This window comes from Giraffa tippelskirchi, chromosome 4 (assembly GCF_054371585.1).
Source record: "Giraffa tippelskirchi isolate mGirTip1 chromosome 4, T2T-mGirTip1v1.2.pri, whole genome shotgun sequence".
Lineage (NCBI taxonomy): Eukaryota > Metazoa > Chordata > Mammalia > Artiodactyla > Giraffidae > Giraffa > Giraffa tippelskirchi.
The window spans coordinates 83576773-83648861 of NC_137278.1; the positions used below are offsets into that span (position 1 = coordinate 83576773).

Below are 72089 nucleotides of genomic sequence, written 5' to 3' on the forward strand. Positions count from 1 at the left end.
TTACTTTTTTGCATTTCTTTTTCTTGGTGATGGTCTTGATCCCTGTCTTCTGTACAATGTCACGAACCTCTGTCCATAGTTCATCAGGCACTCTGTCTATCAGATCTAGTCTCTATTTCTTACTTCCACTGTATAATCATACAGGATTTGATTTAGGTCATACCTGTATGGTCGAGTAGTTTTCCATACTTTCTTCAATTTCAGTCTGAATTTGGCAATAAGGAGTTCATGATCTGAGCTACAGTCAGCTCCCAGTCTTGTTTTTGCTGACTGTATAGAGCTTCTTCATCTTTGGCTGCAAAGAATATAATCAATCTGATTTCGATATTGGCCATCTGGTGATGTCCATGTGTGGAGTCATCTCCTGTGTTGTTGGAAGAGGGTGTTTGCTATGACCAGTGTGTTCTCTTGGCAAAACTCTATTAGCCTTTGCCCTGCTTCGTCCTGTACTCAAAGGCCAAATTTGCCTGCTACTCCAGGTCTTTCTGTACTTCCTACTTTTGCAGTTCCCAGTTCCTTGTAATGAAAAGGACATCTTTTTTGGGTGTTAAAAGTTTTGTAGGTCTTCATAGAACCGTTCGACTTCAGCTTCTTCAGTATTACTGGCCTGGGCATAGACTTGGATTACTGTGATACTGAAAGATTTGCCTTGGAAATGAACAGAGATAATTCTGTCATTTTTGAGATTGCATCAAAGTACTGCATTTGGGAGTCTTTTTAATCACGATGGTGTGATCACTCACCTAGAGCCAGACATCCTGGAATGTGAAGTCAAGTGGGCCTTAGGAAGCATCACTATGAACAAAGCTAGTGGAGGTGATAGAATTCCAGTTGAGCTGTTTCAAATCCTCAAAGATGATGCTGTGAAAGTGTTGCACTCAATATGCCAGCAAATTTGAAAAACCCATTAGTGGCCACAGGACTGAAAAAGGTCAGTTTTCATTCCAATCCCAAAGAAAGGCAATGCCAAAGAATGCTCAAACTACTGCACAGTTGCACTCATCTCACATGCTAGTAAAGTAATGCTCAAAATTCTCCAAGCCAGGCTTCAGCAATACGTGAACTGTGAACTTCCAGATGTTCAAGCTGGTTTTAGAAAAGGCAGAGGAACCAGGGTTCAAATTGCCAACATCCGCTGGATCACTGAAAAAGCAAGAGATTTCCAGGAAAACATCTATTTCTTCTTTATTGACTATGCCAAAGCCTTTGACTGTGTGGATCACAATAAACTGTGGAAAATTCTGAAAGAGATGGGAATACCAGACCATCTGACCTGTCTCTTGAGAAACCTGTATGCAGGTCAGAAAGGAACAGTTAGAACTGGACATGGAACAACAGACTGGTTCCAAATAGGAAAAGGAGTACGTCAAGGCTGTATATTGTCACCCTGCTTATTTAACTTATATGCAGAGTACATCATGAGAAACGCTGGGCTGGAAGAAACACAAGCTGGAATCAAGATTGCCGGGAGAAATATCAATAACCTCAGATGTGCAGATGAAACCACCCTTATGGCAGAAAGCGAAGAAGAACTAAAGAGCCTCTTGATGAAAGTGAAAAAGGAGAGTGAAAAAGTTGGCTTAACGCTCAGCATTCAGAAAACTAATATCATGGCATCTGGTCCCATCACATCGTGGGAAATAGATGGGGAAACAGTGGAAACAGTGTCAGACTTTATTTTTTGGTGCTCCAAAATCACTGCTGATGGTGATTGCAGCCATGAAATTAAAAGACGTTTACACCTTGGAAGGAAGGTTATGACCAACCTAGATAGCATATTAAAAAGCAGAGATATTACTTTGCCAACAAAGGTCCGTCTAGTCAAGGCTATAGTTTTTCCAGTGGTCATGTATGGTTGTGAGATTTGGATGGTGAAGAAAGCTGAGCGCCGAAGAATTGCTGCTTTTGAACTGTGGTGTTGGAGAAGACTCTTGAGAGTCCGTTGGACTGCAAAAAAATCCAACCAGTCCATCCTAAAGGAGATCAATCCTGGGTGTTTATTGAAAGGACTGATGTTGAAGTTGAAACTCCAATACTTTGGCCACCTCATGAGAAGAGTTGACTCATTGGAAAAGACTGTAATTCTTGGTAGTACTGGGGGCAGGAGAAGAAGGGGACGACAGAGGATGAGATGGTTGGATGGCATCACCGACACGGTGGACATGGATTTGGGTAAACCCCGGGAGTTGGTGATGGACAGGGAGGCCTGGCATGCTGCAATTCATGGGGTCGCAAAGAATCGGACACAACTGAGCGACTGAACTGAACTGAACTGTTGACTATGATGGCTACTCCATTTCTTCTAAGGGCTTCTTGCCCACAGTAGTAGATATAATGTTCATCTGACTTTATTTTTCTGGGCTCCAAAATCACTGCAGATGGTGATTTCAGCCATGAAATTAAAAGACGCTTACTCCTTGGAAGAAAAGTTATGACCAATCTAGATAGCATATTAAAAAGCAGAGACATTACTTTGTTAACAAACGTTCATCTAGTCAAGGATATTGTGTTTCCAGTGGTCATGTATAGATGTGAGAGTTGGACTGTAAAGAAAGCTGAGCGCAGAAGAATTGATGCTTTTGAACTGTGGTGTTGGAGAAGACTCTTGAGAGTCCATTGGACTGCAAGGAGATCCAACCAGTCCATCCTAAAGGTGATCAGTTCTGGGTGTTCATTGGAACGACTGATGTTGAAGCTGAAACTCCAATACGTTGGCCACGTGATGCGAAGAGCTGACTCGTTGGAAAAGGCCCTGATGCTAGGAAAGATTGAGGGCAGGAGGAGAAGGGGCGACAGAAGATGAGATGGTTGGATGGCATCATCGAATCAATGGACATGGGTTTGAGTGGACTCCGGGAGTTGGTGATGGACAGGGAGGCCTGGCGTGCTGTGATTCATGGGGTTGCAAAGAGTTGGACATGACTGTACGACTGAACTGAACTGAACTGAGTTAAATTCACCCATTGCAGTCCATTTTAGTTTACTGATTCCTAAAATGTCGACATTCACTCTTGCCATCTCCTGTTTGACCACTTCCAATTTGCCTTGATTCATAGACCTAACGTTCCAGGTTCCTATGCAATATTGCTCTTTACAGCATCGGACCTTGTTTCTATCACCAGTCACATCCACAACCAAGTGTTGTTTTTGCTTTGGATCTGTCTCTTCATTCTTTCTAGCGTTATTTCTCCACTGATCTCCAGTAGCATATCAGGCACCTACCAACCTGGGGAGTTCATCTTTCAGTGTCCTATCTTTTTGCCTTTTCATACTGTTTATGGGGTTCTCAAGGTAAGAATACTGAAGTGGTTTGCCATTCCCTTCTCCAGTGGACGACATTTTGTCAGAACTTTCCACCATGACCTGTCCATCTTGAGTGGCCCTACACAGCATGGCTCATAGTTTTATTGAGTTAGACAAGGCTGTGATCCATGTGATTAGAGTGGTCAGTTTTCTGTGATTGTGGTTTTCAGTCTGTCTGCCCTCTGATGGAGAAGGATAAGAGGCTTATGGAAGCTTCCTGTTGGGAGAGACTGACTGAGGGGGAAACTGGGTCTTGTTCTGATGGGCAGGGGCATGCTCAGTAAATCTTTCATCCAATTTTCTGTTGATGGGTGAAGCTGTGTTCCCTCCCTGAGATTTATGTGAGGCCAAACTATGGTGGAGGTAATGAAGTTAATGGTGACCTCCCTCAAAGGATCCCATGCATGTACTGCTACACTCAGTACCCCCAACCCTGCAGCAGGCCACCACCGATCCATGCCTCTGCTGGAGACTCCTGGACACTCATAGGGAAATCTGGTTCAGTCTCTTATGGGATCGCTGCTCCTTTCTCCTGAGTCCTGGTGCACACAAGGTCCTGTTTGTGCCCTCTGAGAGTCTATTTCCCAGTCCTGTGTAAGTTGTGGCAGCTGTATGGTGGGGTTAATGGTGACCTCCTCCAAGAGGGCTTATGGCATACCCAAGTCTGCTGCACCCAGAGCCCCTGTGGCTGTGGTAGTCCATTGCTGACCGGTACCTCCACATGAGACACTTAAACACAGTTCTGTCTCAGTTTCCCTGGGTCCTGGTGCACATAAAGTTTGTTTGAGCCCTCTGAGAGTCTCTGGCAGGAATGGGGTTTAATTCTAAATGCAAATTCACCCCTCCTACCATCTTGCTGGGGCTTCTCCTTTGCCCTTGGACATGGGGTATCTCCTCACAGCCACTCCAGTGCCTACAGTCTTACTGGGGTTTCTCTGACCTCCAGGGAAGTGCAGCCACCACTCCTGACCTTGGAAGTGGGGTATCTCCTCATGGAGAGGAGATATCTTTCTCCCTGATGTATCTTTATATCTTTCTCCCTGATATAAAGAAACACATGGATTATAATATAGTTGGATGGGTGATTCATCCTCTTGATATCATTTAGTTGCAACCTGATTTTTTAAAAGCATTTTTAAAAAGTGTATTTGTCTTACAAATTGAGTCTTCATGAGAATGGAAATGCAGCTCTAGAAACAATTCAAATCCCTATACCTTTTACCAATCTCTAAACCTCTCCTATTCATCTCAAAATAAGATACTTAATTTTTTTTCTTCTCATACTTAAAATTAATATTCTGTTTAGAAGAAAGAAAATCAAGACTGTTATGTTAAAAACACTTTTAAAAAATAATTCAAGGTGATGAACAGGGAGAAGGAAAAGTCATGTTAAGAAAAAGAGTAGAAGAGAGGTAATTTGGAGATATATTAGGAAATCGTATACTTCATCATCAAAAAGCAAGGAAGTAGGAAAAAATTCAGAAAGGAAGATTTTTGTTCCAGGTGCTAACCTTTCTATTTTAAATTAGTCAATTTATTCAAAACCTCTTCAGTCCTAGAAAGTTCAATGTTAATTATTTTGTTTTTCTGGCAGTCTTATTCCCAGTCTCAAAAGTCTTTATAACAATGATTAAGTTGTCATATACATAGACTTATCCCCTGTTTTGAGTACTGATTTGTTCCCAAGCAATTGATATTTTAGGGAACAATTTGAGCATAATATGAATTTTGCATTTGCTTATGCATGATTGTATCTGTCAGAAATACTAGATGAATTAAGAAGCATATTCCCGGTTGAACTGATTTGGGTAAGAATACACAAAATGCATACACATACACACATGCACACACCTCTGATGTCTTCCAGCTACCTCAGTTCATGCATATTATGCACGACACCTGACTGGATCTGGTACTACAACTTTCCCTATGACTTCTGTTAATACTTCTTCTACCTCTTCACGATCATATACAAACTGCAACCTCTCTGTTTTCTCTGTACACAAGACAACTTCAGTCCTTTCTAAGGTAAAATATCCTGTTTATTTATATAATTTTAAACTATGTAACATATGTAAAACTGTTCTACCTAATTCAAGAGATTTTTTAAAAAAAAAATTATTCAGCTATACCAGATCTTAGTTATGGCAAGAGAGATGTTTTAGCTGTGGCATGTGAAATCTAGTTGCCTGACAACTGGTCGATCATGGGCCCCCTGAATTGGGAGCATGGAGTCTGAACCACTGGACCATCAGGGAATCCAAAATTCATTAGGTTCTTTTTTTTTTTTCCCCAGTGTTTCACTAATGAAACTTTTGAGTACTATGCCTCTAGCCTCATTTTTTTTTGTTTTTTTTGCATAAATTCTATAGTTTTTTACTGAAGAAATTCTCTAAACAGTGAGTTTCAGAAACACATATATCTCATTATCACAGAACTGACTATGCCATATCTTACCAGCTGAGACTCTGCTGTCTCCTTTGCTTGCACTATAGTCATTTCACCATATTTATAGATTAAAGTCTTGACTGAGATGCTTGCCATAAATAAATGTAAGACTTTTGCATTTCATCACTGTAAGTTTGGCTACGAAGTCATTTTGCTAGATATTCTCTTAATTGTGTCTAAATTCTAGATTATTTGTGCTTTTTCCATTGTTTCAACTGAGAGTTCATTTGGCAGCCAATAGACTCAGCTACTATGCCAAAGCCTTTGACTGTGGATCACAATAAACTGTGGAAAATTCTGAAAGAGATGGGAATACCAGATCATCTGACCTGTCTCTTGAGAAACCTGTATGCAGGTCAGGAAGCAACAGTCAGAACTGGACATGGAACAACAGACTGGTTCCAAATAGGAAAAGGAGTACGTCAAGGCTGTATATTGTCACCCTGCTTATTTAACTTATATGCAGAGTACATCATGAGAAACGCTGGGCTGGAAGAAACACAAGCTGGAATCAAGATTGCCGGGAGAAATAATAACCTCAGATGTGCAGGTGAAACCACCCTTATGGCAGAAAGCAAAGAAGAACTAAAGAGCCTCTTGATGAAAGTGAAAGAGGAGAGTGAAAAAGTTGGCTTAAAGCTCAACATTCAGAAAACTAAGATCATGGCATCTGGTCCCATCACTTCATGGAAAATAGATGGGGAAACAGTGGAAACATTGTCAGACTTTATTTTTTTGGGCTCCAAAATCACTGCTGATGGTGATTGCAGACATGAAATTAAAAGATGCTTACTCCTTGGAAGGAAGGTTATGGCAAACCTAGAGAGCATATTTAAAAGCAGAGACATTACTTTGCCAACGAAAGTCCATCTAGTCAAGGCTATGGTTTTTCCAGTGGTCATGTATGGATGTGAGAGTTGGATGGTGAAGAAAGCTGAGCACTGCAGAATTGCTGCTTTTGAACTGTGGTGTTGGAGAAGACTCTTGAGAGTCCCTTGGACTACAAGGAGATCCATCCAGTCCATCCTAAAGGAGATCAATCCTGGGTGTTCATTGGAAGGACTGATGTTGAAGCTGAAACTCCAATACTTTGGCCACCTCATGCAAAGAGTTGACTCATTGGAAAAGACCCTAATGCTGGGTAGGATTGGGGGCAGGAGGAGAAGGGGATGACAGAGGATGAGATGGTTGGATGGCATCACTGACTCGATGGACATGGATTTGGGTAGATTCCAGGAGTTGGTGATGGACAGAGAGGCCTGGCGTGCTGCAGTTCATGTGGTCGCAAAGAGTCGGACACGACTGAGTGACTGAACTGAACTGAACTAGGAGACAAGTTATACTTTGAGACTATATACTATGAGTATTTGTAGAACTTTATGGTATGTTCTTTCCTCATGTTTTCTAATGAAAAACGCTGGAAATCTGCCTCTACAGTGTTCACATGAATAGAATCCAACAATACTCAGAGCAGACAAATATCAATTGTGAGATTTCAAAATTTCACTAACTCGATAACCTCTTGATTAGAATTTAGTCAAAGTATTCATCACCGCCCAGTTGATGTGTCATTTGGATGTTTTCAACACTGTTAAGTAACTTTAGCTACATTTTCCCCTCTTAAAATAAGCTTGTGATACCATTAATAGGTAATTTTAAAGTCTTTATTTTTGATATTTTCAATAATTATTTTTAAGGTAATATTCGGATATGTTAGATGACATGATTTCAGATATGTGGAAGATAATAATAATTGCTATTTCCTAAGCACTGTCTTAACAATTGATAAAAAATAACAGGTAACAAAATCTCTTCTTTTTACATATGAGAAAAGCCAAGTCACCTTAAAGTAATTTGTCTAAATTTATGTAACCAGTGAAGAAGCTTGGGTTTTGAACCCAGGCACTCTGGTCCCTGAGTCTGTGGGATTAATCATTATACTAAACCTTTAATTGGAAAGAACTGAACATATTCTTTTCCTTACTGGAAAACATAGCTTGCTTGGTGATATGATATTAAGTTGGTCACTTAGTTTAACTCCTAAACCTCTGACCAGCAAATTTCAAGAAAGAGTAGGATGATAATAGTTAGTCTATTTTCCCCAAAACTCTAGGGCTTCATCTATAATAACCCTCTTATTTCACTAACTAGAGTATGGGCCAGACATTAATCTTTCTGTACTTAAGAACTACTTCTTGGTTACATCTGTACTCACCTTGATCTAACTATATTTTACCTCAATGAAGATGGTGGATAATAGCCTAGATCTGTCATTTAACCATAGAAAGTCACTCCTTAACATTCTCTCTCTAAATTTTACAACCTAAATTCCTCTAATTACCCCACAATTATTTGGCTTTCTGTTTTTAAAAACTCTTTTTTTGTCCATTTCTCTACTACTTCATGTACTACTTTAAATGATGTTTCATTTAAAACATATAAATCTAGAATCCTTTCACTTTTTTGAAACTGCATTGTAATGAATATTAAATTATATGGGCCATAACTAGGATTTGCCAAATATTTCTGACCTAGAGAGTTTAACTGTACATGAATTAGATATTCAATTATAAGACCAATTATCATAGTGAAAAAAAAACCACCAGAGTTGTAAGAATAAAAACAATAAAGAGCGTGATTATGGAACAACAACATACTTGTTGCATGGGCCATTAACTACTTGTGGGGAGTTGAATACATTCTTTCTTTTATTTGATCTCAGTTGCTTTTCTATACAATTATTTTGACTAGTTGTTCTATATTGTCACTCTCAGATGAACATCTATTTATGACTGGATTTTCATATAAAAAACACCAGAGTTGTAAGAATAAAAACAATAAAGAGCGTGATTATGGAACAACATACTTGTTGCATGGGCCATTAACTACTTGTGGGGAGTTGAATACATTCTTTCTTTTATTTTATCTCAGTTGCTTTTCTATACAATTATTTTGACTAGTTGTTCTATATTGTCACTCTCAGATGAACATCTATTTATGACTGGATTTTCATATCATCTTATTCAGTTGTAGTGTAGTTCAGTTCAATTCAGTCATGCCCAACTCTTTGCGACACCATGAGCTGCAGGAGGCCAAGCCTTCCTGTCCAACACCAACTCCTGGAGCCCACCCAAACTCATGTCCATTGAGTCGGTGATGCCATCCAACCATCTCATCCTCTGTCGTCCCCTTCTCCTCCTGCCCTCAATCTTTCCCAGGATCAGGGTCTTTTCAAATGAGTCAGTTCTTCACATCAGGTGGCCAAAGTATTGGAGTTTCAGCTTCAACATCAGTCCTTCCAATGAACACCCAGGACTGATTTCCTTTAGGATGGACTGGTTGGATCTCCTTGCAGTCCAAGGGACTCTTAAAAGTCTTCTCCAACACCACAGTTCAAAAGCATCAATTCTTCTGCGCTCAGCTTTCTTTATAGTCCAACTCTCACATCCATACATGACTACTGGAAAAACCATAGCCTTGACTAGAAGCCTAGATGAATCAAGGCAAATTGGAAGTGGTCAAACAGGAGATAGCAAGAGTGAATGTCAACATTCTAGGAATCAGTGAACTAAGATGGACTGGAATGGGTGAATTTAACTCAGATGACCATTATATCTACTACTGTGGGCAGGAATGCCTTAGAAGAAATGGAGTAGCCATCATGGTCAACAAAAGAGTCTGAAATGCAGTACTTGGATGCAATCTCAATTACAAAAGAATGATCTCTGTTCCTTTCTAAGGCAAACCATTCAATATCACGGTAATCCAAGCCTATGCCCCAACCAGTAATGCTGAAGAAGCTGAAGTTGAACGGTTCTATGAAGACCTACAAGACCTTTTGAACTAGCACCCTAAAACTATGACCTTTTCATTATAGGGGGACTGGAATGCAAAAGTAGAAAGTCAAGAAACACCTGGAGTAACAGAAAATTTGGCCTTGGAGTACAGGATGAAGCAGGGCAAAGGCTAATAGAGTTTTGCCAGGAGAACACACTGGTCATAGCAAACACCCCCTTCCAACAACACAAGGGAAGACTCTACACATGGACATCACCAGATGGTCAACACCGAAATCAGATTGATTATATTCTTCGCAGCCAATGATGGAGAAGCTCTATACAGTCAGCAAAATCATGACCGGGAGCTGACTGTGGCTCAGATCATGAACTCCTTATTGCCAAATTCAGACTGAAATTGAAGAAAGTAGGGAAAACCACTAGACCATCCAGGTATGACCTAAATCAATCCCTTGTGATTATACAGTGGAAGTAAGAAATAGATTTCAGGGAATAGATCTGATAGACAGAGTGCCTGATGAACTATGGACAGAGGTTTGTGACATTTTACAGGAGACAGGGATCAAGACCATCCCTATGGAAAAGAAATGCAAAAAAGCAAAATGGCTGTCTGAGGAGGGTTTACAAGTAGCTGTGAAAAGAAGAGAAGTGAAAACCAAAGGAGTAAGGAAAGATATTCTCATTTGAATACAGAGTTCCAAAGAATAGCAAGGAGAGATAAGAAAGCCTTCCTCAGTGATCAATGCAAAGAAATCGAGGAAAACAACAGAATGGGAAAGACTAGAGATCTCTTCAAGAAAATGAGAGATATCAAGGGAACATTTCATGCAAAGATGGGCTCGATAAAGGACAGAAATGGTATGGACCTAACAGAAGCAGAAGATATTAAGAAGAGGTGGCAAGGATACACAGAAGAACTGTACAAAAAAGATCTTCACGACCCAGATAATCATGATGGTGTGATCACTCACCTAGAGCCAGACATCCTGGAATGTGAAGTCAAGTAAGCCTTAGGAAGCATCACTATGAACAAAGCTAGCGGAGGTGATGGAATTGCAGTTGAACTACTTCAAATCCTGAAAGATGATGCTGTGAGAGTGCTGCACTCAATATGCCAGCAAATTTGGAACACTCAGCAGCGGCCACAGGACTAGAAAAGGCCAGTTTTCATTCCAGTCCCAAACAGAGGCAATGTCAAAGAATGCTCAAGCTACTGCACAATTGCTCTCATCTCACATGCTAGCAAAGTAATGCTCAAAATTTCCAAGCCAGGCTTCAGCATTACGTGAACCGTGAACTTCCAGATGTTCAAGCTGGTTTTAGAAAAGGCATAGGAACCAGAAATCATATTGCCAACATCTGCTGGATCATCGAAAAAGCAAGAGAGTTCCAGAAAAACTTCATTTTCTGCTTTATTGACTATGCCACAACCTTTAACTGTGTGGATCACAATAAACTGTGGAAAATTCTGAAAGAGATGGGAATACCAGACCATCTGACCTGCCTCTTGAGAAACCTGTATGCAGGTCAGGAAGCAACAGTCAGAACTGGACATGGAACAACAGACTGGTTCGAAATAGGAAAAGGAGTATGTCAAGGCTGTATATTGTCACCCTGCTTATTTAACTTATATGCAGAGTACATCATGAGAAATGCTGGGCTGGAAGAAGCACAATCTGGAATCAAGATTGCCATGAGAAATAGCAATAACTTCATATATGCAGATGACACCACCCTTATGGCAGAAAGTGAAGAGGAACTAAAAAGCCTCTTAATGAAAGTGGGAGAGGAGAGTGAAAAAGTTGGCTTAAAGCTCAACATTCAGAAAACTAAGATCATGACATCTGGTCTCTTCACTTCATGACAAACAGGTGGGGAATCAGTGGAAACAGTGTCAGATTTTTTTGGGGGGGGGCTCCAAAATCACTGCTGATGTTGATTGCAGCCATGAAATTAAAAGACGTTTGCTCCTTGGAAGGAAAGTTATGACCAACCTAGATAGTATGTGAAAAAGCAGAGACATTACTTTGCCAACAAAGGTCCGTCTAGTCTTAGCTATGGTTTTTCCAGTAGTCATGTATGAATGTGAGAGTTGGACGGTGAAGAAAGCTGAGCGCCAAAGTATTGATGCTTTTGAACTGTGGTGTTGGAGAAGACTCTTGAGAGTCCCTTGGACTGAAAGGAGATCCAACCAGTCCAATCTAAAGGAGTTCAGTCCTGGGTGTTCATTGGAAGGACTGATGTTGAAGCTCCAATACTTTGGCCACCTCATGTGAATAGTTGACTCATTGGAAAAGTCCCTGATACTTGGAAAGATTGGAGGCAGGTGGAGAAGGGGACGACAGAGGATCAGCTGGCTGGGTGGCATCACCGACTTGATGGACATGAGTTTGGGTAAACTCCGGGATTTGGTGATGGACACGGAGGCCTGGCTTGCTGCCACTCATGGGGTCGCAGAGTCGATCACAACTGAGCTACTGAATGGAACTGAACTGACTGAATGGACCTTGTTGGCAAATAATGTCTCTGCTTTTTAACATGCTGTCTAGGTTGGTCATAACTTTCCTTCCAAGGAGTAAGCGTCTTTTAATTTCATGGCTGCAATCACCATCTGTAGTGATTTTGGAGCCCCCCAAAATAAAGTCTCTCACTGTTTCCACTATTTGCCCATCTATTTGCCATGAAGTAGTAGTATGATCGGAGAAGACAATGGCACCCCACTCCAGTACTCTTGCCTGGAAAATCCCATGGACGGCGGAGCCTAGTAGGCTACAGTCCATGGTGTCGCTAAGAGTCGGACACGACTGAGCGACTTTACTTTCACTTTTCCCTTTCATGCACTGGAGAAGGAAATGGCGGCCCACTCCAGTGTTCTTGCCTGGAGAATCCCAGGGATGGCGGAGCCTGGTGGGCTGCCGTCTATGGTGTCGCACAGAGTCGGACACGACTGTAGCGACTTAGCAGCAGCAGTAGTATGATATATGTAGAGTAGTATGATTTTGTTAATAGAGAAGATATTTTACTATTAATCCAATGGTAACTCATTATTGTTTTCCTATCCATTTCTGAGAATCTTTGTGCCCTTAAGAAGTTTTTAATTTGGTTTTATCCTGAAGGACTGATTTTACTTTAAATATCTTTGGTCTTTGGATGATTTCTAATTGACTAAGATCATTCCTTTTTTCTTCTATTATTTTAAAGACTATATGGAGCTAAGTGAGTTTTTTCTGTGTTTTCGTTCAAACATTGATGGTGATTAAGACATGTCAATTCTTCCTGACTTTAATGGACTGGGAAAAAAAAGGGGATTGGCTCTTTCAGAATGAGCCATGATTTGGCAGATGCAAAACATATAATAGATTGGTTTTGTTCTTTGTTCTCACCAGCACTCCAAAGCTGGACCATCACATGCCAGAAATGAGATTTTCCACAGTCCTTTGAACAACTTCAATAAATTTCATTTAATTACATGTTGCTATAGTCTTAACATTCATAAAATGAAGCTTTTAAGCTTTAAATTGTACAGTTTTATTTATAACTAGAACAATTAAAAGCCTTTGTGAGGTATATTCTAATAAAATTTTTGATATTTAGAAACATGAAAATGAATATTAAATAAATATATTATATTTCATCGTCATCTTAATAAGGGAAAATGTTGTATCCATTAAAAAGAACAGAATGTTACATATAATGAAAGAATACAGCAGTAATAAACTATTAGAAAGCACAGAGAAATTACAGAATGTGTAAATGAATAGGAAACGGGTATAGAAAGATACCAACAGACATCGATTTTCAAAATGAAAATGTCCACTGAGTGCCCCAGCACAATGAATTGGAAAATACTCACATCAAAGGATATAGTTGTGAACTTTCAAAATAATGGGGACAAAGGAATTATCTTTTAAAAACTTCTAGGTAGGAAAAATCAGGTCACATACAAAGATGAGCAATTATCTTTGACCTGGCAAATTCTACAATATAAAACATGACAATTCCATGTCACATTGCATGGAGATAAGGTGGAGATGCATTATTGAAATATGAGCTTTCTCTCCTAGTTTGGCTCAGCATCCAATGCAAGCCTAAGGCAGCAAGTGAATGTTATCAGAGAATGTGGAAAACTTAGTGAGATGAGCCAAATAAAGAGTAGTATCTACTGCGCACAAGTCTAACCAGGGAACACAGAGATTCAAGACAAAGACACTAAGCATATCGAAGGAAATCTTTCTGGTGAAGCTCTAGCTTATACTGAAAGGGCAGAGAAGAAATTGCCATTTAGATGAAACCTCAATAAAGCAAAGCCTTGGAATTCATTCTCAGTATATTTTTAAACACTCTGTGTGTGTGTGTGTGTGTGCATGCGTGCACATGTTTAGGAAGAGAGCAGGCAGTATTTTGTTTTGTTTTGTTTTTTGATGAAGGAAACTGTTAAAGGAATGAATATAAAATAATGAAAAACAAAGGAGAAAGGGAAAAATATACCCAACTGAATGCAGAGTTCCAGAGAATAGCAGAAGAGATAAGTGAGCAATGCAAAGAAATAGAGGAAAACAGTAGAATGGGCAAGACTAGAGACCTCTTTAAGAAAACTGGAGATACTAAGGGAATATTTCATGCAAGGATGAGTATGATAAAGGACAGAAATGGTAAGGACCTGCCTAACAGAGGCAGAAGAGATTAAGAAGAGGTGGCAAGAATACACAGAACTGTGCAAAAAATTTTAATAACCTGGATGACCAGGATGTTGTAGTCACTTACCTAGAGCCAGACATCCTAGAGTGTGAAGTCAAATGGGACTTAGGAAACATTACTATGAACAAAGCTAGTGGAAGTGATGGAATTCCAGCTGAGCTATTTCAAATCCTAAAAGATGATACCATTGAAGTGCTGCACTCAATATGTCAGCAAATTTGGAAAACTCAGCAATGGTCATAGAAGTGGAAAAGCTCAGTTTTCATTCTAATCCCAAAGAAGGGCAATGCCTAAGAATGTTCACACTACCATATAATTGTGCTCATTTCACATGCTAGCAAGTTTATGCTCAAAATCCTTCAAGCTTGGCTTCAGCAGGACATGAACCAAGAACTTCCAGATGTTCAAGCTGGTTTTAGAAAAGGCAGAGGAACCAGAGATCAAATTGCCAACATTTGTTGGATCATGGAGAAAGCAAGGAAGTTCCAGTAAAACATCTACTTCTGCTTCACTGATTACCCTAAACACTTTGATTTTGTGTATCACAACAAACTGTGGAAAATACTTAAAGAGATGGGGATACCAGACTGCCTTATCTGTCTCCTGAGAAACCCATATGTGGGTCAAGAAGCAACAGTTAGAACTAGATATGGAACAACAGACTGGTTCAAAATTGGGAAAGGAATATGTCAAGGCTGTATATTGTCCCTTTGCTTATTTAACTTATATGCAGAGTACATTATGTGAAATGCCATCCTGGATGAAGCACAAGATGGAGTCAAGTTTGCAGGGAGAAATATCAGTAAACTCAGATATGCAGATGATACCACTCTAATGGCAGACAGTGAAGAAGAACTAAAAAGCCTCTTGATGAGGGTGAAAAAATAGAGTGAAAAAATTGGTTTGAATATCAACATTATAAAGTATGATATCCTGGTATCCAGCCCATCACTTCATGGCAAATAGAAGGGAAAAAAGTGGAAGCAATGATAGATTTTATTTTCTTAGGCTCCAGAATCACTGCAGATGGTGACTGCGGCCATGAAATGAAAAGACACTTGCTCCTTGGAAGGAAAGCTATGACAAAGGTAGACTGCATATTAAAAAGCAGTGGAATCTCTTTGCTGACCAAAATCTGTAGAGTCAAAACTGGTTTTTCCAGTAGTCATATATGGATGTGAAAGTTGGACCATAAAAAAAGCTGGGCACTGAAGGATGATGCTTTCAAACTGTGATGTTGGTGAAGACTCTTGAGAGTCCCTTGGACTGCAAGGCAATCAAACCAGTCAATCAACCTTGAATATTCATTGAAAGGACTGGTGCTGAAGCTGAAGCTCCAATACTTTGGTCACTTGATGTGAAGAGCCATCTGGGAGAACAGCCAAGCAGACATGAGGTGGACTCAGTGTCACCTATGCCCAAAAGATTGTGGATCGCTCATGTTTGCCTTTTCTCAGGTTTAAATGTGTCTCTGTAAAAAATAGACTACGAGATTTCAAACCTGTCTTTTCTCAGAATTAACTGGCAGTACAGGTAAATTTAATCAAAATCAGATTTTTTGTTTTTCTGGATCGGAGGATTCATGAGGTTTTATTCTGATTCTGATTCTTTGTAACTTCCTACCATAGAGAATCATCACTGTCATTAGAACCCAAATACCCCTATCAGAACTTCACAGTGATACACTCTGCTCTGCCTCCCTCTGTTGCCCTACTCAGGCCTGTGCTTCAGAGCCTTTTGAAATTCCCAAGGACATAGTTCATTTTCATGAATACAAAATGTGACAGAAATTTCAACAAGGGCCCCACGACATTGGCTGCTGTCAGAAAAAAGGCCTAATTGGTCTATCTGCTAAAGTATATGCTCAGAATGTAGCCCTAGATTGAAATCTCAAAAGCTGGGTTTTGAAAGACCTGCTGAATTGAGTCGGGGCAAGGGGAAGCAGCGGGGGGCAGGGGATTGGCAATGTATATTTTAAGAAGAGAACCTGGAAATTGAAGTGTGATTTAAAGTTGGATTTTTTTATGTTTCTTTTTTTCACATGTAGAGAAAGAATAAGCTTTTTCCAAGTATGACAGCTACGTTTCCATTGTCAATAGTATGAGATCTGATGCTATAATTTTCCATCATCTAACTTATGCCAGCAGTTCTGCATTTTGAAATATAGAGTAATTATTCTCTATACAGGCTCTTCATTTTGTGTTCTATATGAGATTAACTGGAAATAATATTTTAAAACTTTAGGTATCTGGAAAAGTAACAAAGAAAATGAAATAAGATCTGAAAAGCAGTTTAATGCCTTTGAGGGAAAATAAATGATAGAAACATTTGAATACTCAATGGGAAGGTAAAGCCTGTAGAAAAATATTGCTGCAGGGTATACCTAAATGAGAAATAATAAATTAGGTATTGAAATAAAACGTTTTTTACAAAGGACAACTACAAGCTAGAAAATATTTCATATTTCCCATTATGGTTGAGCCTATTGTTTTCAAAGTTGCTGATGAGACTTAAAACAGACGATCACTTTTCAAATAATTTAAATCTGTATAACCTTGGAGCTCTAATCCATTTGCATTTTACCATCTGCTTTGCATGCTTCTTAATTTAATATGCATATCTCAGAATTGATTCAACTTACAAGCTCCTTATGAGGAAGACATGTGCTACTATTCATTGCAGAGATGATGATATGCAACAGTCTGTACAACATAAATCTGAAAGGAAAGCATGGAAAGAACACTAGACAAAGAGTTAGTAAAATTCTATTCAGTGATATCATAATTACGAACTCACTTTGTGACCTTGAACGACGTATCTAAACCCTCCAGGCTTCTATTTTCATGTGTACAATGGATTAGGCCACCTTTATAAGACTCTTCCCAACTCCAGAATTCTCAAATATATCATCTTATTGAGGGAAGCAATAATCATTTCAATTAAGAAATAGACATGAGCCAGTGGTTCTTCTCCCCTCCTTTGATAATTTTATTTCAGAAAGTCTTTGCAAGAGTTTCAAATGAAAAATTGCAGTCTTATTACAAATATATTTAGAGATAAATATTAAAAACTGGATATCAAAGCTCAATACTAATAAAAATGAGCCATAAAAAATGAAAATTAAATATATCAGTAATCACAATAACTGTAAATATAAGAAAATTCACTGATGAGAACCTCTTACTAAGAGCGAGACTTACTATTCAATACAAAAGCAAAAATTAAATCCAGCTAATTTTAGGAGATATCGCTATGATACAAAAACATCAAAAAGTTAAAAAATAAGAAATGGAAAATGTATATTTAAAAAGCTCCAACCAAAAAAAAGTTGGGTTAGCAATATTATCAAAATGGATAGACTTCAAAGGCAAATTATTGCTAGGGATAATGAATTATCATTTAATAATAAAAGGAAAAAATTTATCATGAAAATGCCAAGTTCTGAACCTTGAAAACATCCACTAATATAATCTCAAATATATATGAGGTAAACATTCACAGAATTATCTAGGAAAATTGCCAAAAAAAGAATTCTAATAGGACATTTTTATACACTAATAATCAGGCAATTTAAAAAACAACCTGAACTTAGAAACCTGAAGCCAACATTGAGAAAGTATATAGACTTTTCCATGGCAGCATAGCTTATTAACAAACCCCTGTATACAGTTTGTGCATGTCTCCATTTGCAGTGGTATCTTTTGCATTATACCAGTAAATATCATAAATGTCCAGATCAAAAGCAAGCTCTATAAGGCTCCCCAGACATGGTAGTCTTTGATTGTGATAGCCAAAAAAGAGCAGAAAGGATGAGATTTTAAATGTATTTTTATGTGGTTTGATGAATGTATATATCTGTTTAACCACCACTAAAGTCGATATACAGAACATTTCTATCACTTCAACATTTCTATTACCTTTGGGTCCCACGTAGCCATTGATATGCTTTCTGTCATTTTATGTTTTCTAGAGGTTCGCAGAGATGGTATCATATAGCTTATACCTTTATGTATCTGGTTTCTTTCATTTGGCATGTTGTTTTTGAATTCAACCTCTTTACTGTCTTAGTTGTTAGTTCTTTTATACCTTGGAGTAGTGTGATACAAACTCGTTTCCACTTGCCTCTTGATCAACATTCTTATTGCTCCTAGCTTTTGACTAATGAAGAAAGTTGCCATGAAACATATGAACATGCATAATGTTTCAATTTTCTTGGGTAAATATCTTCTTTGAATAGCTGGATCATATAGTAACTATATGTTTACATCTTTTGAAAAATCAAATTTTCCCAGAGATGTGATCTTTTCATGTTCCCACCAGTCATGTATGACTTCCACTTGCTTTACTGCAAAGACAATAGTCTTTTTAATTTTGTTTTTAAATTAATTAATTGATCAGTTATCACAAGTTTAGTGAATATCTGTCACCTCATATAGATACAAACTAAAGAAATAAATTTTTTTCTTTGTGATGAGTACTGTTTGGATTTACTTTCAACAAGTTTTGTATATAACGTATAGCAGTGTTGATTATATTTTATCATGCCATATATTACTTTCCTAATACTTATTTATCTTAAAACTGGAACATTGTACCTGTTGGACAATAATCTTTTAAACTTTAGACGTTTGAATGTGAGTGTATAATGTTATATAATTGCTATTTACATTTGATTTCTCTGATAATTAATGATGTTGAGTAAATTTTTGTCCACTTATTAGTTATTTGAATATTCCTTTTTGGTGAAGTGTATGTTCAAATCATTTCTGGAGAAGGGATAGACTACCCACTCCTGTATTCTTGCCTGGAGAATTTCCATGGACAGAGGAACCTGCGGGCTACTTTCCATGGGGTCACAAAGAGTCAGACATGACTGAGCAAATAAGACCAGCACCATTTACCCATTTTTTAAATTGGATCTCCTTCGCATTACTATCTATTGTAAATATCTTCTCCCAGATTGTGCCTTCCTTTTTTTTTTCTAATAGTATCTTTGGGAAAGCAGTAATTTAAAATTCTGATTAGGTTTAATTCTTCAATGGTTCGTTTTTTTGTGTGTGTGTGTGACTTAAGAACTCTTTGCCTAGCCCAAGATCACACAGCTTTCTCTTATAGTTTCTTGTAGAATTTTATAACTTTAGTTTTTACATTTGAGTCTAAGATTCATTTTAAGTTTTTTTTTTTTTAGATATAGGTAAGAATTGAGATTTATTTTTTCCTATATAGTTACCCATTGTTTCAATACCAGTTTTGAAAAGGATGTATTGTGTTCCTTTGGTGGAGTTAATGTTTCCTTGATTTTTCATGTTCCTTGAAGTCTTGTGTTGCTGTCTTTGCATTCAAAGGAGTTACCTCTTCCAGCCTTTACAAATTCCCTAGGTAAGATCCATTTGTGGATCTTAAGTCTTGATCATCTTTGCATTTCCAGGGTAAACCTCATGTATTATCCTTCATATATGTTATTGGATTTTATTTACTATAAATTGTTAAGAGTTTTTGCAGTCACATGCATGAGGATATGGTCTATAGTTTTCTTGTGTGTGATGTCTGTGCTGATTTTGATATCAGGATGATAAAAATGTTATGCATATCTGGACCTTTTTCTCTGCATAACTTTCTCCTTTGGTATTTATAGTCCCTTTCCTCAACAAATTTCAGACTCATTGAACTTCAATCTCTATTTCCTATATTGAGACCAATGGCAGTCTCTTTTTGAATTACCCTTCCTCATTGTTTAGTCCTGAAACTGTCTGCAGGCAGAAAGCCAACGGTTTCTGTTTTTAACACAGGTCTGTGCCATCTGCTTTCCAGTGACTAAAAAGAATAGTTTCATATATTTTTCCACTTTTTAATTTATTTACAGTGAAAGAACTGTTTCTGCACTGTTGTTACATCATGACCAGGCAGGAGTTGAATTTCTGTTTAAAGATTCAGATATGTTTTTCTGCTGTGTAAAAAAAATTGTTTTTTTCAAAATGTCAGTCTTATCAGATTTACCACATGTAAAAATAATAATTTTATCTTATCAAAAAACTCATTTCTAAAACTCTGAGAATCTAAAAGTCAGATCATGAATATAAATGTACCTTGAAATATGGCCTCCTTTTTCCTTGCCTGCTCCATTTTGACTGCCTATCATGATCCATGACTGCTCAGTCAATCAATGGGGCCAGGTCAGATACTATGTGGGACACGATGAATTTTAAAATATTTTAAAATATTATTGTCTACTTTGATGAGGTTATAATCTAGTAAAACAGCCAAGACATAAAATATAACCATTAACTAAAATAAAATGTGAAGTATTAGAATTTTACAGAGTCTAGAGTGGGGACTCTTGGGTGGCATATACAGAAGAATTCCAGTGACCTGATTTTAACATTTGACAGTTGTGAGAGTAGTCCTGTGGACCAATGACTTAACATTTCCATGTTGCAACCAGGTGATGACTCACTCAGAGATGTATGTCTGAGGGCAGGTGAGACTCTAGGCAAAACTCATACCCTAGATAGATTCCATTCATCCAAAATAACAGGCAATTCTTTTGCATTATGTTCTCATATTCTGTTCTACTTACAGGCATGTATATGCTGGGTGTCATTATGTGTAGTTTATGTTTTCAATTGATCAATACTGTTTATACTTTGCACATCCTTTTGGTTACTAAATTCTGATAAATGGTATTAACATAGGATTCCATGAGTGACCTTTTAATGACCAGATCTTTGCTAGTTTCTGACTGGTTAACTTCAATTGTGGTTTGAGTTCTCTGAATATCAATCAGTGAAATAAAATTGCAATATCCTTGGAGTGAGGTAACACTGCTTGTATATCAAATAATAGTTCTCATTTGTTTTTAGTAAATATCTGAGAGCAGCTACTTCAATGCAGTCTGCAAATGCAATATCAAATAGTTTAATTCTGTGTAGAAAGGTCAAAAATAAGTACACATATATTAGTGAAGAGAACAGGTGCTCACTAGCTCTGACTGAGGAGAAGGCAATGGCAACCCATTCTAGTACTCTTGCCTGGACCCCATGGACGGAGGACCCTGGTGGGCTGCCGTCTATGGGGTCTCACAGAGTCAGACATGACTAAAGTGACTTAGCAGCAGCAGCAGCTCTGACTGAGTGGTTCCACATTCTCATGTTAGCCCAGGAGAAATGTTTACTATGGTTTATGAGAAACGCTGGGCTGGAAGAAACACAAGCTGGAATCAAGATTGCCGGGAGAAATATCAATAACCTCAGATATGCGGATGACACCACCCTTATGGCAGAAAGTGAAGAAGAACTAAAAAGCCTCTTGATGAAAGCGAAAGAGGAGAGTGAAAAAGTTGGCTTAAAGCTCAACATTCAGAAAACTAAGATCATGGCATCTGGTCCCATCACTTCATGGGAAATAGATGGGGAAACAGTGGAAACAGTGTCAGACTTTATTTTTTTGGGCTCCAGAATCACTGCTGATGGTGACTGCAGCCATGAAATTAAAAGACGCTTACTCCTTGGAAGGAAGGTTATGGCCAACCTAGATAGCGTATTTAAAAGCAGAGATATTACTTTGCCAACAAAAGTCCGTCTAGTCAAGGCTATGGTTTTTCCAGTGGTCATGTATGGATGTGAGAGTTGGACGGTGAAGAAAGCTGAGCACCGCAGAATTGATGCTTTTGAACTGTGGTGGTGGAGAAGACTCTTGAGAGTCCCTTGGACTGCAAGGAGATCCAATCAATCCATCCTAAAAGAGATCAATCCTGGGTGTTCATTGGAAGGTCTGATGTTGAAGCTGAAACTCCAATACTTTGGCCACCTCATGCGAAGGGTTGACTCATTGGAAAAGACCCTAATGCTGGGTAGGATTGGGGGCGGGAGGAGAAGGGGACGACAGAGGATGAGATGGTTGGATGGCATCACCGACTCGATGGACATGGTTTTGGGTGGACTCCGGGAGTTGGTGATGGACAGAGAGGCCTGGCGTGCTGCAATTCATGGGGTCGCAAAGAGTTGGACACGACTGAGCGACTGAACTGAACTGAACTTCAAAGTCAGTGATTTGGGGGAAACATCTACATATGCCAAACCTAAGGTAAACATACTGTTTACTTTCTGTAGGACAGCTCACCAGGATGAATTTTAAAATCCAGTAGGACGTAATGATGTTGATTTCCATAATTCCAAGTTCCTATAACAGAAAAAAAAAAAAAAAAACCTGTCCCCAAGGTTTTTACCTAGTTTGGGCTTCAAAACTGAGAACTGGAAAAGTTAGTAAAGAAGCTAAACTTATATTGCTTTCAAAGCACATGATGGAGGAACATAGATAGAAGCTGCTGCTGCTGCTGCTGCTGCTAAGTCGCTTCAGTCATGTCCGACTCTGTGTGACCTCATAGATGGCAGCGCACCAGGCTCCCCCATCCCTGGGATTCTCCAAGCAAGAACACTGGAGTGGGTTGCCATTTCCTACTCCAATGCATGAAAGTGAAAAGTGAAAGTGAAGTCGCTCAGTCATGTCTGACTCCTAGTGACCCCATGGACTGCAGCCTACCAGGCTCCTCCGTCCATGGGATTTTCCAGGCAAGAGTATTGGAGTGGGGTGCCATTGCCTTCTCCCATAGATAGAAGAGGTAGATAGAATACCTTAAACTGTTACTAAGAAATTAATTTCCTGATTGAGGAAGGAGATCCATAATGATTCCTGCTCAGGGCATGCATCTTGATACATATGTTCTGTAAATTTATTTATAGTTTGCAGTGTGGAGAGAAGAAAGTAGCTGCTGTTATCTATAAATTTTAGAGAATTCTCTGACTAGGAATCACAAAAACTGATTTTATCTCTTATTCTTATGTCAACCAACTAAGTGACTTGAGGTAAGTCAGTATGACTCTGGGACTCAAGTTTCTGAGACTAATATGAGGAAGTTGAACTAGATAGGTTCTAAGTTTTCTTCTAGCTTATTTCATGGCTTTATAAGTTTCAAAATTAAGAGGATAAAGCTTAGAAATAACCATGGCTGGTCCAGATTAATGTTCCATCCAGACCCCAATGCAAACAATGGCCCTGGGGATTGAATTGTGAGTGGTTGTAATTTTTCATCCTGACATCAACTTTAGAAGTAAATCAGCATGTGTCAGCTCCTTGTAATCTGTATCTACCTCTTAGGGATTAAGAGTTTCATAAAATTATTATCTGCTGTATAAAGAAGTACTTAAGTATTTCCTTTTTTTTTTTTGGTCCTATGTTTACATTGTTCAGTTTTAAAAAGGATCTCCCTTAAATAAGACTCAGGCTTCCCTGATAGCTCAGCTGGTAAAGAATTTGCCTGCAATGAAGGAAACCCTGCTTTGATTCCTGGGTTGGGAAGATCCCCTGGAGAAGGGATAGGCTACCCATTCCAGCATTCTTGGGTTTCCCTGGTGGCTCAGATGATAAAGAATACTCTAGTATTTTAGAATCTGAAAGTTAAGTCTCTGCTTGTTTTAGTCATATCAGTCACTACTTGTTTTTTGTTTTTTTTAAGATCTTAATCTGGTTGGCATCCCCTGGTTTTGTCTTTTCAGGTTGAAAAGTTTTACTCTTTCAGTTCCTTCTTGCATTGGTGGCTGTCTTCCCTAGCACTGTTGCCACTTTGAATCCTTGTGATTGCTTGAGGTTTCCTTTTCTGAAGTTTTACAACATCCATTTGGCATTTCTGAAAATGCAACAACAAAATAATATATAGGGTTATAGATGAAGAAGCAGAAGGAAAAGGCAAAGTATTTTCTTATATTTTTGCAAACAATCCATGCTTACCTGAACTTTTAGTTTACAGAAACACCATATGTCTCTATTCTCAAGTGGCCGCCCACTACTCACCTAATTGATTAGATTTCCTATTTACTTTTTCTGTTTTTTTTTCTCTTCCTGCCTTCCTCTTTCTTACTCTTCTTTATAGTTTCTTTTTCATTCTCCTTCCTTTCTCACTTACTGTTATTTAAGGAAGCCAACCATTTGGGCTGTAGGGTCTTAGAATGGGAAAACCCATCTGATCTCAGGTGGCCTCAGACTACAGTGGCTTGAAACTGGCCAGAGACTGAGGCCGGGTCGCGCTGGTAACAGCACCAAACCCTAACCGCTAGACCAGCGGTCAGTGACAAGGCCCTGGCTCTTTGGCTTTGCAGAAAAAGAATTCCCACAAAGACAGAAAGTAGTGAAACAAGTAAACTGTTTATTAGGAAGAAAAAGAGCATGTTTGAGTAGACACACGGGCAGACTCAGAGAAAGAGTCCTGCCATAGTAGTAGTTTGAATAACTTTTGGGGGGCATTTCTTCCAGGTTTCCTTTGACCAGTCATCTTGCTTTGCCTGGTTTTGAGTCTGTATTTGGTGTGTCTCAGAGTCTTCCCATGTGTGCATGCACATTTTTAGCCAAGATGGATTCTAGTGAAGAGGCCTGTGAGTGGTTGCATCACTTACCATGAGATGATGCCCCCTCTCTTTTGACCTTCTGAGGAGTCTTTATGTGCGTATGTAGTCAGGGAGTTCTCCTTAACTTCAAGAATGAGGAATATGTGGTCTTTCGTCTCTCTTGTGAGCAGGGCCCAGACTCCTCCCTTGATTGTCATGTTGTTTTTGTCTTGTAGTATCGGTCCACAGAGAATGAACTCCAACTCTTTGCTGAGGGGTGGCGGGGGAACCCATCCCCTAGTGGTTTATTACCTAAATTTCAACTTAAGACATTAAAAAATAAGAAATATTATTATGTACTGTCACTCTAAGTCCACTTCCTTTGAATGACTGTAAATATAATAATCCTAACTTAAATATATAACACCAATATAACCAAAATAAAAGGCACAGCTTTTTCTGGAGAGCAGTGGAGAATGCTGAAGAGACTATTGAGGGAGGAGAAAGTAAGGCCCTTAGAGATTCAAACTAACAAGAATTAAAGATATAGAAGCTTGAGCTCTTTGATTACCTGTTTGAGATATATTGCTTTGTTGCCCTGTCTCTCCTCAGGTCTAGTCCTTTTACAAATTCAATCACTGTAAGTTTATGTTTTCTTCTTGCCCTGATTCCATCTCTTCTGAAGTCAACAAGCATTTAATTTGCTCTTGTATCTGCTGCTCAGCTTGATGGTCAGTAGGGATATAAAACCACAGACAAGGGCGGGGTGCCCGCATTTTCTGAGTACCTGCTCTGGGCATGTACTTTATAGGCTCTTTTCTTGTTTCATGAAGTCCTCACAACATCCCTGTGGGAAAATTGCTATATTCTTCCTTTTACACATGAATTATATAGGGCTCATTTTCCTGAGGACATGCAGGTAGAAAGTAGCAGAATTAGAATTTGAGCCCAAACTTTACCCTGCCAGTATCCAGCTTTCAAACACCACCACTAGCTATGGAATTAAGAGGTTGTTAGATTCAAGACTGTTCACTACTGAGTTAACCTTTGTTTGAACATTACAATATAGAACTATCCTCTTCATAAAGTACTTTTTCTCTCTATTCCTAGTTTTCAGAAGATTAAAGTTTACTACAGAATTTTGTATATCAAGCAAAATGGCTCAAAACTAAGCCTTTCATAAAATGGATCTTCAGAAATATTGAGAATAGGCTTCATGCACCTTTTAGCTATTCTTCCTTGATTTACTCATTTTTGCTCTCACATAGTCAAGAATCAAGTTATATATGATGATAGTTTTTAATATTTTAGAATAATGCCATAGATTAATTTTTAATTATAGGAAACTTCACTTCAGGGACTTCATAGTAAGTGGTTTTCTCTATTTAGACCCAAACTTAAAGATTCTAGAACTGATTGATTTAGTAGATTTAAGTGCAGATGAATAAATATGAAATAAAGTTACTTGGTAGGTCTCATTTGAAATATTGATCTGAAATTAAAGTAGAGGTTTACTTAAAAATATCTACTGACAAACATGCATGCTTCTTATGTTAAAAAGTTATAAATTAGCTAATTTCATAATTGTGTGTGGTCTGCTGAACACTGAATCTCCTCAGTAGGAAAATGCTATTCTTTCCTTCTTGGGGGGCCTTGAGGGCAAAAGAAGTAATTACTGTCAATGATCCTTCACTTCCTAAGTGCCATAAGTTGCAAACCCACTCATTTGTAATTCTAGTCACAGAGTTTCTTTCTCAAATTTTTTAGGTAATAAATGCAGGCTGACAGTATGCATATACTTATTTAAAATCATCACTAGAATACATACATATATATATATATATGCCTATAATCTTCAGTTACTGAAAGAGGATTGGAACATTTATTTATAAGAGAAAAAATTTATTTATAAGAAAAAAATTATTTATAAGAGAAAAAATTTAAATGATGGAAGTGATGGGGTTTATATTTTTTCATTACTCCTTCCAGATTCAATACAACCTGTACTTATGTTAAGACTGGTAGTCAAGTTGAGTGATTTGACTCAGCATGATAATACCACTTACTGTTTCATAAACCATAACATATAAAGACTTCAGGTATAGCAGAAACAAAATTTTTATCTTTTCTATTTTTCACTAAGATCCTTTAAAGATATAGTCAAATTTTTAACACAGTAGGTGTAAAAATTCCAAACCACATGTAGGAAATACAATCATTCTCAGAGTTGTAACTTTTTGATTCTGCCTGGTCTTCCTCTGGTTTCTATGCATTTGATTTCTTAGTTGCTGATAATCAAATCACTTAATTTTCCCCTTTCTTTGGACTCCTCAGTAGGAATTTTTAACCCTTTTATGTGCCCTGCACCCATGTGGAATTCCAATGAAGTCTGAGTGTCCCTTCTCAGAATAATGTTCTAAAATTCATATAATAAAATACATGGGATTACAAAGGAAACCAATTACATTGAAAAGCAATTAGCAAAAAATTGAAAAAATTGTGACATAGTAATTGTGTGCTTTCTTATTAATGCATTAAGTAATACTATCTAGTTGTGAATCCAGTAAGTACCATCATTTTGAAGTTGTGATCAACATATACAATATGTCAAGATTTATAGGATATGAAAATACCTGATCTCTGTTGATGACAAAATTCAAGTTATTGTTTGTATTACTGTTCTTTTTCCTATATCCATAATTGAAAAAAATCTAATTTCACTTAGAGGTCAGTAAAATGATGAGTTTCTTTTTTTCCCATCATGAGCTGCCTGAATTCTATCCGTGACCCCCTTGGGAAGTTGTGGACTCAGAATGCTTGGAGTGACACACTGCTTTCTAGTGGCAGGTTATAAATGCTATTTCATCTTACAATTTTCATTTCCAAAAGTTCGCCTTACTTTTTCCTGTATCCTTCTCATGCCAACTAACATACTGATTTAGGATTAAAAAAGAATAAAAAACAGATCTTGGGGAAAGGAGCATATCTTACTGGAAATATATTTCATAATTCTCATAATTCAAATTAAACAAAAGACACAATTTGTGATAAGTGTAAAATACACTTAATTACAATAAACCCAAGGATGGAAATGGGAAGTCTGCAGTTATTAAGTCAACCAGTTAGTTTCTCTCTTGGGCTCTCTCCTGCTTCCTATCTGGTCTGTTTTTTCTGCACTGTCTGTGATTTTTCTGTTCTTCTCCCTGCATTGTGATTTTTTTCCCTTCTCTATGCATACAATCACCATGAAGCTTTGGAGTTTTTTCTTCCTCAGTTCAAAAATCTAGAAGATACTCTTGTCAATAAATCCTAATTCCAGATTTTCAAGAGACAAAATTTAATTTGTCTAACTGGAATCTTGTCTCCTTTTTCAATAGCAACTGAGGGTCATGAAACAAAACATAACTTCTTGATCAACCTCTTTTGAGGTAGACAAAGTGTTGATAGTACTCAGAAAAGTACATTTTGGGGATGGGCTAAGAGCCTTCAAATTTCAATTCAGAGTGGTTGAGTCAATCCTCGTAGATCTGCTAGAACTATGTCCATGTGTGATGTTTCTCTTCTTTTTCCTACCATAGATCATGTTCTGACCCACCAAAAACTCAGTCTATGAACAGCAGCCAAACAACCAAGGCCAGGGCTTTCCTTTGGCTTCCTGTTCTTTCCCTTTCCCTCCACTCCACTCCTTTCCTCTCTTTTTCAGTAAACAAGAACTAACTGCCAGGCACTATACTGAACTTTACATAGAGGAAGCAAAATGAGACATGACCCTTTCCTGAAGGTTCTTGAACTCTTTTATTAAAGACAGATACTTACATGCATTGTTGTTTAGTTAATAAATCATGTCTGACTCTCTGCAACCCTATGGACGGTAGCCCACCAGCCTCCTCTGTCCATGGGGATTCTCCAGGCAAAATACTGGAGTGGATTGCCATGAACTCCTCCTGGGAATCTTTCTGACCTGGGGATCAAACCACGTCTCTATGTCTCCTGCATTGGCAGGCGAGTTCTTTGCGATTAGTGCCATCCGGGAAGCCCAGAAACTTACAGGTTGTTGTTCAGTCACTCAACAAGGGCTTTGAAATCCCATGGACTGCAGCTCACCAATCTTCCCTGTCCTTCCCTATCTCCCAGAGTTTGCTTACACAGAAGATGTTATTTTCATGTTATACATAGCAGACTCTGAAAAGTGACATCAGAGAGGTGATAACAAATCAGAGACAAGTAAATAACCAAATGCAAAGTTGTCTAAGGCTCTGGGAAGTTTTAGTATAAATGCCAAGTAGCAGCCTTACCATTGTAGAAATGTATTAGATGCTATCATTCTAGATCCATCCGCTCTCATCAACATTACCATACATTCGCCTTGTAGCTAATTCACATAAGTTGACTCCTCTAAGACTGCAAATTTCAAATCAGGATGAACACAAATCTGGAGATATCCGATTGTGTTCCAGAGAGTATAGAGTGTTACAAATAAACATGGCACATAATCCAAAATCATAAATTATCTTTGAAAAATCTGAGATACAAAGATAGAGGTTACTTCATGGCTACTGTTTTTTTTTTTTTTAATGATAGCAGGGTTTTTTTGTGTTTTTTTGCCCCTTCCAATAATGAAGTTAAATAACTATTTTAAAAACTCATGGTAATCCTTAAGGTGATATTGTAGATTGTGATACAAGTTGTATTTATTTTATCATTTGAAGTCAGTGTCATAGGTAGAAATTTCACATTTTTCTAAAAAAAATTATTGGTCTTGGATACTGTTTTAAGAGACTTATGATCACTGCTATATGAGTTGACTGGTAAGTGTTTCTACCTCACAGAATTTCTGACTGTTGTTAAATCTGATTCAGTCCCACATATATGAGGACAAGGCTACCACATATGATAGCACAAAATAGATGCTTATGTAAATAAAACCAGTGGATCTTAGGAGTTGTTATGAGCAAGGGCCACCTATACTCTCAAGGAATTTATAGACACAATTTTGTACATAAATTTTCAGCTTTTTCTGGATCCTTCTGTCAGAAGGAATAAGCTAGGTTCATTGCTGCAGCAATGAACAAGTTCCAAAACTCAATGGCTGATATATTAGCTTATATTGCTGTATAATAAATTAACAGAAACTTAGTGGCTTAAAACATACTCATAATTATCTCAGTTTCTATAGGTTAGAAGTTGGGGTTCTGGGTTCTCTGGCATGAGAGTCTCAAACAGGTTGCATTTAAGATTTTGGCATGGGCTGAACTAGGGAGAGTCACTTCTAAGCTCCTGTGTTTTGTTGGCAGAACTAATCTCTTACTGCTTTAGTTTCATGCTGGAGGCCATATTTATCTTCCAGAGTTCCTTGCCATTGGACTTCTCCAAACATAGGTCCTTATTTTATGGTAGCTTGCTTTTTCAAGGCCAGTGAGGGGAGTCTATAGTGTGTCTTTAGTGAGGCAGTTTTATATTAATATGTATTATAACGTAATCACAGACATTAACCTCCTATTAACACTGGCCATATGCTATTGTAGAAGCAAGTGTGTTCCATCCACACTCAAGGGGATGGAATTACACACGGAAGTGTGAACAACAGGAGATAAGCATTATTGGAGATCACCTTAGGGTTTATTCAACAAAGCTTACAATAATACAAGTTTACTTCTCAATCGTATTATATAGGTACATGTCTATTGGGGAAAATCAGGAAGCCAGAATAATGGAGACTCCATCTTGACATGGGCTACCTTAATCACTGCAGTGGTGGGAAAGGATATGACAACTTGTGAGTGACTCAATATCTTTACTTGAAAGTGACTCAATCACTTCTGCTCACATTTCACAGCCCAAAGCAAGTTGGGTGGCCATACCTAACTTCAAAGGGGATGGAGAAACCCAATAGCACCATGTGCCAGAAAAAGAGAAGAAAAAGAAATACTTGTTAAACAGTACTCATGACTTCCAAAGCTCCTTAGTTAAGCAGGGGGTGGGGATCAACTTAAGGTCACTCAGCACCTACATTTGACTTCTAGGTTTGCACTTGTACTTACCTCAATTCAAATTTCCCACTTGCTTTCAGTCTGCCAGTCTGTTTACTCTTGATCTCAGAGGGCAGCTAATGTTACATCACTCTTTCTCTTTCTGAAAGAGATTCACTAATAGTAAAAACTTAGGGGCTCAAAATATGCTCATGCTGTCAATTTTTTTTTTTTCCTAGTAAAGCATTGCCATACGTTGCTCCCTGGGTCTGGTTTTTCAAAATGGCTTCCAAGAACTTTGTTGAATGGTTAACTTAAAATGTCTCATCTTAAAATATTTCTACCTCATTCCTTTCCTGCTGGTCATCAGAAACTTGACCTTCAATCATGGAATTTCTCCACCTTTTTGAATATCCATTCTAGTGTCATAAACTCTTCTATTGGCAAGATAGTTTCACTGGTGACTTTGGTACCATATGCTGTATCCTTCCAACTTTCTATTCATTTTTGTTGCTTTTTCACTCTCAAGATCTCTGGCTGTACAGCAATATTTCAGAAGCTTATTTTCTTCACAGCCCCAAATCCTCCTCTACAAACCCTAAATATATGTACCCTTAAAATGTCCCTTGCTTCTTGTAGTTTGTGGCCTGCCTAATAGGCAATGATATAGTAGCAGTCCAGCCCAGGGATTTTGTTCTCAATGTGTGATATAGGAGAAAAAAAATTCAGTTTAAATATACGTTGTTGTTATTGTTGTTGTTTAGTCTCTAAGTCATGTCTGACTCTATGTTACCCCATGGAATGTAGCCTGCCAGGCTCCTCTGTCCATGGGATTTCCCAGGCAAGAATACAGGAGTGGATTGCTATTTCCTTCTCCAGGGGATTTTCCTGACACAGGGATCAAACCTGCGTCTCCTACATTGACAGGTGGATCCTTTATTGCTGAGCCACCAGGGAAGCTCTTAAATATATGTACAATAGACTTTTTTCCCCCTTCTAGGAAACATTTTTCAATTTTTAAGCATGGTGTGTCAGTTAAGCTATGTTAAAAAATAACCTCTAGTCAGACGTTTCGTGTGATAGTTTCTTAAACTGCTGAGTCTAACAAGTTCACACCTTACTTCCCGTATCCCTAGCTTTGCGTTTGATGCCATTCAACAGTGTAGGCACTAGTTTCCAAAACTTTTCTCTGACTTTGAAGTACATTCCAAAAGCCATCAGGATTTGTGTCTGGACAGATTTTATATCCTTATTCAACTTGTTCACCAGATTTGAGTCAAGGCAACAATATCTGCAAACATGATTGGGTTTGAAAGTGGATGAGTAGACACAAGATGTAGCTGACCAAGGCATGCAAGTTCACAACTCCAAGACTGACAGTCAAAAATGAGACCAGAGAAACTACTGGCATGAGATATTTCTATAAACTTGCTTCAAATCCCCAGCATTTTATTACTTTTCTTACTTTTCTCTTGGCCATCACCTGACTGTGTCTGTCCTTTTAGTCATGGCTTCACTCCTGCCATATGAGTGCAAAACTCCAACTTTTACCAATTTCTCACAAAAATCTTCTGTCATGCAAGTATTTCACGAATTTGTAACTTTACATAGATATTCAGCAACGCATGTGCGGGGTCACATGTTCAATCATGGGGCCCTCCATCATCTGTCACCATTTCTTCTGTCTTTTGAAATGTTCCTTCCTATCCAAGATGAGAAACAACCAAATTCTTTTTCTTCTGCAGAAAAGGCTGTGGAATGATTCTATTCATACTTTAGTCCCTTGAGATTTCCCTTTGTGCTTGAAAAGAGCTTGTGCGTTAATTTATGCTGAACAAACACACTGTACTTCTGGAAAGATATTGCAAGGAGAAAAAGCTGTCTTTTTTGCTATGTGTAATTATAATTATGTTTATGCCAAATAATATATGGTAGGTATGAGTATATATATATCATAGGCTTTAGGAACACAGAGAAAGAGATGATTGATTCTCATGTGGAAAGATGAGATGGAAAAGTAAAAGTGAGATGGGAAATCCAGGACATGGGCATAGTAAATATGAAGGCATTGGTAATTATGATGTATTTAAAGAAATATGAACAGAGTTGCCCTGAAACAAAGCATAGGAGAAAGAGAAGAGGATTGCTGTGAATTGCTGTAAAGGTAGATTGTCATACCTAGTGAGAACCACTCAGTTTTTGCACATAAAATTATCATCAGGGATCTTCTAGAAAATTTGGATAGACTGTAGAACTGAGTCATTATCTTCAAAGCTTTTCTTGCCTTAAAATTTCTGCTTCAAGTGGCAAGTGTGAATTTAAAATTTTGTAGAAAAAAGTAACTAAGCAACAAGATGGAACATGTTATGTCAAGAAATAATGGCATTTGGTTTAATATATCATAACAGCATATATTGTGCTTAGGACTATATGGAACATACAAAAGTAACAGAATTTCATATTCTGAAAATTTATTCTGTGTGCATGTAACCTCACTAAACCAGTAAGAGTTTGCTCAAGCATTACTTGACAGTCAGAAAGAATGATTTCCTTTTCTTTCATAAGCTCAAATGCAAAGCTTAAATTATATGGGATATAACTGAAGTGAAAAAGTCCTTCTATTTTGATATATTTTACTTTGAAAATTCAGAAATTTTGTGAGGTTAAAAAGAGTGCTGGCTATTGAAGGTGTATTAACCGGAAGTAGTAGAGGAGGAAGTCTTTTTCTTCCTCCCTCTGTCCCACTATTCCTTCTTTCTACCCTTTTCCTTCCTTCAACACGTATTTATTAAGTGCCTGTTATGTGCTAGGGCCTATGTTAGGTGCTGGGAGACAAACTGGAATTTTATAATACTGTATGATAAATATCCTGGGGGAAAAAAAGTTTTCTAGAAGTATCTTTGGGGAGTCTCAACCCAGACTTGAGGTATGAGAAAAATATTGCAAAAAAGTTAACTTTAAGTAAAAATGTGAATAATGAGAGATGGCAAAGATGGTTGAAGAGGAAACTGAATATTTAAAGGATTACTTACAGTTAGCTGACTTTTAAATAGGTAATAAATTTATAAAACAAAAAACAATTCTTTAAATTTAATTTATACATTTTGAAATAGTTTTCAGATGTTAAGACATCAGCAGTCATATTAACTTGTGATTACTAATTTGAATAAGCTCAGATTGAACACACCAATCCCACCACCCCCAAGCAATCATTCTCATTTATTACCTCAGTTACTCAGATTTCCTTAAATGTAAAAATGTAATGGAAAAAACAGAACACGATATAAAAGGCAACTCAAAGAGATGGATTACAATTTTATATAAAGGTGTTATAAAAGGCTTTTCTGATAAAATAACATTTGAGCAGTGACCTGAAGGAAGTGAGAAAGGGAATCTTTTAGATATCTGTGGAGAACGCACTCCAGAAAAAGGGAACACCATGTGCAAAGGTCTCAGACAGTAAAGAATCCACCTGCAATGCAGGAGACCCGGATTCGATCCCAGGGTTGGGAAGATCCGCTGGAGAGGGAACAGAAACCCACTCCAGTATTCTTGCCAGGAGAATCCCATGGACTGTACTGTCCATGGGGTCGCAAAGAGACATGACTGAGCGGCTTTCACTTTTACTTTCATGTGCAAAGAGAAGCTGTTCATGTATGTGCAAAATCATGCTTTTTGAAGGTTAAATATGCACATTTTAACCTATTCAGTAAAAACTAAAAGTATAAAAAAGAAATATAGGTAAAATGTGAGTAGATGACAAATGGAATATTAAAAAGATAGTTGATTTAATACATCATACTGCACCCTCTTCTCATAAAAAGGCTTGGAAGGAGGAGCAAAGGAGCAAAGAAATACCAGACACATAGAAAACACCAAGATCATAGACTTAAGTATACACCTCTCAATAATTATATGAAGTATACATAAATTAAAGAACCTGATTAAAAGACTCAGATTATTAGGCAGGATTTTAAAAAAATGAGCATAATCTACATGTTGCTTATAAGAAATACTTTAAAAACAGAGGTATAGAAACATAGGCTTTAAGTTAAAGGACAGAAATATACATTTTCCCTTCAAATACTAAGCATAAGAAAGCTGATGTGAGTATCAGACAAAAGTGTCATAATCAAGAATCTAAATTAATCTTAAATGTGTCTGAATCTAACATCAAAGTTTCTAAGCTTTTAAACCAAAAATTGTCAAAACTAAAAAGAAAATAAGCAAATCCACAATATTATTTGGGGATTTCAAGGAGCCCTGCTTCAGAAATTGATAGCATGAGTTCGTATAGATCATATAGTTAGTTATATAGAACAGTTAGTTAACACTATCAACCAAATTAACCTAATTGATATTTTCAGAACATTACCAAAAAAAACCCCAAAACCTCACACAAAACCCCAACAAACAAAATGTGGATTATTTTCAAATGACAAAAGAATTTTCATGAAATAGCCCACATTTTGGGCCAGGTGAAAAGACCCCCAAAATTTCAAAGGATGAAAATAATACAAAGTGGACATGAGCATACATAAAGACAATTAAGACAATTATCCTCCAATCCATTTTATGAAGCCAGCATAATTTTAATAATTATATATACAAAAATTATATAAGGGTATAGCAAAAAATAATCCAAGAACTATCTCTTGTGAATATAAATGCAAAAATGCTTAAAGTATAACCAATAGAAAATAGGAATAATACATTATGACCAAATAGGTTTTATACTAGGAATTCAAAATGGGTTCACATATGAAAATCAATCAGTGTAATTCACAGAATGACAGATTGCAAGAAAACATCACATGACCATTTCAATAGAACAGGAAATGTATTTGTTAAATTCAATGACAATTTGTGATTTAAAAAAAAAAAATCCCAGCAATAATCTGGGAGTAGAATAAAATTTCTTCAACCTGGTGAAGAATACCTATGAAAACATTATAGCTGCCTGCAATACAGGAGGCACAAGAGTTGCCAGTTGGCTACCTGGGTTGGGAAGATCCCCTGGAGGAGGACATGGCAACCCACTCCAGTATTCTTGCCTGGAGAATCCCATGGATAGAGGAGCCTGGCTAGCTACAGTCCACAGGGTCACAAAGAGTCGGACAGAACTGAAGCAACTGAGTAAGCTCACGATGTAAAATTTAATTGTGAGCTAAGGATTGACAGGGTGGCCTGGCATGTTGCAGCTCATGGGGTCGCAAAGAGTTGAACATGACTTAGCAACTGAACAACAAGGATTGAGATTCTTTCCTCACTCCACTCCCATTCAATTAATCCAGCAACTTTTTCTGAATATACGTTCTGTCCCCACACTGAATAACTTTGGTAAATTGATCAATAGTCTTTTGGTCATACTTAAGGAATATTTCCGGACTCTCATTCTGTATTTTGATCAATTTGTGCTTTCACTAATACAACACCCTCTGATGACATGTCTTAATAGTAAACCTTGAAATAAAAGTAAAACATTCAGGTTAGTTCCATTCTCTCAGAGGACAAAGAAAAAGCTGCTTTCATTTTTTTTTTTCAGTATTGTAATAAAAATTCCAGCAATTTAGTAAGAAAAAGAACTAAAAGGAATAGTTTGGAAAATATGAAATAAAACTATCATTATTCATAGACAACCCAACTATACATAAAATATCTGAAGGAACCTATAGTAGTACCTGCCCTATGAATTAATTAGGGAATTTTGCAAGATTATACCAAATGAAGTCAGTACACAAAAATCAATTATTTTTTTTTAAATTTTCAAAGTATAACTGAGAGATTAATATATTCTCTTTGCAATAATATGCAACATTTAGAAATAAATCTAATGATGAATACTTTAGACTTGCACATGGAAAACTATAACATTTCTAAGAGATTAATACTCTAAATAACGGGAAATATGTAACGAGTTCATAGATTGGAAGAAGCAATACTGTTAAGGTGTCAGTTCTCCTAAATTGGTGTAAAGATTCAATGAAAATCCAGTAAAACTGTAATAGATTTTTTATTTGCTTTGATTAAAAATTATAAGCACACTCTAAAGTCTAAGTTGCAAGAAAAGAACCTAAAGTAACAGAAATAATCTTGAAGGAAAACAGATTTGAATGTTTTACTTTTACTTCAAGACCTACTATAAAGCTATGTTATCAAGAGAGTGTGGTACTAGTGAAAGCACAAACAGATCAAAATACAAAATGAGTCCAGAAATATTCCTGCAAGTGTGCTCAAATGACTTGTCAATCAAAGTATCAAAGATGTTCGATGAGGGGTCAAAGTCTTTTCAGAAAAAGTTGTCAGACCAATTGGATGGGGGGAGAGGAGGAAGACTCTCAACACTTGGTTCATATCATACATAAAAGTTGATTGAGTTAAAAAATAATGATTGACTTTAACAAAAATAAGTTAAAACACCAATGCTTCCAGAAGAAAACCTAGGAGAATATCTTCACAATCTTGGGGTAGATGAAGATTTCCTAGCAGATGGAAAACACTAAACATAAAAAGAAGGAAAAAAAGAGATAATTTTGACATCATAAAAAATTGATAACTTATGTTCCATCTGAGCAATAAATAGCGATATTATTGTATTATAACTCAAAAGAGTTAAGTATGTATTCATGAGTTCATACTAATATAAATAAATCACTAGATTAATAAAGAAATGGAAGAGAAATGACAAATTTCCCTTATGCAAGAATTAAAATTCATAAATGAAGAAGAATGAGGAAAATAGAATGTTCCCATTAGAACATCACAGTAACTATTGCCACAATTAAGTTCCATCAATGGATGCTAAAATTAGTGGGTAAAATTTTAAGCACAGACAACATATTTGGGTACACTCAAAGTATCTGCCCAGATACTTACAAACTTCAGAGCAAAATGTACTAACTTTACAGTGGAGAATCTTAGTAGACACTTCAAGTGATTAATGTTAATATCATTAGTAATGCATAGCAACATTATGTGCCCCTTGTAAAGGTCACATAACACTGTGATATCCTTCTTAATAACACATAACCTCAATTTCATAATGAGAAATTCAAGTTGAGGGGAATTCTGCAAAATATGAGACGAGTTTATTTCAAAATGTCCAGGTTGTGAAAGATGAGGATAGACTGTTCACACATTGGAGGAAACTTAAGAGACATGGCAATTGCATGCAGTGTGAGATCCTGTAACAGAAAAAGACATGATGGATAAGTGGTGAAATCGGAATACATTCTGTGGCTTAGTTTTATGTTATTATACCAAAGCTCATTTCTTAGTTTTGATTACTGTTCTATGGCTATGTGAATGTTAACATAGGGTAAACTGGATAAAGGGTATCTGGAAACCCTCTACACTATATTTTCCAACTGTTTGTAAGTCTAAAATTATCTTAAAAGAAAATTTTAAACAAAATAACAAACAAAATTAAAAACTTATTTACAAGTCAGTAGTTCCACCCTTGTAATCAAATTATATTGACAATTTGTATATTCTTCTTACCTGTCTGTGCTGCGTTTAAATAATCTTTATAGTATTTATCAATTCTAAAATACATTTTATGACTTTAAGAACTAAAGTTACCTTAATCTCAAAAGCTTGGTTTAGCACATTATCTTTTCATCCATGCTATATTGATCTATGAGAGCTATTGAGACAACATCCTTGATAATCCTAAGAGAGTTCATCAGAAAGCTCACAATGCTAAATTAGAATAGAAAAGAAAAACACAAATCAAGTGAAATTAATAAAGCAAATGGAATAACAGAGAATGTAGCCCATATGTAAACTTCCTCCTGGACTGAAAAAAAAAGCAACTTCGAAAACATTTTTAACTGTACCCTTGAGTAAACGCTTCAGTTTGATTCACAAGTTTACATCTTCAGAAATGGTATTTAAAGACGTACCATGTTTAATCATTTTCATATTTCATATTTCCTCTTTCATTCTCCGTAGTGCCAACTAATGATCAAATATGTCCATTATCTTTTTGCTGTAGCTGTTTCTCAACCAGGGAAATAAAAATACTGCACTGAAGTTAGAGATAAATTTTTACCCCATTTTACAAAGCCATAAACAACTTGTTTATTTAGTGATTTTCACTGACAATAAATATGGTGTTCTGTTGAGTGTTGGTAACAATGCTTCCCTTGTCATCGATGGCATGCGATAATATTGATACCTTGTGTTTACAGGTGTTATCTCTTGAAGAACTCAGTTATTCTTGAAGAGAGACCTACTCTGGCACTATGAACTAAGTATGCTACATTAACTTCCTAAGACCACTGGAGAACAATTTAAAGAACTGCAAACTTAATGACGTGTAATACTAAGTGGTATATCCTGCTATTCTTCAGGGTTTACTGAGGTCTTGTTTCTGGTAACTAGGATTGGAATACCTCTCCAAAATACCGTGTTTGCTTTATGACATTAAATTTTTATAACACTGCAAAGTGGAACGGCAGATACACCTAAAAGAGCATGGAAGATAAACAGTCCATTCCCAGATTATTTTCTCACTACTTACTAACTTAAAATTAGGTAATTTACTCAGCCTTTGCTTAGCTTTATTTTTCTTAACTGTTTTTCAAAAGTAATTTATAAGGACCTATCCAAGTATCCCATAAGAATATTACAGGGATCTAGGATGGGGTAGTTTTACAAGCTACCAAGCAAAATTTAAATGCACGGGAGTTGGTGATGGACAAGAAAGTCTGGAGTGCTGCAGTCTGTGGGGTCGCAAACAGTCAGACACGACTGAGAGACTGAACTGACTGATTGTTACCTATTACTTATATGTTATTGCTTGTTACTTATAACAGCTGGAATCCAACCTTCAGAACTGGAATTACTTATTTATAACAATTGGAATTTAATCTTCAAGAGCCTGGTATTCATAGATTTGCTCATCTATACATATAAGAAATCCTAAGTCTGAGTTACACTCTCCTGTGACTGTGATTTACTCACTCCGACCTGATAGACAGAGTGCCTGATGAACTATGGACAGAGGTTCATGACATTGTACAGGAGACAGGGATCAAGAAAATCCCTATGGAAAAGAAATGCAAAAAAACAAAATGGCTGTCTGAGGAGGCCTTACAGATAGCTGGGAAGAGAAGAGAAGCGAAAAGGAAAGATATTCACATCTGAATGCAGAGTTCCAAAGAATAGCAAGGAGAGATAAGAAAGCCTTCCTCAGTGATCAGTGCAAAGAAATAGAGGAAAACAACAGATTGGGAAAGACTAGAGATTTCTTGAAGAAAATTAGAGATACCAAAGGAACATTTGATGCAAAGATAGGCTCGATAAAGGACAGAAATGGTATGGACCTAACAGAAGCAGAAGATATTAAGAAGAGATGGCAAGAATACACAGAAGAACTGTACAAAAAAAATCTTCACGAGCCAGATAATCACGATGGTGTGATCACTCACCTAGAGCCAGACATCCTGGAATGTGAAGTCAAGTGGGCCTTAGAAAGCATCACTACGAACAAAGCTAGTGGAGGTGATGGAATTCCAGTTGAGCTATTTTAAATCCTCAAAGATGATGCTGTGAAAGTGCTGCATTCGATATGCCAGCAAATTTGGAAAACTCAGCAGTGGCCACAGGACTGGAAAAGGTCAGTTTTCGTTCCAATCCCAAAGAAAGGAAATGCCAATGAACACTCAAACTACCACACAATTGCATTCATCTCACATGCTGGTAAAGTAATGCTCAAAACTCTCCAAGCCAGGCTTCAGCAATACGCAAACCATGAACTTTCAGATGTTCAGGCTGGTTTTAGAAAAGGCAGAGGAACCAGAGATCAAATTGCCAATATCTGCTGGATCATCGAAAAAGCAAGAGAGTTCCAGAAGAACATCTATTTCTGCTTTATTGACTATGCCAAAGCCTTTGACTGTGTGGATCACAATAAACTGTGGAAAATTCTGAAAGAGATGGGAATACCAGACCATCTGACCTGTCTCTTGAGAAACCTGTATGCAGGTCAGGAAGCAACAGTTAGAACTGGACATGGAACAACAGACTGGTTCCAAATAGGAAAAGGAGTACGTCAAGGCTGTATATTGTCACCCTGCTTATTTAACTTATATGCAGAGTACATCATGAGCAATGCTGAGCTGGAAGAAACACAAGCTGGAATCAAGATTTTTGGGAGAAATATCAATAACCTCAGATATGCAGATGACACCACCCTTATGGCAGAAAGTGAAGAAGAACTAAAGAGCCTCTTGATGAAGGTGAGAGAGGAGAGTGAAAAAGTTGGCTTAAAGCTCAGCGTTCCGAAAACTAAGACCATGGCATCTGGTCCCATCACTTCATGGGAAATAGATGGGGAAGCGGTGGAAGCAGTGTCAGGCTTTATTTTTTGGGGCTCCAGAATCACTGCTGATGGTGACTGCAGCCATGAAATTAAAAGACACTTACTCCTTGGAAGGAAGGTTATGGCCAACCTAGATAGCATATTTAAAAGCAGAGACATTACTTTGCCAACAAAGTCCGTCTAGTTAAGGCTATGGTTTTTCCAGTGGTGACGTATGGATGTGAGAGTTGAACGGTGAAGAAAGCTGAGAGCTGAAAAATTGATGCTTTTGAACTGTGGTGTTGGAGAAGACTCTTGAGAGTCCCTTGGACTGCAAGGAGATCCAATCAATCCATCCTAAAAGAGATCAATCCTGGGTGTTCATTGGAAGGTCTGATGTTGAAGCTGAAACTCCAATACTTTGGCCACCTCATGCGAAGGGTTGACTCATTGGAAAAGACCCTAATGCTGGGTAGGATTGGGGGCGGGAGGAGAAGGGGCCGACGGAGGATGGGATGGTTGGATGGCATCACCGACTCGATGGACATGGGTTTGGGTGGACTCCGGGTGTTGGTGATGGACAGGGAGGCCTGGCGTGCTGCAGTTCATGTGGTCGCAAAGAGTCGGACATGACTGAGCGACTGAACTGAACTGAACAATTCTTTAAATTTTTTTTTTACATTTTAATGCAATACAGATATTGATCCAAAGGAACAAGGCAAAATAATAGAATTTCATGTAGAATAAAGCATCTTCTAGAGATTGGACACAATGTTTTTCTCTGTGTCTCTGAACCAGGTTTAATTTATGACATTAACAGTTGTCAAATATTTTAAGGAATAGTTACAGGTACCTAAATGTGCTAGGGTTACTTCAAATTAATTTGGATTTGATACATTTTTAAGGCATTCTGTGATGATTGGGAAAACATTGAACTGGCACAACACAATGGCTGAAAAATAGTTAAGAATTTGAGAAATGAGATCTATTGTGCAATTTATACTTACAGTAAGTCTGTGAGCCTAAAGGGGTTATAAATTTGTCATTTTGCAGGTGAAACAATTGGGGCTAGAAAAGTTGAATAACTTGTTCAAAATGACAGAGAACCCAGTTGAGGTACCAAACACTGATGCTGTGAAAACTGTTTCTCCAGAATGAAACTAGAATGGGTGATGGTGCAGACCCTCGTCCAACCAGAGAAATTCTGTTTTGTGTTTTCCATTTTTTGTTTGAAGGTTACCAGTGAGATTTCTTTTGAGAAAAGTAAGATAGTTCACATGCAAACAATTGTCAAACCAATTGGTTTAGATTGAGTGCACAGTCCTTCCCAGTCATACTGCTCCCTGCCTTTATATCAGTCTTTAGTGATTCAATCAAAAAATAGAACAGGCTGATAGCATTTGAGACATTTAGTTTAAAGGAGTAGCTTTCAATTTTTTTTTCTTTGACTGCAGCCCACAAAAAGAAATGCTGTAAAATCAAGATAAAAATACCAACACATAGCAGAAACAAAAGTACTACAAAGAAAAGACTCTATGAATTCTGGTATTTTTATTCTACTCTATTGAATTAAAAATCCCCTTTGTAATCTAGTTTGTATAAGAGGAATATAAAGAAGGATCATTTAAACATCTTTTCAACTTCAATCATGTTTATTATTAAGTTGTTACAATGAGCGAGTAAAATATTATGGATTTAAAACTGATAGATGATACCATCTAATGGTAAAACTTTAAGTCAAATGGGACTTCATCACCATTTCCAGAATTAATATTTAGTATGAATTATTTGAAGCACTAGTGGTTTCCCCACTGCACTAGAAGTTGTTTTACGTTTGACTTTTCAAAATTGACTTCAGTAACAATGATATTGCATTTCTTTGGGACTGGAATGAAAACTGACCTTTTCCAGTCCCGTGGCCAATGCTGAGTTTTCCAAACTTGCTGGCATATTGAGTGCAACACTTTCACAGCATCAACTTTCAGGATTTGAAATAGCTCAACTGGAATTCAAACACCTCCACTAGCTTTGTTTGTAGTGATGCTTCCTAGGGCCCACTTGACTTCACATTCCAGGATGTCTGGCTCTAGGTGAGTGATCACACCATCATGATTATCTGGGTCATGAAGATCTTTTTTGTACAGTTCTTCTGTGTATTCTTGCCATCTCTTCTTAATATCTTCTGCTTTTGTTAGATCCATACCATTTCTGTCCTTTATCGAGCCCATCTTTGCATGAAATGTTCCCTTGGTATCTCTCATTTTCTTGAAGAGATCTCTAGTCTTTCCCATTCTGTTGTTTTCCTCTATTTCTTTTCATTGATCACTGAGGAAGGCTTTCTTATCTCTCCTTACTATTCTTTGGAACTCTGCATTCAGATGCTTATATCTTTCCTTTTCTCCTTTGCTTTTTGCTTCTCTTCTTTTCACAGCTATTTGTAAGGCCTCCTCAGACAGCCACTTTGCTTTATTGCATTTCTCTTTCTTGGGGATGGTCTTGATCCCTGTCTTCTGTACAATGTCACAAATCTCTGTCCATAGTTCATCAGGCACTCTGTCTATCAGATCTAGTCCCTTAAATCTATTTGTCACTTCCACTGTATAATAATAAGGGATTTGATTTAGGTCTTACCTGAATGGTCTAGTGGTTTTCCCTACTTTCTTCAATTTAAGTCTGAATTTGGCAATAAGGAGTTCATGATCTGAGCCACAGTCAGATCCCAGTCTTGTTTTTGCTGACAGTATAGAGCTTCTCCATCTTTGGCTGCAAAGAGTATAATCAATCTGATTTCAGTGTTGCCATCTGGTGATGACCATGTGTAGAGTCATCTCCTGTGTTGTTGGAAGAGGGTGTTTGCTATGACCAGTGTGTTCTCTTGGCAAAACTCTATTAGCCTTTGCCCTGCTTCATTCTGTACTCCAAGGCCAGATGTGCCTGTTACTCCAGGTGTTTTTGGACTTCCTACTTTTTCAGTTTCCAGTCCCCTATAATGAAAAAGACATCTTTTTTCAGTGTTAGAAGGTCTTGTAGGTCTTCATAGAACCGTCCAACGTCAGCTTCTTCAGCATTACTGGCCGGAGCATAGTCTTGGATTACCGTGATACTGAATGGTTTGCCTTGGAAACGAACAGAGATAATTTTGTCATTTTTGAGATTGCATCAAAGTACTGCATTTCAGACTCTTTTGTTGACTATGATGGCTACTCCATTTATTCTAAGGGATTCTTGCCCATAGTAGTAGATACAATGTTCATCTGAGTTTAATTCACCCATTCCAGTCCATTTGAGTTGGCTGATTCCTAAAATGTCAGCGTTCACTCTTGCCATCTCCTGTTTGACCACTTCCAATTTGCCTTGATTCATGGACCTAACACTCCAGGTTCCTATGCAATATTGCTCTTTACAGCATCGGACCTTGCTTCTATCACCAGTCACATTCACAACTGAGTGTTGTTTTTGCTTTGGCTCCATCCCTTCATTCTTTCTAGAATTATTTCTCCACTGATCTCCAGTAGCACCTTGCTCACCTACCGACCAGGGGAGTCCATCTTTCAGTGTCCTATCTTTTTGCCTTTTCATACTGTTCATGGGGTTCTCAGAGTAAGAATGCCGAAGTGGTTTGCTATTCCCTTCTCCAGTGGACCACATTCTGTCATACCTCTCTACCATGATCCATCCATCTTGGGTGGCCTCACAGGGCATGGCTTAGTTTCACTGAGTTATATAATTTTGAGTAATGCTCAAAATTATCCAAGCCAGGCTTCAGCAATACATGAACCGTGAACTTCCAGATGTTCAAGCTGAATTTAGAATAGCCAGAGGAACCAGAGATCAAGTTGCCAACATCTACTGGATCATCGAAAAAGCAAGAGAGTTCCAGAAAAACATCTATTTCTGCTTTATTGACTACGCCAAAGCTTTTGACTGTGTGGATCACAATGAACTGTGGAAAATTCTGAAAGAGATGGGAATACCAGACCACCTGATCTGCCTCTTGAGAAACCTGTATGCAGGTCAGGAAGCAATGGTTAGAACTGGACATGGAACAACAGACTAGTTCCAAATAAGAAAAGGAGTATGTCAAAGCTGTATATTGTCACCCTGCTTATTTAACTTATATGCAGAGTACATCATGAGAAACGCTGTACTGGAAGAAGCACAAGCTGGAATCAAGATGGCTGGGACAAATATCAATAACCTCAGATATGCAGATGACACCAACCTTATGGCAGAAAGTGAAGAAGAACTAAAGAGCCTCTTGATGAAAGTGAAAGAGGAGAGTGAAGAACTGGCTGAAAGCTCAACATTCAGAAAACTAAGATCATTGCTCTGGTCCCATCACTTCATGTCAAATAGATGAGGAAACAGTGGAAACAGTGGCAGACTTTATTTTTGGGGGCTCCAAAAATCACCACAGATGGTGATTGCAGCCATGAAATGAAAAGATGCTTACTCCTTGGAAGGAAAGTTATGACCAACCTAGACAGCACATTAAAATGCAGAGACATTACTTTGCCAACAAAGGTCCATCTAGCCAAGGCTATGGTTTTGCCGGTAGTCATGTATGGATGTGAAAGTTGGAACATAAAGAAAGCTGAGTGCCAAAGAATTGATGCTTTTGAACTGTGGTGTTGAAGAAGACTCTTGAGAGTCCCTTGGATCTCCAGGAGATCCAACTAGTCCATCCTAAATGAGATCAGTCCTGGGTGTTCATTGGAAGGACTGATGTTGAAGCTGAAACTCCAATAGTTTGGCCACCTGATGTGAAGAGCTGACTCATTTGAAAAGACCCTGATACTGAGAAAGATTGAGGGCAAGAAGAGAAGGGGACTACAGAGGATGAGATGGCTGGATGGCATCACCGACTCAATGGACATGAGTTTGGGTGAACTCCAGGAATTGGTGATGGACAGGAAGGCCTGCGGTTCATGGGGTCTCAAAGAGTCGGGCATGATTGAGCGACTGAACTGAACAATGATTTTGGTAACATGAATGAGGGTAGGGTAAATGACTTTTGGTTTAGGAATCATTTCTCTGTGCAGCCTTAACCATTTTATTCCAAAAAATATCAAGTACCTAGGAAGCTTAGGGAAAAATAATGAACATTGTAATTAACATTGTGAAGACCCTACTGAAGCTTCTGGATGGTTGTTAAATGACACATGAAGAGTTGTTGGTGACCATTTCCTGTATTTCTCCACCTCTTTTTTGCCTCTTTCATTTGGTTTCCTTTATCCTGTATCCTTCCTTCTGTTTCCTTCTTTTCCTTTTTTTACTTTCCCCTGACTATTCCTTAGGCTGAGGCATAATTGTAAGTTTATTTGGTTGTAAAAGGTAAACGAGTCTAAAATGCTGAAAATACCATGAGGGGTCAACTATCAAATCTCAGAGAGAAGTCTATAACTTGTTTAATTTTGATTAGAAAATCATGTGCCTTTTTCATGCCTTTATTGTAGCACTTAAGAGTTATCACTTCTTCTCTTGTATTGTAAGTAATGGGTGGTCTGGTTTTACCTTCTTTTGATAAAGTTACTCAAGATGTAAATGAATAATGAGCAGAATTAAACCTAGACATATTTATACTTGTTACCAGATATTTTTGGCTTCAGTAGAGGTGCAACATACATAAGGCTTTCCAGGTGGTGCAGTGGTAAAGAACCTGCTTGCAATGCAGGAGATGAAGGTTCGATCCCTGGGTTGGGAAGATACCCTGGAGTAGGAAATGGCAGCCCACTCCAGTGTTCTTGCCTGGGAAATTCCATGGACAGAAGAGCCTGGCTGGCTACAGTCTATGGGGTTGCAAACAGTTGGACATAACTGAACAACTGAACACACACACACACATGCAACATACTAATGTTACAGAGTTTAATCAACAAAATCGAAGATGACAAAGACTTGGCAAGTTAGCTACAATTCTTTTATGCTGGGCTGTAGGCAGAAATCCTTAAATACAGCTTTCCTTTCAACTGGGCAGAGGCTGGACACTAGCATCCTCCCTAATGTGCCATTTTAGATGATGTGATTAGTTCATTAGACCTGGCGTTCTAAATGTAACATGACTGCCATCCCTCTTTTAACTGTGATGAGTCCAGATAGTAAATGTTATTTTTCTCTGTAGCTCTGGTAATTGCCAAAGACACAGGTAAGTGGACTGCAGCCAAAGTGAGAGAACTGCTGGAGATGGCATCTGTTTGCTCTCTTTCTCTCCTATTATAAACTAGATTTTCCTTTCCTCTTTTTGTCTTTATTAATGAGCAAAATCGAAGAAGCCTTTTTCTAGAAGTATTGTCTTAGGGAATTCATCATACCTCTGATTCAAATGCAAACTTCTCTTCAAAGCCTTACCTAAAGCTCAGTTGCTATTAATTTGCCATCATCTGTCCTCATGTCCCAGATGGCTATCAGTTTCTCAGGCATTAGAGAAAGCAGCATCCAAAGACTGTGAGAGGAGAAAAATCACAAAATTATATTCCACACTCACACCTGAACCCATCTTCCAAGAAGAGGAATGAGACCCCATAACAGGCTTAGGCCAATCAGCAGATTTATTCCCTCCAATTATTGTTGAAAGCTGGCCTCTGAAAATTATGGCCGTTTAGAGGGAACTAAACAAAATGGGGTTTAGTTAAAAGGAAAAAGAGGGGGGAATTGGATAAATAGTGTTTAATGTCTGCTACATGTCAGAAATGTGGTCCTCAAATTTTTGATGATGTGCAATCAATTATTGAAATATATTTTAAGAGCACCATATCCTTAGTACTATATCTTGCCATCCCTTATGGAAAGATAAGGAAACTTAATAATTTCTTAGGCTGAATTTGACCACATACAGGATCTGTTAATTTTCAGTGAGCATATTTGTGGCTTAATAGCATATGTATAAGCACCTGCATATGAATTTTATTATGTTTGTATTTGACGGTGTTGATGGGAAAATCATTTTCTGTAATAGAGGAAACTGTACGTGAACTCTTTTGCTGAGAGTTAGGCCCTGGTCTACACAGCTTTTATTTTTTCAGACGAGAAATAGTTTTGACAATGAAATAGAGTTGCTCATCACAGGAGCTCTAGATGTGGAACTGGAACTGATCATATTACATCAAATATAACAGAAAAATGCATTACATATGTGCAGTAATATCTTTAGTAATACAACTGAGTGATGCAGCTAATATCTGGAAAGACTAATGACAGCATACTTACATAGATCTATGTATCTATACTTAAACTGTGCACAATTTATTTTAAGTTCTAGTAGCATTTTTTTCACTCTGTTGTTGCAGTTATGTGTCTTGACATATTTTAGTCAGCTTTTGGGTACATTCAGGAAATTGCTTTGGAGTGTGGTAATATGCCTATAGAACCCCATTACAATAATTTGTAAATAATGTCATCACCACTATTGCATTCTCCACTTGGAAAAAGTACCTTACCTAGGAAATCTCTCTTAAGGCAAGCAATATACAATTTCATCAGAAATAGTGTTTTTTCAGTTATTGCCAGTATTTTCCTGCTTTGTATATTTGCAAGAACTTGGGTGATCGGTTATCTTCAATTGTTTTGTATCTTCTACGATATGATGGTGTCTTTCTGAACATCAAACCTGATCCATCATGGATAGTCTTCTGTCTGCCATTTGAACATAACCTTAGAAGGTCAAGTGAATTACATATCACATTCCTTGTAAACTTCCTATGGCTTCCATATGAGGCTGGACCTGGAGTCTGCTAGGTAGAATGACTTGAGAAAAAACATCTTATACTTTCAGACCTACAAGGAGGGGTGAATCTGCATCACTTGACACTGGGTGACTAGATTTGCTCCTGCCTGTGATGAGCTTGTTGTGGGAGTGAGAGGTTGAGGGGAAATAGCCTGCTCTTTCTTGTGTTGTATTCACATGGGGCCGTCCATGTCTGTGCCTCCCAGAACATGTAGAATATCTTTAGCTAGTGCAATAATAGCCTCTTTCCTACTGTCTTTGGCTTTTCATTTAGCTCCTTTTGAAATGACTCTTTAAAAAAAAAAAAGATTAAAGAAAAGCAGGTTGCCAAGTACTTGAAAGAAACCAGCTTTTGGAGCCAAGCTTATAATATAAGCTTATAAACAAAGGATTGGGCTTCAACAGAAAAAAAGGAGGATAAAAGGGTCAAGGAATTCCTCTATCCTCTGTAGTCACAGAATATAGCTTTCTTGTTGGAGTAAAACATGAATACAATGGACCCCTCTTGCCTCAAATTGTGCAGAGAGAGTATTGAGAAGGAGAAAGATGAAGTTTCAGACATCTGTAAATGGCGGGATATTTTCTCCAACATGAGATTTTTAGACTGTGTGAAGCCACTTCTCATGGGCCATCCTGCATACCATGGCAAGGGCAAGGCTACAGGAAAAAAGGGCAAGCCACATGTCTGGGGTTTTCCTATCATTGTTCCTAGGTTTCCAGTTACACTAATTTTGGTTAGAAGAAAGACACTTCTCAATGGTCCTGTAACTGCCAGCTGATGTCTTGCTTTCCCCTTTATTATTTGTGCCTTTGTTTTCATTCTACTCTTTAACTCTGCATATAGAATATATGACTTTCTGCAGAAATCTAGCCCTTCACAGCTTTCAGCTGCAGGTTTCAATATTGCTTAGAGCATGGTTGGAAGGCATCTTAGCATGAGGAGAAAAGCTCTGTTTATAGTAATGGTTCCATCTTCCAAAGCTTATGCAGTAGGAGAACTATTTTACATCTCCCCATATAGTACCCTCATGTGGTCATGCCAGATGAGCATCTTGGAGTGCCTTGGAGCGTCTTCCTTAAACAAGTCTCAATTATTTTGTTCTACACAGCTTCAATATTTTATCTTGGTTCCCACAGTTGGTTAGGCTCACCTGAATATATTATTTGTATATCATACACTTCCTCTCTCTCTCTCTCATGCATGAGTGCTCAGTTGTATCCAACTCTTTGTGACATCATGGAATATAACCCACCAGGTTCCTCTGTCCATGGAATTTTCCAGGCAAGAATACTGGAGTAGATTGTCATTTCCTTCTCCAGGGGATCTTCCTAACCCAGGAATTGAAATCGTGTCTCCTGTGTTGGCAGCTGGATTCTTTACCACTGCATCACCTGGGAAGCCCTATGCTCTTCCTAGCAAGAGAGGAATTGTTGGGATATTATTCTTGAACCATTAGGAAATATTTCTCTCTATCTGATGTTCATCACTACTGCTATTATGACTGTGGTAGCAAAACACAAGCTTGCCCCAAAGGAATATTATTGTTTTACATTTATAACTTTGGAAATGCCTGTCGTATGAACTGCCGAAGGCATCCTTTAATTGTTGTTTATTTCTGATAAGCAAGAAAGTGGGACCATCTAATTAATTCCTGTCTGTGCCGCATGACCATTTTAATTACATGAAAAATGGTTATAGTTTAAATTAGTGGGTACCTGGAATAACTCAGGCCTTGTAAAAACAAGAAACCCCACTGCCACAACAGTTTACATTTCAATTACTCTTATGACTGATATTTCCAACTAAGAAGTGCTAGAAAGGAGCAACAAGCAATTCTGAGAGGCAGCAACTTAAACTTCTTATTCCATTATGACAATTTTTAAACTTAAGAATCCAACCTACAGGATGGTTAGGGACACTACTGGAGGGTGCTTCTCCCTCTGAGTGAGGGCTACAGAAGAGAGGGACTCATAAATGATGAGTAAGTAAGACAACAAAGAGAATCAAGTCACAATAGACTAATGACAGAAAGTAGACTTCTAAGTATAGGAACAATGGCTACTCTACTAGTACAAAGAAGTTGAATACTAAGGGAAGAATAGTATATACTTTTATATACTATTATCTATTTAGAGAATAGATCTATGATAGATGACAGATAATAGACTCTATGTTTACAAATTCTCCTAAAATATCTTCTCAAGTAAATGCAATGCTTGTATGGCCCACAACTATGAAGATATTTTGTGAATGGAATGAAAAGATACAAACTACTTTGTATAGAATAGATGAGCAACAAGGATATATTACATATAGCACAGGGAATTATAACCATTATCTTATGATAACTCTTAACAGAGTATAATCTGTAAAAATATTGAATCACTATGCTATACACCTAGAACTAATATAATATTGTAAATCAACTATCCTTCAATTAAAAAAGATACTTTGCTAGTTCAGAGAAATTCCTATGAATGATTTATTGAGACTTGATCTATGTTTCTGACATTTTACTTCTAACTAGTAGTCTTAAATGATATGGTATGTTGAGTAGAAAACAAAATATTTTTTAAGAAGCAGGTTGAATATCATTTAAATAAATTCTCTATTGTCTTTAATGTGTAAGTTCAGAGCATCACTTATTAGCATCAGTCATGACTATTATGAATTGCTCCAAATGTTTCTTGTATTCTTAACATGGGTTTTTCAGAAAGTTTTAGTAATATCATTTCCTAATGCCAGTCCCAGCTGCATAACATAGTTTGAAAATATGTAGGAGCGTTTACATGGAATAGAAGAAAAAGCTACTATTTGTTCATTTTTGAAACAGTATCTTTGGAGCCTGTGAGAGCTGAAGGAGTTGGCAGGAGGGCTTGGTTCATGCTGCTAAATGTTTAATTTCATGTCTAGGAAGAGCAGGTGCACAAAGGGACGTACTAACTTATCTGCTCTCACCTCATTGATTTTTCAGTCAACAGACCATGAACTATTCCCACCTCATTCATAATATCTATGTCACAGTCACCTCACCTGTCATAAAGACATAAAAGTGAATGAAGTAAGTGTTCTCTTTTTGTTTTTGATGAGTAGAGCTTGTCAGTTGCTGCCTGACTGTCAAACTGTGAGCTGAAACTCTGGGAAGCTTTGGGTTCTTTGTGTTCTTTGACTAGCTTATGTTTGTGTGGAGCTGCTGGAGACTACCTTATTACCAAATAACTGCATTAATTTTAGATTTTAAAAATTAAAAAATTCTCTGAAATGGATCAGTATATTTATAAAGCTTTCTTCTCTTAGCCCCAGATCTAGACATTTCCTTCAAAGTGAACTATATGACTCTTTTTAAACATAGGCTTTTTGTGGGATGTTTTTCAGTCTTGAAGATGGCACTCCCTGTTCATTATATTGTATTTTAGTAATTGTTACAGGGAAGCATGGATGACCAATTACCAAGGCACAAACTTTGGTTATATTCTTCAACTGATCATAAGTGGCTATCAACTCTGCTCTCATTTTAGCTTACTGTCAAATAAAAGTATTCATACTAAGTTTGTAATACAGAATATGGCAATCCACGTATTTTTCAGATTACAACCTAGGATTTTGCTACCAGATATTTATCAGAATATTGGTCATGAGAAAATTGTCCTGAGGAATGATTATCAAAAGATTGATTGTGGAAGGTTGTCTGGAGAATATAGTATATCTATATAGTGTTAGAATAGTGTTTCTCAAACTAGGTTCCTGAGTTACAGTATACCTCAAGAGGTAATAAGATGTTCAGAAACTTTAATGAGGAAACAGTTGCTGCTTTAGCTGCTTTGAATTTCAGTTATGACTAATATTGGATATTAAAGCATTATTGTTTTGGAGCAAAATATTTGGTCTTTCATTGAGTTGTAGTTTCAGTGTCAGTGTTAATCACTCAGTTGTGTCTGCCTCTTTGACCCCATGGACTGTTGGCTTCCAGGCTCTATTGTCCATGGGATTTTCCAGGCAAGAATACTGGAGTGGGTTGCCATTCCCTTCTCCAGGGGATCTTCCCAACCAAGGGATCAAACCTGGGTCTCCCTCATTGCAGGCAGAATCTTTACTGTCTGAGCCACCAGGGAAGGTAGCCACCATCCTTCATTGGGCTTCTCAAATGGCTCAGTGGTAAAGAATCCAACTGCCAAGCCAGAGATGCAGGTTCGATCCCTAGTTCAGAAAGACCCCTTGGAGAAGGAAATGGCAACCTACCCTAGTATTCTTGCCTGGGAAATCCTATGGACAGAGGAACCTGGGGAGTGGTCTACAGTCCACAGAGTCATAAAGAGTTGGATGTGACTTAGCGACTAACCAACAAATTATCCTTCATTAAGAGAGCTTCCAGAATAGACCTTTGAAAATCAGTGCTAAGTGTACTTCAGGAATGTTGCTAAGAACCTGATTTATTGTGGTCACACTACCCCTTTAGGAGGACCCATGGAAAGAAGTTTTCTCAGATCTCACTGTTAAGTGCAGTTGATTTTTCTTTGGAGAAAGATGTATTTTATTCATTGTTAAGTATTTTAAATATAATAACTGCAAGAACTATAAACTGAGCATTCAAATATGCTTTTACTTCACACTGAGTATCATCAAGCTCAGAGTCAAATTTGCCACTTTTCTCTATAAAACCTTCTAGACCTTTTGGTGTATCTTTGGTGTACTTCTAGCTTTGTTTCTTTTTCCTAAATTTATTTTACCATCTCCCAGTCTTCTTCAGAAATTTTACCTGGTTTTATTGCATATATCTGTGTAGAGGGATTTATATCTTTTTGGAGTAGGATGGAGATATCCATATAGTATGATTTTATACTTGTTCTTATCAACTCAACTTGATTCTAAGCTTTCCCATGAGAACCTTCACACCTTAATCATGTTATTTCTATCTCAGATAAACACATTCCCTTGTTTATAATGTATAGTGTATTCATTTGTTTGTCTGTTATGTTTTAGTCACCATTGTTGAGTGTGTCCTAAGAGAAGTGGCTCAGATGGTAAAGAATCTTAACTGCAATGTAGAAGACCTGGGTTCAATCCCTGGGTCTGGAAGACCCCCTGGAGAGGAAAATGGCAACTCACTCCAGTATTCTTGCCTGGAAAGTCCCACGGACAGATGAACCTGGTGAGCTACAGTGCATGGGGTTGCAAAGAGTCAGACATGACTGAGGGACTAACACTTTCACTTTAAGAGCAGTGAAAAGTGGAGATACAATTTACCGAGATGAGGAAGACTGCAGGAGCAGGAGTTTGGGGTGGGGATGGGAAATAAAAGAGAAATTTTGGACAAGTTAAGTTTGCGATGAACATATTTGTGGTTTTATTTTCCTCAGAACCCTTCTAGTCTCATTTACAGGCAGTGACTCACATCTATTAATAAGAAGCAGTAGTGTAGATGTAGGCCATTACTCAATGATCCTTTCCCTCTCATTTTGATGGACAATCAAGCAGTATCTGGAGAAGGCAATGGCAACCCACTCCAGCACTCGTGCCCTGGAGAATCCCTTGGACAGAGGAGCCTGGTAGGCTGCAGTCCATGGGGTCGCTAGGAGTCAAGTACATCAAGTACATCGTGTCCTCTGAATCCAGGTCTCAGATCCTTGATTCCTGAAAAAGACAATGAACTTGCAGTGATGTTGGGATGGGTCTTTTCCTGGCATCAACTCCTTCATTGTCAGAAATCAGGATGATCCGTGGATTAACATCATTGGCAGAGATAAACACAGAATTCAACATGCTTTGCTTTTAACTATTCCTAAAGCATTCATAGTCCCCTATCCCATCACTTTTTCAAGCCTCAGGGCAGGACTATAATTCGGCCAATGAGGCACTGGTCTCAGAGGTCAAAATTAAGGAGATCCTACAAAAGCTCAGTGATTAAGATAAATACTATTTGAATACAATATTTTTTTAAAACTCAAGATTAACATAAAAATCCATGGATTAATAACAGTGCCATGCCTAGTCAGAGGAATGGGTCTGAGGCAAAATGAAAAATCAGTTAACAGTAATCTTGTATTTATTTAAAATTCTGCTCATTTGTTCATCATAGTTTTTTTTTTTTTTTTTAATATGGTGCACTGTTAAATTTTGCCCCTGGAAGCCAGTGCCATATTCTCCCCTGACCGTAGTCCCAGCTCTATCAAGATTAATTCATGTTTTTAATCTGTCTGCATAAGTTACCACAGGAATATTAGATCTCATCCTCTTGGCATCAGTCTCATATGATTTTCCCTTTGTCTCATTCCATTTAACTTTCCCTTAACTCTCACCCTGCTTTCTGGAATTCATGGTTATTTAAGAGCTTTTGAGTTATATTAAGAGCTTATATCTCACACTTTCAAGCTGTTCTCAGAATGCTTTTTAAAAAATCTTTTGCCCTGATTCTTCTCTTTCTGTAGTTGTGCTCTCAGGTGGAAAAAGTTTTCTTTCCACATTCCTTATAATGTTTATCTTGAGATGGGGTAGATGTCTTTGCTCATTATAACTGCTTCTTGTTACTTTCCCTTTCTTTCTCCCTATAATCACTAAATTTTGAATATCATATGATCACCACATATCATAAACTTTCAGGTGCCCTTTTAAAACATCATCCACTGACCCCAACATCTTCCCCTTTGTTCCTGGGAAATTTTAGCCCCTTGCCAAATGTGAAGTTTCTTGGTGGAAGTTTCAATATCCACTTAGATGATTCTTCTAATGAAATGGCTTCAAACTTCTTTGCCCACTTCATCAATGATCTTATTCTTTACACTTCCACAGCCATTCAGCTCTGTGGCTATAATCTAGATGGCGACATCCTTATTGTAAAAAGTGACACCTCTGTAGCCTTCACTTCAGGCGTCCTACTTTCCCAGCATTCCTTCATATCGTTTCATCTCTCTTTTTCTAGTAGCCCCAATGCAACAATTCTTTGAGCTTATTGGCGTAATCTATAGATCCTTTTAGGTTTTTTTGCTCTCCCTCATCACCCTCTTATGTCTGTAGATGCTTCTTTCTCCAAGTTATATACTATCGTTAGGCATTAGATCTCTCCTTTACATATATCCTTAACTTCCTTATCCAATCTCACATTACCATACTTTCCTGGCAAAATGCCAAATCTGGTTAAATACTTCTGTCCACCCACATTGTCCTTGCACCTGCATAGCAAACGCAGTTGGAGCAACATAAAAACAAGACTTTCAGGTACCACTTTAAATTCATAATGGGTAATCTTCAGTGGAATCTCAGTGCTGCTGAGTCATTGTCCTCTACTGCCCTAGTTCATTCATTCTCACTCTGCTGGTTAGGTTTTCCTGCCTTTTCTCTCTTTTCCAAGCTTTCAGTTTTCCATCTTTATTCTTAACTGATTGCTTTAATACACTGAGAAAATAATGCAAATTGGAAGACAATATCCATCTATATATTATACCTTTCTGGCTTCCCTGGTGGCTCAGATGGTTAAGAATCTGCCCACAATGCGGCAGACCCAGGTTTGATCCCTGGGTTGGAAAGATCCCCAGAAAAGGACATGGCTACCCACTCCAGTTTTTAGTATTCTTGCCTGGAGAATTCCATGGACAGAGGAGTCTGGGCGGCTATAGTCCATGGAGTCGCAGCGAGTAAGATATGACTGAATGACTAACAGTTTCACTTTCACTTTTTCACTATGCCTTCCATCTCCCTGATAGCTCAGTTGGTAAAGAATCTGTCTGCAATGCAGGAGACCCTGGTTCGATTCCTGGATCAGGAAGATCCCCTGGAGAAGGGATAGGCTATCCACTCCAGTATTCTTGGGCTTCTCTTGTGGCTCAGCTGGTAAAGAATCTGCCTGCAATGTGCGAGACCTGGGTCCGATCTCTGGGTTGGGAAGATTCCCTGGAGAAAGGAAAGGCTACCAATTCCAGTATTCTGGCCTAGAGAATTCCATGGACTGTACAGTCCATGGGGTCGCAAAGAGTCGGACACGACTGAGCGACTTTCACTTTCACCTTTCATGTTCACCCTTCCATCTCCCATGGATTAACTGACCGTGCTCCTAGTAAAGGTAAACCATCCACTTTTGCACCTGAACTACTTTCCTCTCACCTGCTCCAGAATGAGTGTAAACATTTTTTTCCTGCTCTCTTGATGTAAACACTTTCCCCTTTCTACTAGATCATACTAATCAGTTTATAACTGTCTATAATTTGTCCCATCTTTCAGTTCAGTTCAGTTCAGTTGCTCAGTCGTGTCCGACTCTTAGTGACCCCATGAATCGCAGCACGCCAGGCCTCCCTGTCCATCACCAACTCCCAGAGTTTACCCAAACTCATGTCCATTGAGTTGGTGATGCCATCCAGCCATCTCATCCTCTGTCGTCCCCTTCTCCTCTTGCCCCCAATCTTTCCAAGCATCAGGGTCTTTTCCAATGAGTCAAGTCTTTGCACGAGGTGGCCAAAGTATTGGAGTTTCAGTTTCAACATCAGTCCTTCCAATGAACACCCAGGGCTGATCTCCTTTAGGATGGACTGGTTGGATTTCCTTGCAGTCCAAGGGACTCTCAAGAGTCTTCTCCAACACCACAGTTCAAAAGCATCAATTCTCTGGCGCTCAGCTTTCTTCACAGTCCAACTCTCACATCCATACATGACTACTGGAAAAACCATAGCCTTGACTAGATGGACCTTTGTTGGCAAAGTAATGTCTCTGCTTTTCAATATGCTATCTAGGCTGATCATAACTTTCCTTCCAAGGAGTCAGCGTCTTTTAATTTCATGGCTGCAATCACCATCTGCAGTGATTTTAGAGCCCAAAACAATAAAGTCTGACACTGTTTCCACTGTTTCCCCATCTATTTCCCATGAAGTGATGGGACCAGATGCCATCGTATTAGTTTTCTGCATGTTGAGCTTTAAGCCAACTTTTTTACTCTCCTCTTTCACTTTCATCAAGAGGCTTTTTAGTTCTTCTTCACTTTCTGCCATAAAGGTGGTATCATCTGCATATCTGAGGTTATTGATATTTCTCCTGGCAGTCTTGATTCCAGCTTGTGTTTCTTCCAGCTCAGCATTTCTCATGATGTACTCTGCATATAAGTTAAATAAGCAGGGTGACAATATACAGCCTTGAGGTACTCCTTTTCCTATTTGGAACCGGTCTGTTGTTCCATGTCCAGTTCTAACTGTTGCTTCCTGACCTGCATACAGGTTTCTCAAGAGACAGGTCAGATGGTCTGGTATCCCCATCTTTTTCAGAATTTTCCACAGTTTATTGTGAGCCACACAGTCAAAGGTTTTGGCATAGTCAGTAAAGCAGAAATAGATGTTTTTCTGGAACTCTCTTGCTTTTTCGATGATCCAGCGGATGTTGGCAATTTGATGTTTGGTTCCTCTGCCTTTTCTAAAATCAGCTTGAACATCTGGAAGTTCACCGTTCATGTATTGCTGAAGCCTGGCTTGGAGAATTTTGAGCATTACTTTGCTAGCGTGTGAGATGAGTGCAATTGTGTGGTAGTTTGAGCATTGTTTGGCATTGCCTTTCTTAGGGATTGGAATGAAAACTGACCTTTTCCAGTCCTGTGGCCACTGCTGAGTTTTCCACATTTGCTGGCATATCGAGTGCAGCACTTCCACAGCATCATCTTTGAGGATTTGAAATAGCTCAACTGGAATTCCATCACCTCCACTAGCTTTGTTCATAGCGATGCTTTCTAAGGCCCTCTTGACTTCACATTCTAGGATGTGTGGCTCTAGGTGAGTGATCACACCATCATGATTATCTAGGGTCATGAAGATCTTTTTTGCACAGTTCTTCCATCTTTAAATAAAACCAAAATCAGAAACTTCCCTAATCTCATTCTTCTCTAATGTCTTACAATTTCATTGTCACCTTTAAAAACTAACAGTTGAGCTCATTGTCTATACTTTGTGCCTCTGATTTCCACCTTCTCTCTTGAAAATGTCTCATTTGGGGTTTTGCGTCCATCTACTACTCTACCTGAACTATTCTTTTCAAGGCACCAAATTTTATTGCTTTGTTAAACCCAGTAATGAGTTCTAAGTCTTGATCTTTCTTGACCTGTCCTCTGCGTTTGACCCAGTTGTCAACCTTACTCCTTGAAATATTTTCTAAAGCAGCTTCCTAGAACACCACTCTCCTGGTTTCATTCCTAACTCACTGCCATTCCTTTGCTTACTCTTATTTATCTCCTCAAACTTTAACTATTGTAGTACCCCTGGTTCAGTAGCCAAAACACTACCTATCTTGCACATTCTCTTGGTTCATACCCTCCAGTTTCATTATTTAATTATCATTTTTATACAATGGAATACCCCAATTTATCTTCAAATAAGCTAAAGATGTATTATCTTTAGCTTGTATGAATAGAATAGGCATCTGAAACTTAAAGTGAATTATTCCTCTCTTTACTGATTAAACATCATTTTCACTGCTAAAAAAAAAAATAAAGTGAATTAGCTATCAAGCCCCCTTCCCCCCCCCACCCACAGTAGAATTAATTCCATCTTCTCCATCTCTGTAAATGGTGACTTTACCCTCAAGTTTCTCAGGCCAAAAAAACCTTCGGATCACCCTTGACTTCTTTCTCTTATATGCTACATATACACCATTAGCAAATCCTACCTTAAAATATATTCCAAATCTGAAAACTCTTCACCATTATCATTGCTTTGATCTTGGTCCAAGCCAATATTCTGTCCTGCTGGATAGGCTTATTAAGTAACATTCCTGTTTCCACCCTTTTCCTCCTGCAGTCTAACTCAAAACATCAGCCAGATGATGCCTAAAAATATAATATCAGGTGATATCATATCTCTGCTCTACATACTCTTTGCCTTCTATATGCCTCAGAGTAGATCCAAGAGACTTAAAATGGCATGTATCAGCCTACATGGTTTGTCTTCCTACTAATTCCCTGGCGTCACCTTCTGCTATTTTCTTCTGCTCTCTTGCTCATTCATCCAGATCCTCCACTGTCCTTCACATTTCTTGAACATGTCAGTGATGTTCTTGTCATCTCAAGTCTTTTGCTCTTGTTTTACCCTCTGCTTTGAAAGTTCTTCTCCAAGATATCACATGGCTTGTTTTCTCATCTCCTTCAAGTATTGTTTTCTTAAGTGGTACTTTCCCTAAGTATTGTTTTAAAAATTGTATTGACCCAGACTTCCCTATTCCCCTTTCTTGCTATATTTTCTTAAAACCATCATCACAGTTTGCCTATTATATTTTTAAATTATTTTTTTATTATCTTATTTTCATTTTTTCTCTTAAACACTAACACTAGACAAGAAGATCTAGGAGGGCAGGAATTCAAACCTACTTTTTTACTGCTAAAATCCAACATTATGAATAATGCGTGAAAAAAACAAGCACTTTTTCTACAATTTGGTGTATATATATGTCTATATCTCTATCTCTATATATTGTTTCTTTAGAACCAACTCATTAGTTTTCCTTTATTCATTGGTCAACTTACCAGTCGTTGGCACCAAAACGGGAGATGAAGAAAAAGGCGCCTCTTTCTGCTGTTAGCGGTCTGATGAGAAAGAAGCCTGAGCAGTATATTATATGATTTGGAAATATCAGCTTATTTTTCAATGTCACATACCCACAGCTACAGTGCTTTTGATTATTTGCCATAAATACTGATACTTTAAACCTGAAGACATTATGTACATGAAATCACCTACAGTAGGTTTTCTAGATGATGTTAGACCAAGAGTGGGAGAAGGAAATGGCAACCCACTCCAGTATTCTTGCCTGGGGAATCCCGTGGACAGAGGAGCCTGGTGGGCTACTGTCCATAGGGTCGCACAGAGTCAGATACGACTGAGGCGACTTAGCAAGCATGCATGCATTGGAGAAGGAAATGGCAGCCCACTCCAATATTCTTGCCTGGAGAATCCCAGGGACAGAGGAGTCTGGTGGGCTGCTGTCTATGGGGTTGCACAGAGTCGGACACGACTGAAGCAACTTAGCAGCAGCAGCAGCAGACCAAGAGTGACAAACTCAAATGCCTTAAGAGTTCAGGGAAGAAGCATACATTTGTGAAGAAGGGCAACTGGAAAAATAAGGAATGCTTTCCCTATCTGAAGTGGACAGTTGGTACTCAGACTCAACCAATGATTGCTATGTATTTATTTAGGTTCAATAATAACAAATCTTCAGGTTTTTTTTTTTAAAAATTGGAAACACAAATTCCTATCTGAAACCTCTCCTTGTTTAAAGTTTGGCAATAAATTAAAAATTTGAAAAACACTGGTGCCCACCAAGGATCTCTGCAAGTTGAATTTTGTTCTTGGGCCTCCCATCTACCACCTTTGCTTTTAAATCTTGTGTGCTCTGTCTTGTAGGACTAAACACTTCTAGTAATTAAGGACTGCTGATATGATACAGGTAGAAAGCCCCCTTCTTCTTTGCCCAGGGCTTGCAGTATTTCCAGATTGTGAGCAAATCCATCCAAAATCTGTGACAGGCACTTTATTCTAGATTGTTAAGATAATTCCAAGTGTTGTAAAGCATATCTTCTCTGGATAAAGTTTTAGGTAAGACTTTACAGTTTATTGTACTTTATAACTTTTGTCTCAATTGTCCGATTACCATATACTTTCTTCTTATCGATATAACTCTATGTTATTCATTCACTTCTTTGCTCAAAAAATATTTAGTGAGGGTCTACTATATGCCACACAACCTACTGGATGGTATGTAGGTACTCAATGATGAATACAAATTGAAAAGCCAGACTATCAATATCTAATCTCTTCTCTTTTAGTAACAGCAGCAGTTTAATTTGGGATGACAGTATGTAGCCAATCATGGCACTTCCCCTCATGCTTGCATATTGTTGTGGACATATGACTAAACATTGTCTCATGAGGTTGTTATTGGTTGAGTTGAGTTGAGTTGAGTTCAGTTCAGTCCCTTAGTCGTGTCCGACTCTTTGTGACCTCATGAATCACAGCACGCCAGGCCTCCCTGTCCATCACCAACTCCCAGAGATTGCTCAAGCTCATGTTCATCGAGTCGGTGATGCCATCCAGCCATGTCATCCTCTGTCATCCCCTTCTCCTCCTGCCCCCCATTCTTCCCAGCATCAGGGTCTTTTCCAATGAGTCAACTCTTCGCATGAGGTGGCCCAAGTATTGGAGTTTCAGCTTCGACATCAGTCCTTCCAATGAACACTCAGGGCTGATCTCCTTTAGGATGGATTGGTTGGATCTCCTTGCAGTCCAAGGGACTCTCAAGAGTCTTCTCCAACACCACAGTTCAAAAGCATCAATTCTTTGGTGCTCAGCTTTCTTCACAGTCCAACTCTCACATCCATACATGACTACTGGAAAAACCATAGCGTTGACTAGATGGACTTTGTTGGCAAAGTAATGTCTGCTTTTTAATATGCTGTCTAGGTTGGTCATAACTTTTCTTCCAAGGAGTAAGCGTCTTTTAATTTCATGGCTGCAATCACCATCTGCAGTGATTTTGGAGCCTAAACAAAATAAAGTCTGACAGTTTCCACTGTTTCCACTGTTTCCCCATCTATTTCCAATGAAGTGATGGGACCAAATGCCATGATCTTAGTTTTCTGAATGTTGAGCTTTAAGCCAACTTTTTCACTCTCCTCTCTCACTTTCATCAAGAGGCTTTTATGTTCTTCTTTACTTTCTGCCATAAGGGTGGTGTCATCTGCATATCTGAGGTTATTGATATTTCTCCTGGCAATCTTGATTCCAGCTTGTGTTTCTTCCAGCCCAGCGTTTCTCATGATGTACTCTGCATATAAGTTAAATAAGCAGGGTGCCAATATACAGCCTTGACGTACTCCTTTTCCTATTTGGAACCAGTCTGTTGTTCCATGTCCAGTTCTAAATGTTGCTTCCTGACCTGCATACAGGTTTCTCAAGAGGGAGATCAGTGGTCTGGTATTCTCATCTCTTTCAGCATTTTCCGCAGTTTATTGGGATCCACAGAGTCAAAGGCTTTGGCATAGTCAATAAAGCAGAAGTAGATGTTTTTCTGGAACTCTCTTGCTTTTTCAATGATCCAGCAGATGTTGGCAATTTGATCTCTTGTTCCTCTGCCTTTTCTAAAATCAGCTTGAACATCTGGAAGGTTCATGTATTGCTGAAGCCTGGCTTGGAGAATTTTGAGCATTACTTTACTAACGTGTGAGATGAGTGCAATTGTGCAGTAGTTTGAGCATTCTTTGGCATTGCCTTTCTTTGGGATTGGAATGAAAACTGACCTTTTCCAGTTGTGGCCACTGCTGAGTTTTCCAAATTTGCTGGCATATTGAGTGCAACACTTTCACAGTATCATCTTTGAGGATTTGAAATAGCTCGACTGGAATTCCATCACCTCCACTAGCTTTGCTCATAGTGATGCTTTCTAAGGCCCACTTGACTTCACATTCTAGGATGTCTGGCTCTAGGTGAGTAATCACACCATTGTGATTTTCTGAGTCATGAAGATCTTTTTTTTTTTTTTTTTTACAGTTCTTCTGTGTATTCTTGCCACCTCTTCTTAATATCTTCTGCTTCTGTTAGGTCCATACCATTTCTGTCCTTTATCGAGCCCATCTTTGCGTGAAATGGTTGTTCCCTTGGTATCTCTTGTTTTCTTGAAGAGATCTCTAGTCTTTCCCATTCTGTTGTTTTCCTCGATTTCTTTGCATTGATCACTGAGGAGGGCTTTCTCACCTCTCCTTGCTATTCTTTGGAACTCTGCATTCAAATGGGAATATCTTTCCTTTTCCCCTTTGTTTTTCACTTCCCTTCTTTTCACAGCTATTTGTAAGGCCTCAGACAGCCATTTTGCTCTTTTGCATTTCTTTTTCTTGGGGATGGTCTTGATCCCTCTCTGCTGTACAATGTCACAAACCTCTGTCCAGAGTTCATCAGGCACTCTGTCTAACAGATCTAGTCCCTTAAATCTATTTCTCACTTCCACTGTATAATCATAAGGGATTTGATTTAGGTCATACCTGAATGGTCTAGTGGTTTTTTCCTACTTTCTTCAATTTAAGTCTGAATTTGGCAATAAGGAGTTCATGATCTGAGCCACAGTCAGCTCCCAGTCTTGTTTTTGCTGACTGTATAGAGCTTCTCCATCTTTGGCTACAAAGAATATAATCAATCAATCTGATTTCAGTGTTGACCATCTGGTGATGTCCATGTGTAGAGTCTTCTCTTGTGTTGTTGGAAGAGGGTGTTTGCTATGACCAGTGTGTTCTCTTGGCAAAACTCTATTAGCCTTTGCCCTGCTTCATCCTGTACTCCAAGGCCAAATTTGCCTGTTACTCCAGGTGTTTCTTGACTTCCTACTTTTGCATTCCAGTCCCCTATATTGAAAAGGACATATTTTTGGGGTGTTAGTTCTAAAAGGTCTTGTAGGTCTTCATAGAACCCTTTAACTTCAGCTTCTTCAACATTACTGGTTGGGGCATAGAGTTGGATTACTGTGATATTGAATGGTTTGACTTGGAAACGAACAGAGATCATTCTGTCGTTTTTGAGATTGCATCCAAGTGTTGCATTTTGGACTCTTTTGTTGACCATGATGGCTACTCCATTTCTTCTAAGGGATTCCTGCCCACAGTAGTAGAAATAATGGTCATTTGAGTTAAATTCACCCATTCCAGTCCATTTTAGTTCACTGATGCCTAGAATGTCGACGTTCACTGTTGCCATCTCCTGTTTGACCACTTCCAATTTGCCTTGATTCATGGACCTAACATTCTAGGTTCCTATGCAATATTGCTCTTTACAGCATTGGACCTGGCTTCTATTACCAGTGTCATCCACCACTAGTTATTGTTTTTGCTTTGGCTCCATCCCATCATTCTTTCTGTAGTTATTTCTCTACTGATCTCCAGTTGAATATTGGGGACTAACCGACCTGGGTGAGTTATTTTCCCCTAAAAGATAGGTTGAATTCCTTAAATCTAGTATCTCAGAATGTGACCATATTTGTAAGTAGGGTTGTTGCCCATGTAATAAGTTAAGATGAACTTATACTGGAGTAAGTAAGATTTGAATCCAATGATTGGTATACTCAGAAAAAGAGAAGACACTCAGACCAAAGGAACAAAATAACATGGGAAAATACAGAAAAGGGGAGAAACCCATATGACAGCAGAGATAGCAATTAAAGTAAATCACAGCTGTAAACCAAAGAACATCAAGAATTGAAGGCCACACCAGAAGCTAGAAACAGGAAATATTCTCTCCAGGAAGTCATAAGGATCCTAGCTCTGCTAATACTTTGATTTCAGTCTTGACTCCAGAATTATGGGACATAAACTTCTTTTTTTCTAAGACACCCAGTTTGTAGTAATTTGTTATAGAAGCCCTAGGAAACTAATACAGAAGTATAAGTAAAAATGGTCAGGTGGGATTTTTGATAATATTCCTTTTAAAATGATGTACATTTTTGCTAGAAATATGGACATAATGATGGTATTGGAGAAGACTCTTGAGAGTCCCTTGGACTGCAAGCAGATCCAACCAGTCAATCCTAAAGGAAATCAGTCCTGAATATTCATTGGAGGTACTTATGCTGAAGCTGAAGCTCCAATACGTTGGCCTCCTGATGCGAAGAGCCAACACATTGGAAAAGACACTGATGCTGGAAAAAATTGAAGGCAGGAGAAGGGGTTGACAGAGGATGAGATGATTGAATGGCATCACCGATTCAATGGACATGAATTTGAGCAAACTCTGGGAGTTAGTGAAGCACAGCGAAGCCTGGCATGCTGCAGTCCATGGGGTTGCAAAGAGTTGAACACAACTGAACAACAATTAGACATAATACCCTGAGCCCCAAATGGCATGTTGAATTACACGGCATATTTGAGGATGAGATGCACACACTAAAGTTGGTGGTGAAGAGCTCTGGAAGAAGTCTGGGACATGGCAGCTTTGTGAATTGCTTTTCTAGTCCTGGAAGCCCTACCTCTGGCCTTCTTTTATATGAGATTTAAATAAACTTCTGTGTGATTTGAACATGCCATTTGGACTTCATGTTATATGCAGCCACACATAATCCTAACTAACTTACTGGTCTTCAAACATATGTGAGTATGGTGTAGAGGAGTCACACATGTGGAGGCAGGCAGCAAACTTCAGGAAATGTTTTAAGAAAGGGAAAATATTTTTTTAATTAAAAAAATTTTATTTATTTATTTTTAATTTCTTGGCTGTCCTGCGTGGCATATGGGATCTTAGTTCCCTTGGTCAGGATTGAACCTGCATCCCAGGTGTTGGAAGCACAGTCTTAACCACTGGATCACCAGGGAAGTCCCCAGGAAGGAGACATCTTTGAAGTGGGAGAAGAAGGGAAGAATGGAGTTGGGAAAACACCCCAAATTAAATCTATTTATATTATTATATTTCCTAGTAGCCTTACTGACATCAGCTACTAGAGTGATCAGAAAATTATCTCATACTCATGTTGACTGTTGTGTGCAAATGCCTGGTTTGGAGAGTTGATTCGTACATGACAGCAACATGTTAGAAATGTTAGATTTTGAGGTCCAGTAAGTCTAGCTTATAATGTTTTCTCTCTGGCACTCACTAATTGTGTACTGTGACTTGTTGTCTGAGACATCTGAGTATCAGTTTTCCATTTATATAGTCTGAATAAATACAGCTGACATCTAAGCTTTTACAAGGAGTAAGTGAAATAATACATGTACCAGTGCTTAATGAGGAATAATTGAGATAGTTCCTCTAGGAATACCTGAATTATAAATGAGATATGAAGAATAATTTGAGATAAAAGAAAACTGCCTTAACGTCTGCCTTTTATATAATAGATAGGAAATAAATATTATTTCCCCTCCATTCTCTCATCTAACTGATTTTTCTTCTGTAGTATCAAATAAGTCAAAGAACTTAGACTTTCAGGGGGAGGAGGAAGTAATTCTTAATTCAATGGTCCATATGCTTTGCTGAGCATAGCAGATAATATTGTAATACACTAAAAGGCCAGCCTTTGTGTTTAGTTGCCGCTTCAGTGGGAATGATTGCTTTAGGGAAATAGAGCTTCTGGTGTCTACTCAGTTCAATCAGCTCAAGGATATATTATCTTTCAGGTATTAAGTAGAAACATTTAATACAAGGAAATTCTTTATAATATCCTGGGGTAAAGGCTGTATGGTTAACCTTAATCAATGGAATATTTTTTCAGTTGAATCTCTTCATAGAAAAATTTTATAGAAACAGCTTGGCACCCATTGAAAAAAAAAATAGTTACAGTTAGATCTAGCTTAGCCATTTAATCAACATGATTAGGACATTCAGATCTTTCCAAAATATTTGTGTGTGTGTGTGTGTGTGTGTGTGTGTGTGTGTACGCGCGCACGCAAATGTGTTAGTTGCTCAATCTTATCTGACTCTTTGTGACCCCATGGACTGTAGCCTGCCAGGCTCCTCTGTCTGTGAGGTTCTCCGGAAAAGAATACTGGAGTGGGTTGCCATGCCCTTCTGCAGGGGATCTTCCTGCCTCAGGGTTCGAACCTGGGCTCCTACCTTGCAGGCAGATTCTTTACCATCTGAGCCATCAGGGAAGCCATCAGGGAATATATATATATATATATTACCTATTGTACTTTCTTTCTTCTAACATTACTCGGGACATAGGAGTTATTATGAAATCCTTAGAATATGTCACATCTCCTCATTTCATTCAGATGCTTCCTCTTCCTTCCCCACTCTGGTCTGAATTTTCTATATTTTGAGATCAATTCCTTTCCAGGATAGGAAATCTATAAAGAATTTGTGACTTGGGTAATATATAGTAATCTTTTATTTTGGATTACTGATCCTCAAAATTTGTTCAGTTGTTCCTTCTATAGTGCTGTTCCAGGTACCCAAATGAATTGTCACATGGTTCTGATTTTGAAACCACGTGTTAATTTTTGTTATAGTTTCCTCTATTCTGTACAACTTCAATCACCTTTACTTAAAGCCATAGCCCCACTCTAAGTTATATTACTATTCAGTTTGGCTCCCAATGGGAAAAATGTAGCTACCTGTAGAACTATAGATTCTATATGAAGCCAGCTGTGTTATTGGTCTTAGTCTAACTGGTTATGTGGTTCTAATTATCAGGTCATATATTACAGGTAATTAGATTCCCTTTTCACGCCATTTGACCTGAGTGCATTTCTTGGTTTTAGAAGTCTAATGGGTTCTGTGAGTTTACTAGGGAGATGACATTCTGACTGTTTTTCACTTACCCAGCATTGATTTCTGACCTGTATTTATACTTACTGTAAGATGTTAGGGTGCCGGGAGCCAGCTCACAAGATCCCACCCATGACAGAGTCATGAGAAAGAGGACTGATCGAGCACGGCTTCTCAGGCCTCAGGGATTCTCGGGAGGCTGGCTCAGCGCTCACCTTAAAGATGATATCTGTCTTTCTGATGTTTGCTATAATAAACCTCTTCTTATTTTCTGTGACTTAGGCAAAAGGCCTTTCCTGATTCTCTTCTAAAATAGATCATTCTGAAACCTCAGTCGACAAGGCCCCTGAACGGTAGCACCCTAATAAAATTATCTAAGATATAGGGTATACTAATCTAAATTCCTCTTGCTAGCATATTGGTTTGTTTAATAAATGTACCTGTGCCTTTGGAGCTAATGTGCATGGCTGCTCCTTAACAAAAAAAACAGCACTGAGAGCTTCCACACAAAAAGCCCCAATGGGCACAGAGCCCTTTGTAGGAAAGAAAGGCTTATTAGGAAATATAAGAGATATTGCTTTATGAAACTGTTACTTAGTCTATATTTACTCACTATGTTTTTGCTCTTAACATATTTAGCCTATATAATGAAAGCATAATAGTTGTAGATTTATGTAAATTGAAGTTTAACTTTAATACAAATAATAAGACGATTGTTAATTCAGCTGGTGATTTTGCTAAGCACTGACCTTGGCGCTTTCAGCTTGCTGTGCCATGACTTTATGGGACCACATTCTTCTCTGTTAGGCTCAAGGCATAAGATAGAGTACAGAAAACAGGTTTTACCTTGAAACTCTGAGTTTGTGAATTCTTTCTTTGTCATAATCTGCTGTGCCTGTATTCTTTTTTTTTTTTTTTATAAATTTATTTATTTTAGTTGGGGGATAATTACTTTACAATATTGTAATAGTTTTTGCCATACATTGACATGAATCAGCCATGGGTTTACATGTGTTCCCCTTCCTGGACCCCCCACCCACCTCCCTCCCCATCCCATCCCTCTGGGTCATCCCATTGCCCCGGCCCTGAGCCCTTGTCTCATGCATCGAACATGGAATGGTGTTCTGTTTCACATATAACCCTGGTGCTTTCTGTGCCTGATGCGAAAGTGTCCTGGCTGATCAACCCTTATCAATAAAAGAGTCACCAGATGTTAGCAGGCCTCCAGGCCAGAAAATGATGTAAATAACTTTAAACCTTTTGTAACTAAGAAACACAAACAGTGTCCTGGTTCCGATAAGGGTCAAAAACTGCTGACCCATTGATCTGGTTTGGCATGGCTCTACACTTTACATTTGTTTCTATGTGCTACTAAAAATATAAAAGCTGTCTTGAAAGCAATAAAGTCAGGAGACACTTGGAGACGCTAAGACTCGCTGTGTCTTCTCATTCGCTGATGCCGTCCATCCTGAGGGAAACCCTGGACCAGCTGGAGCAGGACTCCGGCATTAGGGTCAGCCTGCTCATCATGAATATACTTGACATTGACTACTTGTCTCTAGCCATGGCTGATGTAGGACTCATCTTGCCTGCCTGCCCAATCCCCCAAGCAATCTACCTCTAATTTGTTGATGACTAAACCTCTGCTCTCACTTTTTCTGCCTTAACTGATTTTCCTTGACTGGGTCCTGTAACTTTCGAGTAGGTACTCTAAATGTCCCTTAGTAAGGATAGAGGATAATGAGCTTGGATAACTTAGTAGTTTGTTTTCTGTGCAGAAAAGAGTAAAATATTTGAAACTTTAACCTGTAGCTAAGCAGTACCTCATTGTGACCTTTGGCAAAACTGTAATGCAAGTGTATTAAGAGCATTCTTCTACTTCTTCATAAGGTGCCCCTTTTCTTTTTCTCCTTTTTTAAAGTTTTCGAAAACTTTAATCTTTAGCTGCCCCAAGTCATCCCAATTGGAAGTTGATTAGAAAACTTTAGGTGTTAAAGATAACATGTTAAATCTTCTAGAATATTTTCATGATAAAAGAGTACCAAGGGATCTTTGAGAGTAGATTTTAAGAATTTTTGGCCTCCTCCAACTGTATTATTTTACAGAAAATTATCTCCCTTGATCTTGGGTTCAAATGACTGAATTGTTAACAAAAAATTAGGAGAATAAATATATAGTTATTTCTTTTTTATCTTAAAAGTATGACATTTATAAAAATATATCATATATCATCATCATTCTCTAGATGATGATGAGAGTTTTCAATAAGAAAAAAGTAGAGAGGACATCATCTCAAAATAAAAGACAGTATTTTTCAGAAAAGGACATGTATTGTTAATTTTGAATGCAGAGATTTTGCACAAAATTTTCTATTGTATGTATTTTTGTGCTAGAAGTATTTCACATTGACACAGTTTCATAGGAACTAAAATAAAAGAAGGAAAAAAGGATGGAAGGAAAATATGCAAGCCAAATGTTCATTTTTTTTTTCAGGACACTGATTTTTTTAGTCACAGCTGTCGTTGAAAATCTAGCTTCATGGAATTGTATTTATGATGACAATAGTGAGCTTTATCTGTAAGATAAGAATAGTTGGAAAATTCCCTCCCACCCCTTCTCTGTTCTGACAGATTGTTATTAATAGATTAACAACAGACCCTGCCCTAGCATCTTCCAAAACAAGACCCACTTCCACCCCTCTTCAAAATCTCCCTTCTTTTATAAAACCCCAGCTTTTCCCTCTCTTCTTTTAGCTGCTTCTCATTAATGAAGGTTTTTTCCCCTAATGCAAGAGCCTGAGTAAAATTGTCTTAATTATCTGGTGTATTTTGTCTTTCTCAATGAATATATCCAACCTCATTCACCTCCTCCACATTTCTGTTGTAATCAATTCAGCATTCTTTGTGTACTCAGAGAAGTCAAGTTACAACTAACTGCTTTGTCCCCTTTCTCTTTGCCAATGAGGACAAAATGGGCAGAGAGACTGTCTCCTACTGCTCCAGATGGCCTTTAGACAGTGGACACTCACCCTGAGTAACTGTTATATACTCAACACAGAACAGATTTTTCCTGACCCAGATATCATGTATCTCTCAGGTTTTTTCGTTTTTGTTTACGTTTTTGTTTTTCCCAGGGCTGATGGTGGAAGGCTTTTGTGAGCAGAAAGTAAATGAATCATTGTTACTCAACACTTTAAATTAGAATTGTTTATTAAAAGCACAATTTAAAATCTGTTTTTTCTTAAACCTTTAAATTCAATGTCTATATGTGATTATGCTATTTATTAATCTAGTAAATGTGAAGGATTGCTATGGAGGGTGGGTGATAATTTTCAATCAATTCAAGTTGAAATGAATAAACTTAAATAATCCGGCTCATTCTAGACTTAACCTATTACAGTCCTTTAAACCTTTAAAAATATGTTTAAATTATTTCATCCTTTGATTTTTCAAAGGATGAAGTAAATTTTATAATCTGTATACCTAATTCTATGACTTGCTAGGGTTAGAAGACACTTTCTCATTTAGGAAATAGCTTTACTGTTACAAGTTAGTTGGAGCTTCCCTGCCCATGAGAACTGAGACAGCTTGTTGACAGGAGGATTTTTTGTCTGCGTCTCGAATAAAGCCAATTCATCTTGCACCACTGAGATAACATGCACTCTTGCTTCTAGTTGCTTTTACAACAGGTGTTCTTAGTCTAAACTCTTTAGATTCACTTGGTTTCTGTTGGGTTTCAGTCACATATCACCAACTATTTTTCTTCTGAGTTGATTTTGCAACATCTCAGGAAAGTAGCAGTCTTCCTCTGATTAATTGAATGCTATATCATTTTTATATTATTCTTCTATGACTGGCCACAGCAATTTTGTGGATATTAAAAAGACCTGCAGCTGATTCTGCATATCTGCCATGATATGGTCTGTCTGTAAGACCACAGCTTCTAAGATCCCACTAATTACATCATTGGTCTACATGCATTTCTTCATGGACTAGTGTTTCTAACTCAATGGAGAAAGCTAACACAGCCTCAATTAATGTAGAAACCCAAGAGCCTAAGATATAGAAGGTAGGGAGAAGACAGGGAGCATAGAGTATAGCCTAATGACAACATGATCTTTGGTCATGCACCAATGACAGCCTCAGGTTCTTTAACAGTGTAATATCTGTCACAATGTGCATGATTAAAAATAGTGAAATCATATGCTTAGAATGTGTATATTTTTAATAATTAAAAGGCATGAGGCCTATGATTACCATATTTGTATTTTTATTA

At 38.1% G+C, this 72089-nt stretch overlaps 1 long non-coding RNA gene across 1 annotated transcript; it reads right to left on the reverse strand.

The window, feature by feature from the left end:
• Positions 1-24426: 24426 nt before the first annotated feature.
• On the reverse strand, positions 24427-49851 carry LOC145547235 (uncharacterized). The gene is made up of 5 exons (XR_014083675.1): positions 49772-49851; positions 47246-47339; positions 30664-30754; positions 28671-28804; positions 24427-24945 (listed from the first exon to the last, which is right to left on the reverse strand). It is a non-coding gene; the product is annotated as an uncharacterized LOC145547235 (long non-coding RNA).
• Positions 49852-72089: the final 22238 nt, after the last annotated feature.